Source organism: Diabrotica undecimpunctata, chromosome 7 (genome assembly GCF_040954645.1).
Source record: "Diabrotica undecimpunctata isolate CICGRU chromosome 7, icDiaUnde3, whole genome shotgun sequence".
Classification (NCBI taxonomy): Eukaryota; Metazoa; Arthropoda; class Insecta; order Coleoptera; family Chrysomelidae; genus Diabrotica; species Diabrotica undecimpunctata.
Genome location: NC_092809.1, coordinates 148469456 through 148541544, shown reverse-complemented (window position 1 = coordinate 148541544; position 72089 = coordinate 148469456).

Genomic DNA, 72089 nt, shown 5'->3' with positions numbered 1-72089 from the left:
TTGGAACTGAATCAAAAACACTGCAAACAAACACACAACTGTGTCCCACACAAACTACAAATAGTCTGGGGTGTCCATGGAACACAAAATGGACAATTCTTGGGAAGTTGGACACTGATTTGGGCTTCGGATAAGCCTCTGGATAACAACAAACTGCAATCTTCAAAACTCGGCCCACTCAATTCCTTCTTAAAATCATTGTGGACCTCTCAAATGGTTGGAAACGCCGTCTTACAAATCCCTCACATAGGGCACAGCACAACTAATCGGTGATTAACTCAACAAAAACTGCCAAGTAGCATCTTGAGCCCAAAATTCACCTCTCCACAAAAAAATTGCCGGCTTTGAAGACTACACGCCGAAAGCTATATCTTCTCGAGTCAAAATCTCCTCCCTTAACTGTACCTACTAACTGCTACTACCACTTTAGTCTATATTTTCGTGATAAAAACAAATAACGAGCAACAAAAAAACAATAACGAATTTGAAGAAAAATCCGGACTCAAACCATAACTGACTACTTCCGCGGCTTATCGTCGAGTGGCATCATTTGCCCAACCCGGTATAAGCAAAGCATAAACGGAAATATTCCTGTTTATTTGATTCGCAAAATCTCTAATAGGCAGAATCAACATCAAAAGAACTACCCATCTGTGTTATAAAAACAAACTTAAAATGTTTATATTATCAATCTCATCGACTCAAAAAGATTGAGAATATTTTTCAGTGTTTTAATACATACGAAGGGAAAACGAAATGCTACACACTGCTTTCAATTTTTTAACTAAGACGTTCTCTCCGGTCCTCTTTTCCTTCCACCTTCACGTGTATAACCCATCGCATCAACCCGTTTTTGTCATATTTTTGGTTTATTATGTATTTTGTTCGTGATGATATTTTTTACATTCTTAGATAACACCACACCTCAAAGCTCGCAAGTCTTTTTTCAGTTGAATTTTTAATTATCCAGGCTTTAACACCATATAACAGGACAAAGAGTATACAGCATCTCAATATTCTAGTTCTAATTTCTATAATACTGCTTTCATCTTATCGAAAGCGTTTGTAGCCATCTCCATGCATCGTTTAATTTTAAGGTTACGGTACAATTGTTGATTTAGCTCACATCCTACTACTTTCTAAAAAGCTTTTTCTTTAACGTAGATTCTTTCGTCTTGTTCTTACCTACAATCACGATTTTTTGGTTTTTGTATATTTAGAGCCATTCCATACCTTTTGCATTAATACGCAGTGCCATGAACCAAAATCTGCAGCCCATGTCTGCTATCCACAAGGAGTATCGTATCCTCTACAAATCTGAGATTATTCACTAGTGTTCCATTAATTGATTTAGCTTTAATTACGTCTTCTAGTGGATCTTTAAACATAGTAAATACTTACTGTTCTAAGTATTAGTATCTCGTTAAATTTTTGTTGGACTACTCGTATTATGCCTTCTGATATCTGTAGAAATTAGTAATGATTGGCACATTCTCTCTATTATTTTGCCAAAGGCTTTTCCAATGTCAACTAGATATACCAATACGTCCCAGTTAACATCTTGACACTATGCTATGAGTGTTTTAACTGTAAATAATGAGAGGTAGACACTTACCTAATGGTTGGGTTAATTCATTGTTCATAGCTCTAACGAAGAATACAACATCAAAACCTTATGCTAATTATAGAACCATCAGTTTGTTAAACCATTTATTGAAAATTTCTCTAAAGGTAATACATAACCGTATCTATAAATAAATGCGAGGAATACTTAAGTGACACACAGTTTGGTTTCCGTAACGGGTTTGGAACGAGAGAGGCATTGTTTGGGAAGAACATACTTGCTCAAAGATATCGTGATATATCTGTAGACATATACTGTTGTTTTACTTCCAGAAGGCATTTGATCGTGTTAAGCACTCTATATTGATCGAAGTCCTAATATACATTGGCTTGGATTATAGTCACGTTCGCATAATTGCAAATTTGTATTGGAATCAAACAACATCAGTTTTTGGTAGAAGGTTTGAAATCACAGGCTCGTAATATTAATAGAGGAGTACAGCAGAGGTACCTCTTGTCTTCCCTGCTTTTCGACGTTTACTCCGAAAAAATTTTCAGAAATGCACTTTTTAAAAAATAGGAAGAAATAATTGTTAACGGTGAAGTCGTCAATAATTTGCGATATGCGGACGACACAGTACATCTAATATCTACTTAAGAAGATCTGTAAGCATTACTCGACAGTCTGGTTGAGAAGAGTAAGGAAGCAGGTATGGATCTGAATTTACGCAAAACCAAAACACTAGTAATAAGTAAACAACAGAATATAAAACCGTCTATATATGTAAATAGTACCAAATTAGAGCAAGTTGATCAAATGGTTTTTCTTTGATATCAGTTAAACTACAACAAAGATATTTACGGTAAAATTGGATTGAAAATTAAGCATGCCAGACCTACTTTTAGAATGTGTTCAAGGTATTGTGTAACGTATAACTAAAATTAGCATTGCGGGTCCATCTACTTCGCTGCTACGTGTTCTCGGTCTTACTTTATGATGTCGAGTCGTGGACCGTTAACAAAAGTAATGTAAATCGCCTTGAGGCTTTCAAAATGTAATGTTACAGAAGAATTTTAAAAGCTACTTGGATGGAGAAGATTTTAAACTCCAGAATACACAAAACGTCTCAGCAAGACTACTGAGATTATAAAAAGCACCAAGAAGAGATGCTGGAGTTCTTTGGATATAAAATAAGAGATCCCAAATAAACATTGCTACACAATATTATGCAAGAGAAAATAGCAGGCAAACGCAGTCCAGGACGAAAAAAGACTTCATGGTTAAAGAGCTTGCGAGATTGGTATGGTATTAATACAAGCATGCTATTTAGGATGAAAGTGAATAAAATTAAGATAGCTATGATAATAACCAAGGTTCTGAAAGCACATGGTACATAAAGAAGAAAAATGCTCTAGTTCCAAAGCCGGTTTTAAGTTAAAGTTGGTTTTCTGTTATTCTATTGTCTAGTTTTTTGTAAAGAACTTTCACTTGCAAAAAGACTTGTTTATCAATCTGATCGCTCTGTATGCTTCACATTTCATTAGGTTTTTTTGAGTACTGTGATAAACACAGATATTAGCCGTTTCTTCGGAATTTCACTAGTATCGTAGATTTCATGGAGTTGGATTTCATCGTGGAGTTGTAGTTAAAAAAATAAATTATATTATCAAAAATCAATACATTCCAATACCAAACCAAAACAAACCCAAAATATACCTAGCAATAATAATATCACTCCAACAAATCCTATATATTATTACCATACATTAATGGATTTTCTGAACAACTGTCAAAAATGTTTGCAAAGTATAATATTAATGTTGGACATAATTCATCAAAAATATCTGGAGAATATTTTACAAAATTTAAACCTAAAGTGAATAAAGACCATCAATCAAACGTTATTTATAAAATAAATTGTAAAGACTGCAATTCAACATATATTGGACAAACACACCAATACCTACATAGAAGAATTGTTGCACACAAACATAGTGTACAAACCAATGCATTAAACACAACAGCCCTAGTCAAACATTCTCTAGAAAATAGCCATTTTTTTGATTTTGAAAATGTATAGATTTTGGAAAAAGAACAAAATTACAACAAAAGATGCTTTTTGGAGATGACACATAAAAAAAGATCGAAATTCCATCAATAATAAGACTGACATCAAAAATCTTTCCAATATGTTTCATAATTTAATAAATTGAGTTGTTTTTTAAATGCACTATATTTAAGATATTTAAGGCAGATATTTGAGATACGACCCTGACCCACTCCTATTTTAAGATACCTGCCAGATGTTATCTGTCAATGTCAGATACAAATTTTTAATCCATGTTAAACTTTTTAAAAAAGTGTAAACATGAAATTTAATTGTAAAATGTTAAAACTTAATTTTGAAATTCCATACAGAAAATCAAATTAATTGTGATCTAATTAGCAAATTAAAACAAAAAAATTTATTTTAATGAATTTTAATGTAGGTGCCAGATTAATAAATACATGTTTTTCTCGTCTTAAGGTTCTTAATTGAGTTCAAAGACATTACCTTCTCTTTTAATAGTGCTTATATATATATATATATATATATATATATATATATATATATATATATATAATATAATAAATTAATATAATATATAATAAATTTAAAATATAATGACCAAATACCTTTGTAGATTTTCATACACTAAATAAATATCTTATAAATAAATGTTCCCCTAAATTACTCTGCATATACAATTTAACCACAAAACTATTCAAATTTAATATAGTTCAATCAATGTCTAGTTTCCACAATTTGCCTCTGTATTTTTCTAAAAGGATTTATTTTAATTAGTTCCCTATCCAAGAAACTCCTTCCCGGGTTCTGCTTATAAAAACAAAACTGTCAACAAACTTCTAACAAGGTTTATTTCTCCTATTAGAAGGCCAAAATTCTGCTTAGCTATGCTTCGCTCTAAGAATTATAAATTATTTTACTTACAAATACTACAACTACGGCTTTCAACACTTTCTTTGAACTACTTTTCGCCACAATAATTTTTCTTTCACCGTTTAAAAAAAAACAAACTATCGGCACACTTCTTTCGATTTTGTCTTCACAAGTCCAACAGCAGATGATCCTCCTTGCTTTTTCAATCTCATTCCCGTCTATCTATCTCTTCGATAATTTCTTGTAACCAATCAAAACATCCTTTCTTTGCATTCAAACAAATTCCAAAACTCTCCAAATTCTTAAAACTCAACTAAATTTAAATTCCCGTAATTGTGTACAAATCATACAAGACAATAACTTTCTCCTTCATCGTTAATGACCGTATTTGAGTTAACAGAAATGAATCCCCGAAAACGGCAGGTAGATATCATATTTCAATGCAACCTATTATTTACAAATTATTCTTAAATCTATTGATTTCCATAATTTAGAAAGTCCCAGTTCAAACATAAATCTAAAGTTGACAAAATATCTATTTTAGCACTTCACCAACACTATAAAATTAAAACTGTATATCTAAAATATCTATAACTATAACATAATTTTACAAATGTTTGTCTTCTTTTTTTTTTTCTCTATACATAATTTCGGATCATATTAATATATATATATATATATATATATATATATATATATATATATATATATATATATATATATATAACCATTCAGTTTTACTATAAGCAAGGCAGATAATATATATTCTCAATTATATATCTAAAAAACTAAGATTTGAAGAAAACCCAGCGACATCAAATATATAAAGGTATTTTTAAAATATGACGTTTCAAATATATCATTGACCCTGGCATCTTCAATATATCCTGTTGACAGTTAACTGAGTATACACAATTGACAATGTTAAAGGAATTCTATTCTTGCAAATTTATATACAAAAAAAATTTATGTGATTCAATTTTAATAATAGGTATTTTTATTTTGTATTTTTCAGATAAAAGCTACCTTATCCAATGGTTTACTTATCTCGTGAATGAATAATTTAAATAGTGAGTAACGCAAATCCTAAATGAGTTGTCAAACCACAGAGATGAGTACTAGCCAATTTAAAAGAACTAAACAACAACCATTGATGATTAATTCTGTATCTAGAAACACAAATTCTATTAGAAAGTTTAGCTGTCATAAATTTAAGTTTATATCAAGAAACACTGGATAGATTACGCCAAATAAAACTATACTTGACTGAGATTTTTGATGAGTAAACCATAAGGTATGAGCCAAACTATAACACCAGAATAAGCAAGTGGTACACTGAGGTTACAAAGATGTGTTTACAGAACATAAAACGCCGAATCAAAAAAACTGATCTTTTCATTTGGCTCAAACTCTAATAATGCCGAACAACTACTTATTAAAATTAGATTACACAAAACCTGGCTGCTGGAAGGAATCTAAAAGAAATTAACTAGAGCAGCTATGGGGAATATCCAAAAGAAGCTTAAAATAGGACAATGCCAATAAAATGTGAAATGGAGGTACTTTATAATGAAAAAATAAAAACAATTTACTCGAGTCGTCCTCATCATCATCATAAGTGGCTCGACAATCCGTTATGGATCTTGGCCTGCTCACGAAGAAGTTGCCATTCCTGTCGATTCCTGGCAACTTCCTTCCATCTTGTAACCCTTGGAATCTGTAGGTCTTACTCCACTTGTCAGCGAAGAAAATTCCACTGAACCTTTAAAAATCATACGACCAAGCTGAATTTACCAAGAATCTGTACGCCGTACGAGTGTTAATCTTATTGCGTCTTTTTTATGGTCCCAAAATTGACATTCTGTACAAAATTCATCTTGTTCGTATGATTTGAAAGGTCAAATCTCTGATGACTGGTAATTTAAATAATTTTTAAACTACTTTAAACAATGTATAAAGTAAAATGATTATTATTCGTCATTTAACGCTAAAATGTTAATTAAATCAATTTGTAAATTATAGACTTATATAGAGACTTTTTATGTATAATTGATATCAAGACTATTATTATCATTTCCAAATTATTTCTCAGCTAAATGAACCATAAGACATAAAAATCATTTTACTTAGTATATTTTGTACTATTGCCTTTTCGCTTTTCTATGTATTTATTTTCTTTACAACAGGGATTAGCATTTGCCTGTTCTGTCGTCACAAGGTTATGAGCATCTTTTTTCATATAAGTTTTTATGCCTGTCTTACACTTTTGAATTCTAATTTACCATTTTTTTAGTCTTTAGTTTTCCAAGCTATGAACTTGTTTTCTCCATTCAACTTTATAATCAGTTTCCTTGTTTGTAGCCTATATATTCAACTCATTATGTAAACTACATATTGTCTGGAATTTATGTGTTTTGTCGTTTTTTATATCACTATCGTAGCCAAAACTGTGACAGTACAAATTTTTAAAATGCGATACTGACAACTTTAATTTATTTTTGATGAGTATTTCTGACCGTTCTTTCTATTTTTTTAAGGAGTATTGTGTTGCATATTCTTCACATACAGGTTATAGCATAAGAACCATAATTAGTTCGTGTCCTAATTGTTTCAATGGTAGCTGTAAATTAAAACTTGTAAATTTAAAGCGACTGCCCTTAGCGTAGCTATTTACTAATTTTTTTATTGAAATTCTCTACAATTATAGCGTACACTGAGTTAATTAAAAAGTGTTTTTTATAAGTTGTCAATTATAGCAGTAATTATTTAGAAATTAAAGATGTGGTTATCCTAAGCAGTAAAATCCTTCTGTAGCATATTTCTCGTACGGATATTCTTTTTTTTTTTTTCTTTTAGTGCCTATTCGTTTCGAATATTAGCGATGATTCTGGCTATAATTATTTTATTAATTGATGTTTTAAAGAGAGTAGTTGTTGTTGTGGAGAACCATTTCCTCTGGTTTTTTAACCATGATATTTTTCTTCTCCCAATTCCTCGCTTTCCTAATACTTTGCCTCGAAGGATTATTTTCAGTAATCTGTATTTAGTGCCGTTTCTCATTATGTGTCCTAACTTTCTCCTTTTAATCGTATACATCACTTCTCTTTCTTTCCCCATTCTTCGTAGTATAGTCTCGTTGGTTTTCTTGTCCGTCCATGATATCCTTAGAGAATTCTTGTATAGCCTCATTTCGAAGACTTCAAGTTTTTCTCCATCGCTTCAGTAAGTGTCCAGGATTCAACTCCGTAGTATAATATCGAGAAAATATAACATTGTAGGAGCCTTACTTTTTGTCCATCCATTTTGAACATCCATTTTTTTTGGTGTTGAACTGTGTCAAATGCTAAAGGTGGTAAATCTCCCGGGCCTGATGAAGTTCCTATCGAATTACTCAAAATTGTGAATACTGAATCTATTGATCTTCTTTTGGATCTATTCAATACCATATATAGAACAGGTATAATACCTAAAGAATGTCTCCAATCAACAGTCATACTGCTACCCAAAAAAGCCAATGCAAAGGAGTGCAATAAACACCGCATCATAGCCTTAATGAGTCATGTCTTGAAATTGTTTTTAAAAGTAATTTACAATAGAATACATAAGAAATTAGATGAAGGCATAAGTAATACAAAAATGGGATTTAAGAAGAACTGGGAACACGAGATGCACAGTAAGTGTTCTTTCGCAGAGATGCTTAGATATAAATCAGGAAGTATATGCCTGTTTCATTGATTTTGAGATGGCATTTGACAGAGTGCAACGTAATCGGCTTAACCTTTAACTACTCGCGCATCAAGTTATAACATAAGTACACGCGTGGCGTACTTTATACACCACTAGAGAATACACTTAAAAACAGCGGTTTTGTTTTTTTTTTAAATAAAATTAGTTGTCTGTTATAAACTTTATTTATTAACATATTAATAATATTAAACATTTTGAGTAAGTCATATAGAAAGAAATTGTTATCAACAAATTTTTTGAAACTAAATATACACAATACTACTATAAAAAATAACAGTCAAAATGATAAATATTTATCACACGTTATCTGAACTGTCATCTTTATTTTGACATTGTGTGCAAGTGACAACAGCAACATAATGATCCTTGCAGACTGATCTAAGACAAATGCTGCAGGTTATCTTTGTAGTCCTGTTTTTCTGTCTACCACAAGAAAAACACCTTCCTCGTACTTTGGCTGGTGGTTCGTCATTCGGTTGATCGATTTGAGGCTGCTTATATGTATTTAGAAAAAGCCTTATGTTGGATGGCAAAGTATTTATTTCAGCTCGTTCTGAAAGATGTGGTTTCATCAATGATATCGATAAAGATTTTAAAAAATTTCTTCTAAACTTAGTTGGACTGTTGGAGTGAGCAAAATTATACAATATTTGACTATTTATTCCTGCCACATTCAACATCTGAAAAATATAACTAAAGGCCACCTACGGGTACGTCTTGCTACAGAATACGTAGAGCACATTTTATCTACGGTGTCAACGCCACCTTTGTGAGAGTTATAGTCCATAATAATACTAGGCTTATTAGTGACCTGATCTATAGAAGAATCATAATGCATTGTGGAAAGTAAAATGACCGCTCTGTTCTTTTTTGGTACAAATGACACAAGTGTAGCTTCCTGTTGAAACCCAAAAAGGGATGAACCTTCTATTCGACTTTTGTTGGGTAAAAAAATTTTTGGGATCTCTCTCTTATTTTTTTTAATGTTCCTAATTTTTTAATGTTCTAATTTACAACTATTGTAGTCTTCTTTTTTAACAGATCTGTTGCTAACCTATAACTGGTGTACCAGTTATCACAAGTTAGATTGCGGTATTTTCCGTTCCATTGTTCAACCAATCGTTGGGTAATATCCTCTGGCTTATTGGATTTTTTGTAAGGCCTATCTGGTTGTTGCCCACAGTATAACTCGATACCGCTCACATAAAATGTTTGTGAGTCACACAATACAAACGCTTTTATCCCATATTTCGCTGGCTTATTTGGGATATACTGTAAAAAGCTGCATCTCCCTCGAAAAGGAATAAGCATTTCGTCAATTGTCAAATGTTCACCTAATGTATAGCTATTATAACAATTGTCGGAAAAGCGGTCAATCATAAATCGTACAGGGGCAAGTTTGTCAGTAGCTTTTCTTTGAGGTCTTGTTTCTTTATTGTCGAATCTAAGAGCACATAAGAGAAATAAAAATCGGTTGCAACTCATGCAAGCTCTGAAAATTTCTGAGCCCGTTCCATCAGTTGTCCACAATTCCAAAAAATGTGTATGACCTTGTTTTTTAAGCCCTGTTAGAAACAAAAGTCCTATCAATGCCATAATTTCAGATTTGGTTGTATTTCTGGCGTCTCTTTCGCGATTGTAATTCGGACGCATCTTTTCTATTTCCATATTGGTACAAACAACAATATTTTCAATAATGTCATCAGTAAATAGTTTAGTGAAAGCACTTGCCTCATTTGTAATATCTTTAGCGTACGCTTTGGGTCCAGGAAGTACTTTTACAATGTTCGTCTTGCTAGTTTTACTAAACTTACTTTTCAAAGAAGACTTATACCATTTTATTCCATCCTTGCCTTCATAGTAGTCTTCTGAACTTAATTCATCTTCATTTTCGCTAGAAGTTTCACTTGATTCTCCATTCGAATCAGAACTAGGTTCTTTGTTAAAACTAACTTCTTCGTCCGAAGTATCAGGATCTCCCCCAATTACTTCTTCATCTTCTTCTCGAAATAATGCATCAGCGAATGCTTGGAGTTCAGTATCAGTAAGTCTATTGGGATTTCTAACTGGAATCTGATCCCTGGAAAAATAAAATTACTAATAAATTTTTTTATCTACATGAGAAATAGCATTCTTTATAAAGAAAAATTAATTTTGTGCCATATTTATTAAAAAACAATTGAACGATTATACTTACATTTCTGCACGCGTGGCGTATTTTGTACACCACCGGGAACAACAAATAATAAACGGCTAATTACGACCTTCTCAGAACGCCGATTTTACTGAAACTAAAACCAGTTGTAAAGCACGTTCCAGTGATAGGTTAGATACATAAACAGGGTCGGTCTTTAAATTTTTAAATACATTTGTAGTACAATTATTAAATTTGGCGTACAAAATACGCCAGCGCGTGTAGTTAAAGGTTAAAGAAATTTTATTAAATAAAAACATAGACCGTAGTGACATTAGAATCATATGTTACCTCTATTTGAACCAAACAGCAAAAGTGAAAGTTGAAAATGAACTGACCGAGGATATCCAGACCGCCAAGGGTATATTTTATCACCCTTGTTATTCAATTTATACAGTGAAGCCATCTCAGAATTAGCGTTTACCGAGGTCAGTGAGGGCCTTATAATAAACGGTGAGCCACTTAATAACATAAGATATGCTGACGACACCGTCTTTCTGGCAGACACACTAGAAGAACTATAACACCTTGCTGAACAACTAAATATATATTGCAACAATTATGGACCAAAAATAAATTTGAAGAAGACCAAGTTCATGGTATTTACAAAAGCACAAAACATCAAAGTTAAGTTAGTACTAGATAATACAGAAATTGAACAAATATCTTCGTACAAATACCTTGGAGCATGGATCACAGAAGATACTGATCAGACAAAAGAAATAAGATGCCGCATTGAAGTTGCACGGTCAACTTTTAATAGAATGAGAAAACTTTTTTGTAATCGCGATATCAATATATTGCTCCAAATAAGAATGCTTCGATGTTATATTTTCTCTACCCTTTTGTATAGGGTTGAAGCTTGGACACTTAAAAATCCAACATTAAAAACCTAGAAGCATTCGAAATGTGGTGTTACCGACGTATTTTGAAAATATCATGGATGGATCGCAAAACAAACGAACAAGTTCTCGAACAACTAGGAAAACAATGCGAAGTTTTAAATTTCATAAAAATCAGGAAATTTGAATATTTGGGGCACATCATGAGAGGTGAAAAATACGAACTACTAAGGAATATAATGCAGGGTAAAATCAAAGGCAGAAGAAGCGTAGGAAGACGTAAAATCTCGTGGCTACGCAATCTCCGTGAATGCAATTCGTTTGGATGCAGTTCAATTGAACTATTCAGGCGCGTAACCAACAAAACTATAATTGCCAGAATGATTTCCAATCTCCGATAGGACAGGAACTTGAAGAAGAAGAAGTCATCAGCGGTTCTTTAAAATTATAAGCAAAAACCGTGAAAGAATTGACTAAGAGTCCATAAGAGAATTTTATACAGAGATATATAAACAAATCTGAGCTACATACATATTAATACTCTTGAATAGAATACATAAGAACAATAAAACAACAAACAAATAAATGTTCAATGTTCTGGTTTTACTAAATAAAGTAAACTGCGTCGCAAATTCATCAGAAAAATGTTTTAAGATCTGAATACCGATAATGAAAAGTTAAATTACTAAAAAAAAATATTAATATAAGGAAACTAACAAACGGAAAAACAAACATATCAAGGATACATCATTTATAATTTAATATATATATTCATCAAATAATTGCAATATGCAATTGCCCACAGAGTAGCTACATTTAAAATTTTATTAATTTTGTCGTTAAATTTTGTTATAGGTTTGATATTTCGGTAATTTTAAAGATATTAAAAAAAAACATTTATTGCATTTATTTATTTTCTTAATGGAACTTATAAATAATATCAATGTTCATAAAATTAAATCAGAAGTTTGCCCATAGCGTAGCTGTATTATCAGTTTTTGGAGAAATTTATCTTTAACTCTTTATTGAATTGTTTCTCTGATTCAGAAAGCGGTGTCTTTCATTTTTAAGCTAATCAAAATAGGAATTCATTTTATTAATTAACTTTAGTGAATTATAAAAACCTATAATGTTTTTTTGTCAAATTAAATTATAAGCCATATATTAAATTATAGCCCTTTGTCTACAGGTTAGTATTATTTCAATTTTTGTTGGAATTTATCTTTAAGGGTTGGTTATTTCACAATTTTTTAAACATTAAACATAAAGTTTCCTTAATTATAAATTAAACGTTTATTTTAGTTATCAGAAAATTTATATATCCATTTAGTTGTGTGTCAATTTCTTCGGAAGTTTTTGTGGCAAAGCTAATGGCAGCTTTCATTTCGAGTTCAATATAGTTTGTATCATATGTATACTCTTAAAATTAAAGTAGGCGATTGTCCACATGGTAGCTATATTTTTGAAACAATAAACATAAAGTTTCCTTAATAATTAAGTTAAAAATGAATGTTTATTTTAGTCATTAAAAAATTTAAATATCAATTTACTTTTGTGTCAATTTCTTCGGATTCTGTCGCAAAGCTAATGGCAGCTCTCATTTCAAGATCAATATGATTTGTGACGTACATAGTATATATACTCCTAAAATAAATTAGGCGTTTGTCCACAGGGTAGTAATACATTCGTGTTTTTGAAGTAAATACCATTTTGGAATTAAAAAATACGTGCAAAGATATGGCAATAATTTTATTTTTACATGAAAGCCTGTACCTTAATCTACTTTTCTACATAATTTCCGTGTATATTGAGGCACTTGTCATAACGTGTTTTTGAATACTCTCCTGATAAAATTCTGCCGCCTGACTTGTTAACCACTGCATCACAAATGTTTTGACTTCGTTATCGTCTTGAAGACGCTGACCGCCCAGGTGTTTCTTCAAGTGCTGGAACAAATGGTAGTCGCTGGGCGCCAGATCAGGGCTGTATGGAGGATGATCTAGAGTTTCCCATTTAAATGATTTGATGAGATCTTTGGTCTGATTAGCCACATGTGGTACGGGCATTGTCATGCAGCAAAACGATACCCTTACTCAAATTGCCACGTCTTTTGTTCTGGATTGCACGACGCAGATTTTTCAATGTCTCACAATAAGACGCTGCATTGATTGTCTCATTACGAGGCAGAAACTTTACTAGCAATACTCCTTTTCTGTCCCAAAAAACTGTGCACATGATTTTCCGGGCAGAAATTGTTTGCTTAAACTTCACTCTTTTTGGTGATGATGAATGTCGCCATTCCATGGATTGTTGTTTCGATTCTGGTGTGACGTAGGCCACCCACGTTTCGTCATCAGTAACAATTTGGTCTAAAAAATCTTCACCTTCACTGTGGTACCGCTCAAGGAAAGTCAATGCACTGCCTAAACGTTGGGTTTTGTGCAAATCCGTCAACATTTTTGGAACCCAGCGTGAACACAATTTCTGGTAATTCAAGTTCTCGGTAACAATGCGATACAAAATACTACGAGAATACTGAGGAAAGTAGTCGGACAATGATGAAATTGTAAAGCGTCTGTTTTCTCTCACCTTTTCGTCCACTTTCTGCACCAAATTTTCATTAACGACCGAAGGACGCCCACTCCGTTCTTCATCATGCATATTTGTGCGGCCATCTTTAAATGCTCTCACTCATTTCCTTACCATTCCATCACTCATAATGTTTTGTCCGTAAACTTCAACGATCTCACGATGAATATCGATCGGTTTTACGCCTTTAGCACTAAGAAATCGTACAGAAAACAGCCCGTACTTCACAATCAGCCTGACTCACGATTGTTGGAGGCATCTTAAACACTGGAGTAAACAAATATACAATGAAGAATCAGACTGTAATGGCGTCAGTGCGTAGACAAGAGATGTAGGTAACCAGCGCTCATGCGCGGAACGCCGACCGTAGCGCTGCGGCGGCGAAATCGCAAAACGGTACTTACTTAAAAAACATGCCTCGTATTTTCAATTTGTGTTGAAATTTATCTTTAAGGTTTAGTTATTTCGTAATTTTTGAAACATTTAACATAAAGTTTAGTTAATATTAAAACTTAAAATTGAATGTTTATTTTAGTTATTAAAAAATTTATATATCCATTTACTTGTGTGTCAATTTCTTCGGAATTTTCTGTCACAATGCTAATGGCAGCTCCCATTTAAAGTTCAATATAGTTTATATCATATTATGTATACTCTTTAAACTAAATTAGGTGATTATGCACAGGGTAGTGAGTAAATAGACAACAGGGTTTTAAGCCCAACCCCTAAATCGCAGCTGAGTCGAATGCTACATACATGTCATGCGTCGAATGTCGCGTTTTATGTTAAACGTCATATAAAATGTCTTATAAAATGTCGAATGTCACATAAAACGTCGTGAAAAACATCGAACGACGCATAAAACATCGTAAAAACGTTGAACGATGCATAAAACGTCATAAAAAACGTCGAACGTCGTATAAAAGGTAAAAACGTCGAACGACGCATAAAACGTTGTAAAAACGTCAAACAACGCATAAAACGTCATGAAAAACGTCGAAAATTGCATAAAACGTCATAAAAATGTCGAAAGACGTATAAAAAGTCGTAAGAGGGATTTTAAGGGATGCGATTTAGGGGTTGTGCTCAAAATCCTGTTGTCTATCTACTGTAGTGTTCTGTCGCAAAGCTAATGGCAGCTTTTATTTCTGTTTCAATATAGTTTGTATCATATGTATACTATTAAAATTAAATTAGGCCATTGTCCACAGGGTAGCTATATTTGCAATTTTTGCATAAAAATAAATAGAATAACCATAAAGTTTCCTTAATAATGAAAGTTAAAATTTAATGTTTATTTTAGTTATTAGAAAATTTATATTATTTCAATTTACGTGTCAATTTCTTGGCAATTTTCTGTGGCAGCTTTCATTTAGAGTTCAATATAGCTGGTATCATAAGTATACTCTTGAAATTAAATTAGGCAATTATCTATAGTATAGCTATATTATCAATTTGTGTTGGAATTTATCTTTAAGGATTGGGTATTTCGTAAGTTTTGAAACATTAAGAGCGTAGGCGCAAAATTTAGGGCCAATGCTTTTTAAATGCATTCATTTTTTTCGAATCCTGAAAAAACTAATAAGTATTTTTGAAAAATTTAAACGCAGAATGAAAGAATACATTATTACCGAGGGCAGAAAGTCCCTGAAAACTTATATAATGTATATTGTAATAAGTTACAAGGGTGAAAAAAAAGAGAAAATTTAGTGTGATTTTTAATTTCAAATATCTCATTCAAAAAAACTTTTTTTTATTTTTAGGGACTTTCAGCCCTCGGAAATAATGTAATCTTTCATTCTGCGTTTAAATTTTTCAATAATAATTGTTAGTTTTCTCAGGATTCGAAAAAAAATACTGCATTTAAAAAGTATTGGCCCGAAATTTTGCCTCTACGCTCTTAAACATAAAGTTTCCTTAGTAATAAAAGCTAAATTTGAATGTTTATTTTAGTTTTTAGAAAATTTAAATATCTATTTACGTTCGTGTTAATTTCTTCGGATGTTGTAGCAAAGCTAATGGCTTTCATTTCGAGTTCAATATGGTTTGTATCATATGTTTATTCTTAAAATTAAATTAGGTGAATATCCACAAGGTAGCTATACTTTCAATTTTTGTTGGAATTTGTCATGAAGGGTTGCGTATTTCGTAAGTTTTGGGATATTAAACGTAGGGTTTGCTGACTAATAAAAATTGAATGTTTACTTTAGTTATAAAAAAATTTCAATATCTATTTATTTCGTGTCAATTTCTTCGGAATTTGTCGCAAACCTTATGGCAGCTTTCATTTCGAGTTCAATATAGTTTGTAGCATACATATAATATATACTCTTAAAATAAATTAGGCGTTTATCCACAGGGTAGGAATATTTTCAATTTTTTTTGGAATTTATCTTTCAGGTTTGGGTATATCGTAATTTTTAAAACAATAAACATAAAGTTTCCTTAATAGTAAAAGTTAAAATTAAATGTTATCATATGTATACCTACTCTTCAAATTCAAATTAAATAGGCGATTGTCCACAGGGTAGCCATATCTGCAATTTTTGTTGAAATTTATCTTTAAGGGTGAAGTATTTTGTACTTTTTAAAACAATAAACATAAACTTTCTTTAATAATAAAAGTTAAAATTAAATGTTTATTTTAGTTATCAGAAAGTTTATATATCCATTTATTAGTGTGTCAATTTTTTCAGAATTTTCTTTTGGGAAGGTAATGGCAGCTCTGATTTCGAGTTCAATATAGTTTGTATCATATTATGTATACTCATAAACTAAATTATCCACAGGGTAGCTATATTTTTAATTTTTATTGGAATTTATCGTTAAGGGTTAGGTATTTCGTAAGTTTTGAAACAATAAATATAAAGTTTCCCTAATCATAAAAGTAAAAATTGAATGTTTATTTTAGTTATCAGAAAATTTATATCTCCATTTACTTGTGCGTCAGTTTCTTTGTAATTTTCTGTCGCAAAGCTAATATCAGCTCTTATTTCGAGTTGAATATAATTTGTATAATATGAATGCTCTGAGTGTTTCGTAATTTTTAAAACAATAAACATAATGTTTCGTTAATAATGAAAGTTAAAATTAAATGTTTATTTTAGTTATTAGAAAATTTAGAATTCCATTTACTTTCATGTCAGTTTCTTCGGAATTTTCTGCCGCAAAGCTAATGGCAGCTTTTATTTCAGGTTCAATATAGTTTGTATCATATTATGTATACTCTTAAAATAAAATTAGGCCATTGTCCACAGGGTAGCTATATTTCCAATTTTTGTTAGAATTTATCTTTAAGGGTTCGGTATGCCGTATTTTTTTAAATAACCATAAAGTTTCCTTAATAATAAAAAGTAAAATTAAATGTTTATTTTAGTTATCAGAAAGTTTATATATCCATTTAATTGTGTGTCAATTTTTTCTGAATTTTCTGTCGCAAAGGTAATGGCAGCTCTCATTTCGAGTTCAATATAGTTTGTATCATATTATGTACACTCTTAAATTAAATTATCCACAGGGTAGCTATAATTTTAATTTTTGTTGGAATTTATCGTTAAGGGTTAAGTAGTTCGTAAGTTTTGAAACAATAAATATAAAGTTTCCTTAATAATATAAGTAAAACTTGAATGTTTATTTTAGTTATCAGAAAATTTATATTTCCATTTCCTTGTGTTAATGTGTCAATTTCTTCGGAATTTTCTGTCGCAAAGCTAATAGCAAATCATATCATTTCAAATTTAATATAGTTTGTATCGTAAGGACACTCTTAAATTTAAATTAATTATCCATGGTGGCGATTATCCATAGTGTAGCTATATATTCAATTTTTGTTGGAATTTATCTTTAAGGGTTAGGTATTTCGTAATTTTTAGAACATTAATTATAATTTTTCCTTAAGAATACAACTTAAAGTTGAATGGTATATGCTAGTTTTTTAATTTTTTTTTTTTTTTTTTATTTAGCTTTACGTGTCTCGACAGCGTAGGTCACTGACGCAGGTACAATTTTATTACATTACATTACAAGAATATACAGTAACATTACAATTAATAAAGAAATACATTAAATATTGGTACAATTATTAATTATCAAATCTAAACTACGTTTCTTCTTCTAAATATCCTGGTAAAGCTTGGTTTCATAGAGGAAATTAGTAAGGTTTTGGAATTGATCTGGCGAACTGAGAATATTTTGTAGGTTTTGGCTCAAAAGATTATTTTTTCTTTCGTTGTTAAAATGGGGACAGTCTACGAGAATATGTTTAACAGATAGAATATTACCACAGTGTGTGCATACTGTGCATGTAGGTCGATCTTGGGAAGTCATTAAATGTTTATGAGTTAGTCTTGTATGGCCGATTCTAAGTCGGCGAATTAAGATTTTGTTTTTTCGTGTCATTAATGTCATTTTTAATTTTTGGTTGAATTTATCTTTGAGGGTTAGGTATTTGGTAATTTTTGTAACCATAACCAAAAAGTTTCCTTAATAATAAAAGTTAAATTTGAATGTTTATTTTAGTTATAAGAAAATTTATATATCCATTTACTTTCGTGTCAATTTTCGTGAAATTTTCTGTCTCAAAACTAACGGCTGCTTACATTTTCAGTTTAATATTTTTTGTATTATATGTATACTCTTAAATAATAAATGTCTAACCAAAGGAGATTTAGTTTAATCAATAAGTTGAACATAGAATAATTATTCGAATGTTATGTAATAGTTTGTATATGGGCTTTTCAAATTTAGTTCTAAAACAACAGCTTTTCGGCTGAATTTTATTTGAGATATAAAAAGTTTTATTCTGTTACCTTTTCTTGCCTTTATCACTTTTTTTCACAATCTCTTTAATTTTATACTTATTGAGTTTACATTGTAAATCATAGTTGCAATTTTAATTTTGGTTTGTATTTTGTTTGGGCAGTAAACTTATTTATATTTATTTTCTTCTTAATTTTTACCTGATTTATATGATATTATATGTGTCTCATAGATATTAAAAATTTATAAAAATTGTGTTTATTTTGTATTTGCAAAGTAAGCTTTTTTAATTTGATTGTTATGTATCTTGATATTTCGTATAACTTTATTATGTAAATATAGTATTTTTCATTTAATAATCTTAGATATCTATTATATTAAATGTATTGTAAACGTCTTATAAATGTCATCAAAAAGTCTGTAGATTATATATATTGTACCCTTATCTTTTTCCGTCCATGTAATATAATAATATTTCCAAAAATTGTTTATATTAATTATAAATTATAGTGAAAATAACAAATCATAGTGCTCATGGAATAGAAAAAAAATCAATCAATCGGTCTAAACCAAAAAACTATATTAGCAGACCCAGAAGGTATAATATTTACAGTAGCTCAAATATATCATGCAAAAGCTTAAATAGATAATAAATAAATTTTACTTGAGAAAACTTTGACAAGTAAATTAAGCCATGTAGAAGGACTTTATGGCTTTATTTTCTACGTATCATCATCATCATCATTGGTGCTACAGCCCTATAAAAGAGCCTCGACCTTTACAAGTCTATTACGCCAGTCAGTTCTATCCATTGCCAACTGTTGCCAGTTTGCTGCGCCTATTTGTCTACCATCCTCATCTACACCATCCCTCCACCTGAGTTTTGGTCTACCCCTACTTCTACTTCCCACAGGTTGTGACATAAGGATTCTTCTAGGAGCGTTGTTCTGCTGTGATCTTGCCAGATGTCCTGCCCATCTTAGCCTTCCTATTTTTATAAAGGATACTACGTCTTTACCACCAAATATATGTTTATATCTGTGATATATCTCGTAGTTGTACCTCCTTCTTCAAACACCATTTTCACAGATGCCACCAAATATTTTTCTCAGGATCCTTCGTTCAAATATAAGCAGGAGATTTTCATCTGTCTTGGAAATGGTCCATGTCTCCGACCCATATGTCAACACTGGTTGTATAAGGGTTTTGTATATGGTTATTTTTGTTTTTACTTCTAAGTTTCTGCTTCTCATATGTCTACTCAGTCCAAAATAGCATAGAAGGAGGTAATTCTTTGAATTGTCGGCAAAGAATTACCTCCTTTTAAATGTAGTTACATTGGGTTTTTCGGTTAACCATGGGTAAACCTTTACGTTTTAAGTTCAAAGCTACCATACATTTCCAACGTTAAAAAAACTTTTTTTGCACATAGTAACAAAAAACATCATTATGTTGTTACTAGCAAAGTTTTTTAATATTCTTTTAACTCTACAATTCTAAGTTACGGTAAGATCAATAATGTTTTAAATAGATAATATATGGTAGCTAATTATAATTTATTCTTTTTCAGCCCTGAAGAAGCCAAATTAATTCTCTTTGGCGAAAACGTTCGGCGAAACAATTGATACTCATTAGAGTCTTTCTTGCAGATTTCCCCAATATTTAAGAGTTTACCATTTAACTTATCTGCAAAGATTAAACTTCTTTTATATATATATATATATATATATATATATATATATATATATATATATATATATATATATATATATATTATATATATATATATATATATATGTATATAAATATATATATATATATATATATATATATATATATATATATATATATATATATAAATAGTTAAAACATTTTGGAAAAAGGGAAAAGGGCATATATTACTCCTACATACAAAAATACCTGTACATTAGATGTAGTATACTACACTGTATTACCATGTAATAATAGAGCTGAGAAGTCGTGTTCAATCAAGAGATAGAATAACATATGTAATGTTTATAGATCTTCACAGATAACATGACATAATTTTTCTTAATGAATTATGGGAAATACTTCAGTAAGGATACTCAGTTTCTCCAACACTGTTTAAAATATATGCAGCAAAAGCCTTATGCTGTAAAAATGAAAATGTCACGAAATGGGAACAAACTGGCGATGATCATCGTTTATACACACTTTAGTTTGAAGACTATCAGAAGATTTGTGCAAACACATGCTGAGTATGAAATGTTTGAGGGTAAAAAACATTTGTTGTTGTATTAAGAGATCAACTGTATAAAGACAGGATTTCTAACACGTTATTTTTCTATAACCAGTAGTGATAAGATGGGGAACATAATTAGAGGCTGTATTTTTAGGCTGGTCGTTTTGAAGACATTAAAAGATTAATTTTTAATTTTCTGATAACAACAATCTAGCAATGTCTTCTGTTCAACAAACGTTTAAAAATGAAATCGTTCGTAACAAATCTATGATGTTCTAAAATGAACTTCTGGTTTTGTACTTTCAGAAAGTGTCGCTTTAGTGGAAACTGGAAACATTTTGTTGTTTTTGTGAAAACGTTAAGGCAAAAATTCAACAAATTTTACAAAAATGAAGTAATACCATTGACAAAAATGTAGAAAATTTTCGGAAGAAACCAATGTGTAGTAATGCCTCTTAGCCAACCTAAAATATGCTCCCGCCACATTAGTTGATGTCGAAAGATGTTTTTCTGGTTATAAAAATATTTATATTCTAACAGAAAACATAATTTTTTATTAGAAAATATGAGAAACATTTAATTGACTACTCTTTTCATAAAAAATCTGAAGTATAAAAATGTATAAAAATATCTTCAGTGTACAATTATTGTAAGTTTTGGTTTTACCTATTTACTATAATAAATATATTTATAGTGTGTTTTGTTGAATTTTTTCTGCATATTATTGACAAAAATCAATTTTTTGATTATTGTTGGCAAAAGTGGTGTATACTTATGCGTATATACTTTACGTTTGAATATGCATATTTGCATAAGTCTGATCATCGGCAACATTATGCATATTGCGATTAATGCTAATTATCAAGGCTGCGATTAGGTAAATATCAGACATGTAAAACCAAATAAAAAAAGACAAAAATAAACAAATATTAATTATCTAAATCGAAATATAAAATTCTGACTGAAAACAGTAGACGATGAAGTGCATTATCGTAACAGACTTATTAAATGCATTACTGGAACTGAAACAAATATATACCAACAACTCTATTATACAGAGTATAAAAAACGAACTAGAAAAATTTTGATCATTAGGAAAGGAAGCGGCTTTTATTTGAGTACCTTCACATACAGGTATTTACGGAAATGAAAAAGCAGACCAACTGGCTAACAAAAGTCGAATGAACTTAAAAAATCCTGCAAAATTGAAGACATATCCGTACACCGATCTAAAAAAAACCTGGTTAAAATCCACTGTATCAATACTTGGCAAAATTATTGGGAAAAATTATGTACTAAGTTAAATGTAATTTGGCCAAAAATAACTGATGTCCTGGAGACTCCTTTAAACAGAAGAAACCAAGTCATTATTAATCGTTTAAGAATTGGCCATACTGCCTTAACATACAAATACCTAATAACAAAAGAATCACTACCTATCTGTTCCAGCTGCTCTAACCCACTAACTGTAAAACACATCCTGCTTTATTGTCCTCAATTCAAGGAAAAAAGAAGATCCCACGGATTCACAGATGATGATCTCAAGACAGTTCTCACCAAAAAAATTTCGACAGTGTTAAGCTATGTAAAAGACATCAAGTTATTCAATTTTATGTAATGTAATATTTCATGTATTTGTTATATCCACTAATAACCCTGCGCGGTTGATGTGGTTTTGTGTTTAAATAAAAAAAAAACTTCTGACCGATATAAAATAAAATTAAACTCATCTCCTATAAAATTAAACAACAACCAAATATACAATATAGTAAAAAAGAAAAATAAAAACAAATGTAAAGGCTTCAAGTATTTTTTTCTTATAACTTTATTATCAAATTCTTCAGTTTTGCCACTTTTTATTAAATATTGAACACTACGATTTAATAAAAACCAACAAAAAAAACTTTCGATTCTCACTTTCCATTTAAAACTTCAGATGCGCTTAAATAATTTAGCCATAATCACATCTTTCACTTCAAACTCACACTTCATAACACTTTGCAGAAAAAATCACTGTCGTAAAATTTGAAAATTTCTATTCGACGTTCCAATTTGATAGTTTCACGACAAACCGAGTTCTAGAGATCAACTGACCTAGTTTTGCAAGATGCACCCTGCAGTTGCGGGTTGAAAATGCAATATACGCGCATAGTTGTGCATTACATCATAGTTTTACCTATTTAACCGCATACAAGTCGAACGAGCTTGAAATGAAGCTGTGACCTGTTTAATAAACATTTGCAAAATATCTTATTCGTTTTAAATTCATTAAAGTAAATATAATATTTATATGGAGTTAAGCTACAATCGATTGTAATGAAAATTACATTGTTAATAAAGTGAGACGTTTCGATTTTCACTCCGGAAGTTCTTTTTAAAAGAGATATTTAAAAAAAAGTTATTTAAATGATTGTGCGAAAAGTATAACCAACAAGTTGGTAAAATGGGTTATGTTTTTCAATAAATGATTATTGAATATTGAAGGCAATATCCTTCTTTTGGTTGACAAAAAATCTACGGGTGGTAATTTTAACCTCAGAATACCAGATTCTGACTATTTTATGTGTTTTATTGTTTTTGAAGTTATACTTCTATACGCGCGCTCCACGTTGGAAATTTGTATGGGAGTGAATCTGTGAAATCATTACATATGTAAGATAATGAGTAAGAGAGAGACAGAAGATATATTTTTTCTCTCTTCCTCTCTCGAATACAAAAATGTTCCTTTTGTATATATAATTTAATATTATATATATATATATATATATATATATATATATATATATATATATATTGTATAAAGATATATATATATATATACATATAATATTATATATATATATATATTATTATTTATATGATATGTTTTGTATTATTTATTAAATGTTCATAATTATATTAGTCTTTTGTATTTCAAAATAATAATCTCAATAAATTACTGTATGATTCAGAACTGTCAATTTTGAAATACGTTTGTGTCATGTCCTCGGTAGTATAGTAGTCAGTATCCGCGCCTGTCACGCGGGAGACCGGGAGTCGATTCCCAGTCAGGGAGGACTTTTTTAATAATATTATTACATGGTAAATGTATAATGGTAAAACATATATGCGTCATTAGAAAAGTTATGTATATTATTGTCATTCTTAAATACTTATGAATATTGAATTTTACTTTGTATTGTATTATTATATTAATAACAAAATAAACAATGAATTCTACTGCAGAGTATGTGAAAAAAAATTTTTGCATTCAACTCCTTTTATACATATATGAAAATAAAAATATACATTTTCATCAAAATATTGATTCAATCCCTCATTTACTTATTACAGGTCAAAAGTTGTTTATTAATTGTTAGTAAGTTGTTATTAATTCTGTTTCTCTTTCTGCTATGTCTTACCTATAGCATTACATATGTAATGATTGTGCAGATTGACTCCCAAATAAATTTGTAACGGCGAATGCGTGTATGGAAGTGTAACTTCCACCGGCAGTCCCACTGGACTGCCACACCCGTTTTTTTTTATGATATGTGTTTAACGTAGGTTATGTCTTTGTTGTATGTATGTTCCATTTGTAATGCGCGTAATTTTAGATGATGTCTGCGGCTTACTTTTATCCGCTATTATTGGTATATATTGTTTGCTTGTTGTTGACTTCTTCTTTTCTTCTTTTAATATTGGTAACTAAAACCTGCTACCTTCTGCCTGCTACACATTTTTCTTCTTTAAGTAGGATGGGAGCTGCTTCTTTGGTTTTTCTCTTTTCCGGTCTGCTTCTTTCAGGATTATTGGTACATATTTTCATTGTATTTTGTACTCGTTATACCAAGCATGTTTACATATCTGAGATTTGTCTAAGTCTGTGTTTTTGATGTATGTTTTATGCTCGGTTATCCTGATACTCAGTGGTCTTGCGGTTTCTCCCACATAGAAGTTGTTGTTGTATTCACATGATATTTTATAGATGCAATTCTTTTATCTTTCTTGTATGTTGTTGTGTTTGGTTTTGGACAGAATAGATCTCAGTGTGTTAGTTGTTTCGAATGTTGTGATATTGTACTTATTTCCTATCCTTTTCAGTTTTTCTGTTAAGCCCTTTACATATAGTGTTGTTTTCAGCTTTAACATCCCTTTTGTAAGTGTTTCTACATTGCTTGTGATATTTCGTTGTTTCCTTAGTAGTTATTTTTGGTCAAAACTTTGGTTACCAGGTTTTTTCTTCCTCAAATGCATTTTAATTAAAGCAGGTGTTTGAGATTCTATCATTTAATGATATGATTATTTCTTTTTTGATATTTCCGTTGTGGTTTGAGTGATAACTTAAATATCTGTTTGTGTGGGTTGGTTCTCTCTAATCTTTGGTTGCATATTCTGTGTTTCCTTTTATTATTAACACATTAAAAAATGGAAGTGAATTTTTGTTTTCTTTTCTCCATAGTGAATTTGATTGTGAGAACAAAAAGAGAAATCATCATCTACATTTCTCCACCATATTGTCAGCATATTGTCTCCACCCAAAGTATCTAGCAAAATGAGCATGAATCATACATCAAGAACAGAGAATTCCACAGATCTCAGGTATGCAAATGTGCCTAGGATAAGAGTACTGAGTATAATGAAAAGATGCATCAGTAATCATGAATGAAGCAGACAAGAAAAAAAAATCGAAGAAGCTCCTCTTAATGAAAAAAAAATGTGTAGAAAAGACACAAAAACATACTATAAATTTTTGACTATATGTTTTGCAAAAGTAAAGTCCTTACAATTCAAATTAATTTTTTATTGTTGATGACGTAGGGTTCAACCAAGGTGGTTTAGTCGAACTGGGTTTACAATATAAACTCAGGTTCAAAAATTGGATCCACGCCAAAATATATTAACACTCATTGCTTAATATTTAAAAAAAAATTTCATAAAATCAATAATGTGTCCATTTCCGGTCATCTGTGATCGCAAGTTTCAAGTTTGCTACTGAACTATACATATATATATATATATATATATATATATATATATATATATATATATATAAATATATATATATATATATATATATATATATATATATATATATATATATATATATATATATATATATATATATAGGCAAGCATGGTATTTTATTACAACAGTACTAGTTTTATGAAGATAAATGTAGTATTAAAGAAATTTATTCGCATATGATATATGGTAAATTAATCTACATTTCATAAGTAGACAATTAATATTTTATACTTCCTCTCATACCAAGAATTTCCATATATCTATTATTAGTTCAATAAAGCATGTGGTCTTGCCCCTTTCACTCCTGGTCGCAGGGATAGTATAACAATGAGATATTATGAAGGATATGGAGTATAGTATGGACGGCAAATTTACGTTTTTCACGTAAAGCACTTGTAATTGGTTGGAATGAGAATGCTTAGATGTATGAATGGAGTGCTAAAAAAGAATAAAGTTAGGAACTAATTTATTAGGTACTATTAGACTTTTTCTATTCTTTGATTATCACTAACCTAATACAAAAATTAAAGAAAACCTGGTGTGGGATCCTTATATAAGACATGCTTCCGTATTTACAATAGAAGTATTTGGTAAATACAATTTGAAAAAGTGATTAACGTAAAAAAAATAATGATTCATCTTCTTCTTTGGTGCCTATCCATTTCGAATATTGGCGATCATTCTGGCTATAATTATTTTATTAACTTATGCTTTAAATAGATTAGTTGTTGTTGTGAAGAATTATTTCTTCAGGTTTTTTAACCATGATATTCTTCTTCTCCCAATTCCTCGCTTTCCGAATACTTTGCCCTGAAGAATTATTCTGAGTAATCTGTATTTAATGCCGTTTCTCATTATGTGTCCGAGATATTCTTTCCTTCTAATAGTATACATCACTTTCTTTCCCCATTGTTCGTAGTACAGACTCGTTGCTTTTCTTGTCCGCCCATGATATCCTTAAGATTCTTCTGTATAGCCACATCTCGAAGACTTCAGGTTTTTTTTCCATCGCTTGAGTGAGTGTCCAGGATTCAACACTGTAATATAATATCAAGAAGATATAACATCGTAGGAGCCTTACTTTTATCTCCATATTAAGGTTGTGGCTTTTAAAGAGTTTGGCCATGTTGTTGAATGCACTACTAGCCTTCTCTATTTTACGTTTTACTTCTTGTGAGTGAACTATTGTTTTGGATTGATTCCAGTATAAATTTTGTATTATACGCCGGTCTTTATCATCTATTTGGGCTTTTGTTAGAACATCCATCATTTTTCGGTTTTGAACTGTGTCAAATACTTTTTGGTAGTCCACAAAGCAGGTGTGGATATCGCAAGTCATATCTCTGGATCTTTGGAATAAGACCTGTAGACTAAACAATGCATCTCTCGTACCTACACCTTTCATGAATCCAAACTGTGTGTCTTGTATTCTCTCTTCGCATAGCTTGTATATTCTGCGATGTATAATTTTAAGAAAAAGTTATACTGTATGGCTCATTAGACATATTAGCCTATATTCTCCACACTTTTTTGCTCCATATTTCTTTGGTAACGTAATGAATTCTGAAACTGGCCAATCTTTTGGAATATTGCCTGTGTCATAGATATTATTGAAGATTTTACATAGTATTCTTGAAGATTCATCATCAAGAAGTTTAAGAAATTCAAACTGTACTCCGTCTTGTCCTGGAACACTCCCTTCTTTTAGTGATATAATGGCTGCTCTTACTTCTGCCACTAGTATAGGTGGTCTTGTTTCCTTAGGTTTTGGGGACTGGTTTTACCTCTCACCAAAAAATAAATTTCGTATGTAATTTTTCCAGATATTATCAATACTAAAATTAATATTATCAATTATATGAGGTATTATCAATACTATTATCAATACTTAGAAACAGGTGGAAAGATGCAGTCAAAGAAGATCTAGAGAAAATAGGAGTGCGATAATGGGAATTACTGGCACAGGACCGACAAACATGGAAGGCAATAGTAAACGCGGCAAAGACTCACGAAGAGTTGTAGCGCCATTGATGATGATGATGATGATGATGATTATCAATACTCTCTTTGTCCACGATTACCTCTCCGTTGTCATTAACAAGTTTACTTACTCTTCTATTTTTACATTTGCCTGTAATTTCTCTACACTTTGAAGTCGTCGTATTTACCTTGTAGAATTTCGATTTCTTGGCATTTCATAAAAATTGTTCATTCAGTTCTTCATAAAATTGTCTTTAATGTCGTCTATCGTTTTATTAAGGGATTCTATCTTTTCTTCTATGTTTTTCGTTGTATTATCCATTTTTTTGAATTTTCTATTTATTGTTTTATCTGGCTATTTCTTTTACTTCACTACATTATAGTTTTATATATCATGTTTTTTTACAGTTTTTCCGCTTGTTTTCTTTAACTTGGTTTTATACACGCTCACTAAAGGATTGTGGTCAGATTGAATATCAGCGCCTGGGTTGGTTTTAACACTGTTAAAACTATTTCTATATCTTTTGTTTACAAGTATATAGTATATTTGGGTTCTTATAATAACGTCTTCTCCGTTGTCTCTAGGTGATTTCCACATATACAAGCGTATAGGATATACAAGCGTATAGGTCGTAGTTTCTAAAATGTGTTTAACACGATTAAGTCATGTTTAGCTGCAAAGAAACTCATGATTTATAATGAAGTAAATAGTTTATACTACATTTTTAACCAACAGACACTTGTATCAAAAAAATATTTAAGTTACATAAACTAACGGTAGAAATAACAAAAATCAGATACAAGGAGTTAGAAAGGGAAATGGACAATGGAAAATGGGAAAGATTTAGAAATGTGATTATAAATAGACCAAAACTAGTATGTGGGACCACAAGAAATATTAGAGAAGAGAAACGGACACCATGGTGAAACAAAGAGGTAAAAATCGAAATAAAAAAAAAGAAAAAACTGTGAAAAACATACATATAAGACAAAATGCAATAGTATTACGAAAAATACAAAATACAGAGAATAAGAGTTTAAGAAATAGTCAAAGTTCGGAGAAAAATGAAAGAAAATGTAAAATTGTTTTATAGAACACTGAAAAACCTACAAAGGTACAAACAAATAAAGCTAAAATAAGTAATGACCAAAAACAGAATAATATGAACAAACGACAAGGATATAATGAAAAGATAAAGGGAACATTTAGAACAACTGTCAACGGAGAGCAAGGAAATGCAGAGGAAAATGAGAACAATGTAGTTAGCGGATTAGACTCTTAATTTAAGATGAAAAAAAAAATTGTTTTCTAGAGATTGGTCAAATGCAACAATTTTACAAGTGCAAAACGTGGAAACACAATTGACTGTAAGAGCTATGGACACAATATATTCCTATTATGTGTAGCAGCTAAACAAAACTCAAATTATGTATGATTTTACTTTGTATTATTTATACAATATTTCTGGTTTAGCTCTAGCAACTATCATCTCCTATATTTCTCCTTTTCAACTTTTCTTTTGTTTATGTAGTAAGAATAAGCCAAAGAACCACACCCACATCTCTTCAGTTTCTGAGCTTCGCAGCATTCATTTTATGTACCTCAAATACTCTCCATCTTTTGATGTGTTACAAGAGTACAGGAAACCTATTCCAGACACTAAATAGAGGATTCCTCAATAATAAATAAATATCAATAAAAACCAAGATGAGAATATACTAAACAATATATAGACCAACGTTGACAAACGAAGCAGAAAACTTAATTTTAAACAGAAAACACCAGAGCATGATACTACTAGCAGAGAATAACTACCTCAGAAAAGGAATGGGGGCAAGAAGGATAAATTAAACGGTTGCTTGACACAATAAAGAAGAAGAAGTTATGGTGGTTCGGTCATATAACACGGATGGGCAGTAATAGATTAGAAAATGGAGTGTGGGAGGCTAAACCAATAGGGAAAGATAGAAGGGGCAGATCTATAAAAGAGTGTAAACGCTACATTGCAGAGATATTACAAAGTAAGGGTAAATCTTGATAAGAAGTAACACAAATAGCTCAGAACAAAAAAAGGATAGAGAAAATTAATCAAAATCTAGACGCATCTCCCGCGACTTCTAATGGTAGAAGAGGAACGATTATTTATTTATGTATGTGTATGTAACTTGCACAGATAATGGAACAAAACTTCTTTATAATACATCAAAAATTACAAACAAACCAACTAGCTACCAAACTATAAACATGAATGGCTTTCGTCATTAATACCGCTTACTACATACATATTACATATATTGTGAAGTCCTAGAATGCAAAAGAGCTGGCGTTCGCTAAGAGCCTCAAAGGACTCGGCGGTCCTTTGATCTGGATATAACACCGCCGAGTCAAGTCAGGACCTCACGCCACCAACTTAAATTCAATTATCGTATTGAAAATTCATAACATGCTGTAAAGTTAACCTCACAGGCATTTCTCGGTGTAAAATAAATATGTATGAAATGTGTTATTGACAATTTCAAATATGCAAGCATATTGTTCAGGATCCATTACTTACATTTTGATATATACATTTTGATATGTACAAATGAATATTAAACAAATATTAAGTGTTTGCATTTATAAACTTAGTATTGTTATTCTTTACTTTATTCTACTTTACTACCTATATCTAAAAATAAAAACATGTTTTAATACTCCAATAATATTGTTTCCTTCTTCTTTTTCTTTTTGTGCCTCTCCTCTGTGGATGTTGGCAATCACATTGGTCCATACAACTTTGTTGACAGCTGCTCTAAATAGATATATGGTAGTCGTTCCTGCCCACTCTCTGATGCTCTTCAACCACGATGTCCTTCTGCGCCCTTGAGATCTTTTGTCTTCTATCTTCCCTTTTAAAATTAGTTGAATTAGTTGATACTTCTCATTGCGCATCACATGCCCTAAGTATGTCATCTTTCTGATTTTCACGATACGCATAATTTCCAGATTTTCGAAGGCTTTCGATTTAATCGTTCCATTTGCTTGAACATATGTTCAAGAACAGCTGTAAACAATTTAGGGGAGATAGTATCACCCTGTCTAATTCCACGTTCTATTCGAAACTTTTAATCAATGCGATATATCGGTAGTCAATGCGGCAGTCAGCCAATGCTCGAAGCACTTTATGATGATCTATAGTATCAAACGCCTTTTTAATAATCTACGAATATAAGAAAGATAGGCTTGTTATACTCTGTACACTTTTCTATTAGCGTTTTTATAACTTGTAGATGATCATTTGTTCCGTATCTGGAGCGGGACCCAGCCTGTTGACAAGGTTGGTAACTATCCAGTTTGTTCACAAGCCGTTTTGTTATTATCTTCATGAATAGTTTGTATGTACGGGAGAACAAACTAATAGCTCTGTAGTTCTTTAGGTCTGAAATGTCACCTTTTTTGTGCATTATGGTTATTATTGCTTTATGCCACTGGGAGGGGGTTACGCCTCTTGTCAAACAAGTATTGAACATCTTTTTCAACACATTTACTAACGTTCCTCCCCCTTCTTTGATTTGTTCAATGACTATCCCATCTTCTCCAGGTGATTTATTGTTTTTCATCTCCGAGAGAGCTGATTTTAATTCCTCTGTTGTGATATCTGGGATGTCTTCTGAGCCTACATTTTGAACTTTTGGTATTTTATTTTGGGATCTGGAAGTTCTTCTCGCTCATACAATTCTGAGTAAAAATCTTGAGCAATTTTTAAAATATCTTCTTTATTTGTTGTAGTTTCTCCTTTTCTATTTACAAGTTTACAAATATTTTTCGATCCTTCAGTCATTTGTCGGCGCAGCACTTTTAAACTTTTATTTTTATCAATGGCTTGAGTTATCTAATCAGTGTTGTAATTTCTGACATCTTTTCGAATGGATTTTGTGATATCTTTGTTTAACTGTCTAAGTTATAAAATTATGTGTGTTTATCTGTGTATTTGTCTTTCAATTCTCTTCTTTTGTTTATAAGATCTCTTTCAATTTTCCAATATAGACCGGAATTAAAGATTCATGCATTTTAGTGAAAATAATTTTTTTTGGCAAATAAAAAACACATTTTTTATTTTTTATTAATTATTTTGATAAAGAAAACTTCAAGCTATCAAATATACTTTAAATCCATTTTCTCTATTATTTCGTTTCCTTAATATTAACGTCTAAAATCAAATATTCCTTAACTGGGCCGCTATTAGGTCGGTTTACCTTGTACCGAATAAAGAAAATGACGGGAATAATCGTCAACTATAATAAACCACCGTCTTTTGTTTAAACGACAGTATTAAAAATAAGAAATACGATAAAATGTGTATAAGTATACCAATATATACAATATATTACGAATCAAGGAGTATTAAGAAACTTAATGTTATATTTCTAAGAAAACATAAGCATATAAAAACATTTGATAGGCAATCTCATATCAAAAACTCAGTTTTCCGCCTGTAAAACTCACTTTTCGACATCCAAGTCCTGGATAAATACTCCCTCTGGAGACAAAAATATGCCAATAAACTAGAAAAGTTGGTTCAATTTTCTTTTGGCAAAAGGAAGTATATACCGTCGTCTTATTCGATTTAGGTTACATGCAAAAGGATCCATAAGCGTAGCAAAGAACCTACAGGAAGGAAACTAGGTTTTCCAAATAAACTTCTCCAAGAAAATCTTCGGTTATTTAAATAATTTACTTTTGATATGTTTTTAATTGATCTTGTACAATTTATATTAATTAGACCAGCCTATCAATGTATGATAAAAACAAAGGATGAAGTCTAAAATATGTAGAATATACAATATGTATTTAGAAAAAAAGATCAAAAAATATGTAAGGCCATAAATCGCAAAATTATTGAATACATTAAGTGTGGATCAACTAACAAATATGTACCCGCAAATATCTTGGCGATGATGGAAAAATAGAAATAAAAATATCGTAACGAATCTACTGAAAAATAATCACACATACTTCTGGATCAGTAAGAAACTAAACGAAATGTCTATATTAACTTGTTCAGCATCTTTTAATGTTGTATATTTAATATAATTAGATTTACCTATAAAAAAACTATAAACCTTCCTGTGAATATTATTGTACGTGATTTTATCTACAGTTTTATATGTTCTTCGTTTTTCCATCAGATCCAGTATGTTGTCAGTCATCCATTGCTTGTTCTTGTTTGCTTGTCTTGCCCATAATGTATCCTTACTTGCTCACCACAAGATATTTTTGATCGTTTTCCATTTTGTATCATTGCCTTCAATAGGTGTGGAGTCGGTGATAGAAATGAGAGGGGAGAAAGACTGGTTCAGTTTGCTCACTACCAAAACATGCCAATTGCAAATACATTCTTTTAAAAAAATTGAACAGAGAATGGACTTGGACATCACCATATGGAATCTCTAAGAACCAAATTGACTTCATTCTAACCAACAACATTGCTACAATAAAAGATGTCAGTGTAATAAATACATTTCTAACAGGCAGCGACCATATACTAATCAGAGCAAAAATTGTTCTAGATTTGAAACTATAAAGAATAAAATTAATCACAAAATCAAGAGTAACCGGTATAAATATTAACAATCTAAAAGAAAACTTAGATCACTACCAAAGAACAATTGATGAAAGATTACATGACTAAATCAACAGCTCTCAATTAATGGAAACCATCCTTGATAGTGCCAAAGAAATCGGAGGCCCGCAACAATAAAACAAATATAGTAAACTGTCTGATAAAACTAAAATAATGCTAAAACAAAGAAGGGAAATGAAAGTAAGTAGAAACATACAGAGAATATAATACAGAGAACTTTGTGAGGCAATAAGGAAAATAATAAGGAAGACATAAGAAAATACAATGAGAAACTGGATGAAAATGCAATTGAAAACAGAAAAAACTATAACAAAACAAGAAAAGCAGTAATCATTGGGAAGAAGCAATTCGTTGCTCTAACAAAGGAAAACAGCAGAATTACAGACAGAAGTGAAATAATACAAATCGTGACTAACTTCTACAGCGAACTAGATAAGGCCCATGACACACTTAAGGAAGTAGTCAGTAACCAAGATGTACTAGAAGTCCTTCAAGAAGACGTAAAATCGACAATTAGAAAAATGAAAAGCAGTAAAGCAGCTAGAATAGATGGTATAACAATGGAACTGCTTAAATACGCTGGCAATAAAACCTGGAAAATCTTAGCAGGCATATTTACGAACTGCCTAAGATCGAGATGCATACCAGACCACTGGAATACAACAAACATAATTCTCATTCATAAGAAAGGTAGCAAAGAGGATATCAAAAACTACAGACCTATAAATCTACTACCAATCATATACAAGATCAAAGACTCACCAGTGGCAAGTGGTCCGACAAGGAGACACAATATCACCAAAGCTCTTTACTGCAACTCTAGAAAATATATTCAGCAAAATGAACTGGCAGAACAAAGGAATATCCATTGATACCTCAGTCATCTAAGATTTGAAGACGACATCGTTCTGATTGCTAATAATCCTGCAGAACTACAAGAACTTATAAGTACCTAAATGCAGCAAGCAATGAAGAATAAAAATGGACTTGACAAAAATAAAAACTATGTACAACGAGCTAGTGGATGTCCAAGATGTAATAATAAACAATACTGCACTTGAGACAGTAGACGAGTATGTAAACCTGGGACAATTAATACATAAATCTGGCTCCTCACTTCCAGAAATCAACAGAAAAATAAAATTGGATTGGGCATATTTTAGTAGAAACGCAGTTATATTCAAATCGAAGATGCCAATCCACCTGAAGAAAAAAAGCCTTCGATTAATGTATACTATATGTATACTATGTTCTCGAATCCATAAAGTCCTGGCAAAGGATGGTGCTACAACCAAAGAAGTAGGTTTCCTAAAGAAAGCTAATGGCAAATTTACGGACACCAAAGAGGAAAGTCTTAGAGAACTAATGAACACGCACTTTCCGGGATCAACAATTCTGGATGATGCAGATAGGCAAACCAACATAGACCAAAGGCTCACTAGACCAAGGTCTACAGATTGGAAAATAGCCACAGCAATCACAAGACCAAACAGAATTAGATGGGCTATAAATAAGTTTCGGCCATATAAGTCTCCAGGGACAGATGGCATATATCCAATACTGTTGCATATGGGATTAGAGGTATTGATACCACACCTATGCAAGCTCCTCAAAGCCACTTTAGCATGGGGGATCGTACCGGAAATATGGCAAAAGGTCAAAGTCATATACTTGCCTAAGGTAGGTAAAGTATCAGACCTAACACCAAAGTCATATAGACCGATAAGCCTATCTTCTTTTCTATTAAAAACGCTGGAAAGGCTTCTTGATAGGTACATCAGAGACGAAGTGCTAAAAGATAATCCTCTAAGCAATCGTCAATATGCATACCAACCTGGTAAATCTACGGACTCTGCGTTGGATGATCTAAATAGGCTTATCTCAAAGTCAATGGAAAACAAAGAGATAGCAATGGCCGCTTTTTTAGATATAGAAGGGGCATTTAATAATGTTAACACCAGCTCTTTGATAGGGACTATGAGTAGACGAGGCGCACCTGCGGTAATATGCAGATGGATAAGGGCATCCCTGGAGAATAGGACAGTAATGTCCACTCTGGGTAAAGCAACCATCAAAGCAAAAGTAGGTGGAGGCTGTCCACAAGGAGGAGTTCTGTCCCCTCTACTTTGGGCAACCTTGGTAGATGATCTTCTCAGAAATCTGTCCACAGAAGGCTTTTATTGTCTAGGATATGCTAACGATATAGCAATCGTTGTCAGGGGCAGGTTTGCTCAGGTAGTGTCTGAGAGAATGCAAGCAGCCCTAAATATAGTTGACGACTGGTGTAAACAAGAGAGACTGATAGTCAATGCTCAAAAAACACAAATTGTCAACTTCACCAAAAAAACAGCACTACAAGGCCTAAAACCACCGGTGCTGGGAAGAACAGAGATTTCATTTGCCAAAGAAACAAAATACCTTGGGGTATATTTTGATCATAGGCTTACATGGAATACTCACATTCTAAAAACCACACAGAAAGCTACTATGTCCTTGGGCAGATGTAGAAGAATGTGCGGTAAGAATTGGGGACTTAACCCCAAAATGACTCTATGGTTATATACAAGGGGTATTAGACCCATGATAACCTATGGCTCGGTGACGTGGTAGACAAAGACGCAGCAAGTGGGAGCAATAAGGCTGCTAGGTAATACACAAAGGCTAGCATGCTTGTGTATTACTTGGGCCTTAAAAACAACTCCTACTGCATCGCTGGAAGTCCTGTTGAATCTACCACCACTTCATATCTTTATACAGGGCGAAGCCAGATCCGTGATGCACAGATTAATCCATAGTCAGCGACATATAAGCCAGATGCATGGTACTGACAACAGAAAGCTAATCGAGGAGCTAAAAGCCGATATTGTGATGGGGAAACCTATCGATGCAACAGTTACGAGATATAGCTTTAACAATAAGTTCACAATTAAGATACCAGGCAGGGAAGACTGGAATAAAGGTGTACCCATACAAGCTGCTGCTACCTGGTACACGGATGGCTCAAAAACATCGGAGGGTGTGGGAGCCGGCATAGTAGGGACAAATCAACTGATAGATTTCCCGGTAAGTCTATCTAAGCATGTGACAGTTTTCTAGGCGGAAATAACTGCAATCCATCACTGCGTGGAAGAAATAGAAAGGCAGGAAAGAACGTTCTGTTCAGTTGCCATCTTCACTGATAGTCAGGCAGCGCTTAAGGCACTCAATTCTGTAGAGGTCAATTCTAAGCTAGTATGGGATTGCGTGTGTGCCCTAAATAAACTAGGAGACCGTAGCAAGGTTACGGTAGCCTGGGTACCGGGGCACGACGGTCATAAGGGCAATGAAAAAGCAGATGAAATGGCCAAACAAGGCTCATTGCCATTCATTGGACCGGAACCCTTCTGCGGAGTTGCTAAATCAGTAACAAGAATGGCTACAAGGAAGTGGGTAGCTCGCTAATCTCTGGAATGGTGGAGGAATTCACCAGGACAAAGAGAGGCGAAACAGTTCATTACAGAACATTCGCCAAAATTTACGGCAGACCTAATAAGCACAAAGACAGGAAAACAGTCAAGGTCATAGTAGGTCTTCTAACAGGGCACTGTAAGCTGAATAGGCACTTGAAGCTGATGGGATTATCAGATGATGACCTGTGCAGATTCTGTCACCTCGAAGAAGAAACAGCAGAGCACATTTTATGTCAGTGTGACAGTCTGGCAAATGTGCGGTTCTTTGCATTAGGAGAAGAAAATCCACCGGCAAATAGCTACATGGAAGGTACAGTCTCGAAGCTACTAGACTTTATAAAAAGGGTCAGGCTAGAGAATGTTATCTAGGACTGGAGGACCACAATAGATCTGAAAAGGTCGCAGTGGAATAGGCCGAAAGGCCACCTCTCTTAATCTAATCTAATGTATACTACCAATCATAACACATGGCTGCGAAACTTGGATACTAAAGAAAGAGATAATATCGAAACTCAAAGTCACTTAAAGGTCAATGGAGCGTTGCATGCTAGGTATAACAAAGAAAGATCGGAAAAGAATAGAATGGATCAGGCAGAAAACCAAGTTTACTGATATAATCCATAGAATTAAATCTTTAAAACGGTAGTGGACGGGACATCTAGCTAGAAGGACCGACAATAGGTGGTCCAATAGAATTACACTGTGATATCCAAGAGGCGTCAAGAGACCAAACAGACGTCAAAATTTAAGATGAGACTATGACATATTTAAACAAGCCAATACAACAAAATCAAAATTTAAGATGAGACTCAAAGAGAGATGAGATTTGACTTCAAAGTCAAAATTTAAGATGAGACTATGACATATTTAAACAAGCCAATACAACATGGCACAGAAAAGCAAATTTTAGACAATCGTAGGCAGAAATGAAGAAGGACTATGTAAGGGAGGCTGCACCATAATCTGTAGAATATACTGAGAATGGGTTGGAGTCAATGAAAATGAAAGATTGGATGAAAATGCTTTTCTTGACTCCAACCCATCCAAAACATATTTATTTATTTTTTCCAAACAAGTCACAAGTACTTCTTTTAATGTTATTTTTAATTATTGCGAAAAATTTTATAAATAAAGAAGCGTATATCGGAGATACTCGTGGCTATTCTAATTACTTTGGTGTATCGGAATATGAAAATGCAATATTTATTCTATGGGTTATTTTCGATGATTATTTTCGATCGTATACATATTATGTTGTAAGAAATTATTTTTTAACGGTTATATTCTCTTTTTTACTCCCTTTTTAATCTACTTCGCTGTCTCTGATAACAACGCATCTTGACGATTCGCATACATCAAAGAGAAACCGACTGATAGTTCCTCTTATTGGGTTACGTATGCTTCAACAGACTAAAAAAGTATACACGAGTGCCCTAGGGAGCCACAGAAAAATATATCTTCTATACAAAATAAAATTTTCAGAATTGGTTTTGTATGTACAATGCAGAAAAATAATTCTTTTAATTTGTATAGTAAGTAAGACGATAGCAACTACTTTGTTTTTTTTTACAGAATGTACTTAGTAGCAGTAATATTACCACAGATTTTTTTAAAGTGTTAATTGAGACGGAATATTTCTTTATAGACATATCTATCTATATAAAAGACTATGATGACAGTGACAGTCACACTGTAATTCCGGTCACCTAACGGAGCCATCTAGGAAAGAAATATGAACTACCACATGTCAATCATATTTTGTTCTTGAAACGATACGTTTATATAATAATACTGTATTAATGATTTATTAATATAATTAATAATTAATTTTAATAATATTTTTAAGGTAGAATTTATTATAATAGTCGCATCTTGTATTTTCGTTCGAGCGATCGCGCATGATGAACTATCAGTTGTTTCGTGAGAATATGTTGTATGTCATACAAAACAATTAAAATAAAACAAATTTTATTAAAAATTAAAATTTTATATTCTTCTTCTGCTAGTGCCTATCCTCTATGAATGTTGGTTACCACAATGGCCCATCGTATTTTATTAGCAGCTGTTCGAAATAGGTCTGTGATGGTCATACCTCTCCACTGTCTCAAATCCTTAAGCCAGGATATTCGGCGGCGTCCTGGTCCTCTATTTCCTTCAATTTTCCCTTCTAATATCAATAGTAGGATTCTGTATTTATTTTCATTTCTCACTATATGTCCGAAGTATGCTAACTTTCTTTAATGGATTTCAAGACTTCAGGTTCTTTTTGTAAACGTCGCATTACTGCGTCGTTAGTTATATGTTGTACATATGATATTCTGAGCATGCCACGATAGCACCACATCTCGAAAGACTGCAACCGTCTACAAGACGCATCAGTGAGTGTCCATGTCTCTGCTCCATACATAAGAACAGAAAACACATAACAATTAAGGATTTTGAGTCGGAGATGTAAGTTCAAGGTTAAATTGCAGAGAACTTTCTCAATCTGTTGGAAGGCACTCCTTGCTTTCTCGATCCTACTTAATCTCGTATGAGTGATCCCAGCTGTATGTGATGTTGCATCCTAGGTATGTTATTTTTTCTGTTCTATCCAATACCTCATTGTCTGCCATAAACTTTGCATCTGTATCTTGGTTTTTGCTTATGATCATAATCTTCGTCTTCTTACTATTAAGTGTCATTCCATATTTTCTACCGATGTTAACTACTTGATCTATCAGTCTTTGTAATCCTTCAGCACTATCCGCAACAAGGACAGTGTCGTCTGCATATCTTAGATTTTTTTATTACTTCACCGTTAACAATCACGCCATCAGTCATTTCTCCCAAAAATCTCGAAATAGATGAAATTTTATATAAATGAATTGTATTGATTCAACAATATAGAAAACAAAAACGAAATTTTTCTTTAGTATTATAATTATTAATCTTCATCCGTTTCTTAATCTTCCCATGAGTTCAAATGCCAAATCGTTGAGGTATTTTCGACGTCTAATCGATTTTTGCGACTCATTATTGGCGTCATAGATAATTTTCGAATTTATACCGTTAATATCTAAGATTTTAAAAAATAAAGCCAATGGCCACCTTGTAATTCTTAGGGTAGTATAAGATGAACACACTTGGTCAACTGTGTCGACAACTCCTTTGGTACTATTGTAATCTATTTCAAACCGGAAATAAGATTATTTCCGGTTTGTTAGTTTCAGGATCAATTTTTCCAGAGTCATGTATTGTTGACAGTAAAACAACTAACTTATTCTTTTTAGAAACATAGGATATAATGGTATCATATTGACATCCAAAAAGGGAAGAACCAACTGGTCTACTTGCAGTTTGGAGAAATTCTATCGGTATGTCAGCTTTATTTTTTCTTAAAGACTCAATAGTAGTAATTCAATTTTGTAGTAACTTTTGCGACAGTGGATAGCTTGTATAAAAATTGTCAGTAGTAAGATTTAAATTTGATTTTAGTAATGAATAGACTTCGGCAAATATGCATATTGCATATTTTGCATATTGTGCATATTTTATGCAAATATTTCATATTTTGGCATATTTGTATAAAAGTTTGCATAAAGTGCATAAAAGTTCAGATTTTTATACTGTATTTGAAAATTTTTAAACATACCAATTTATTTCAATTCTTGTATAAAATTTTGTAGTCATTTTAATCAAGAAATGATCTAAGTACGTAATCCCTACAGGTACAAAACATTTACAATTTCAAAGAAGATCAATTTAAGTAGCCCTCAACATTCTTAGAAAGTCTCGGTCACTGAGGCATTCAGTTATTGGATAATCGCTAAGGGTTCGCTCATTTGCATTTTATGATCTAATCCCCAAATCTATCTACAATTTATTGTATCTTAACAGCAGGTAAACGGCTAATAGTTTTGTTCCTAATTTAGGGATTTTCCAAAATCTCCCAGTTTATTGAATTAGGTACCTAAACATTTCTAATTTGATGCTCAGATTCGTAAATCATTTTTGTTTTGATATTCAAAGCGTAAACACTCGTTGTGCGTAACAAAAAGGAAGATTGTGATTTTATAATGCCTAAAACAACCAGTGCTTCAACTTGGATTAAACCTTATAAAGAGCTGTCTATGGATATGGGAAAAATCTACTGTTCAGTCTGTGGCAAAATTGTAAGTATCTAATATTTTCTATTAAATATCTCATATTTCATACATACAGGGTGTTTCCAAATGACACTTACAACGTTTGACTGTAGATACTTCTCGAAAAATTGAACAAAACGATATAGTTAATGAGGGGTCAAACTTATTTACTTTTCGAGATACAGGGTGTTAAAATAAAAAAAAATTAAATTCTTTTAGTTAATAACAACAATAACTTTAAAACCAATAAACGTATTTACTTGAAATTTAGTACTCGTAGGTTGTTTTTAAATGAAAAATAGCTTCCTTTAGTGAGAAAAAATTGTCCATGGTACAATACAATGGTGTGTATTTAGAAAAATTTTTCACCTTTACTTTTTTTTATGAAGTCAGCTATTCTAAAACACAATTATTTTTATTGTAATTGAATTAACAAAAAAAAAACTTTTGTTGAATTTTAAAATAAGTTATATGATGTACTAATGGTTAGTAACAAAAACTAATTTGTGGATTAATACTGCATTTAAAACACTTAGCGAGTGTTTTTTTTTCCAAACCAGTTATTTGATTAACCAAAAACACCTTGTATATTTTTATATTTTAAAGGTTGGGTTAAAATAAAGGTTTTTATTTTTATTTATAGATAGCATGTAAGAAGAAATTTCAGATAGACCAACATGTGAGAACTGCTTCACACATTGCAAAAAAAGGAAAAATAGGAGGAAAACATCAAACTTCAATGGCTAAATGTTTCCAATCTACTTCAAAAAAATTAGATGAGCAAGAAACTTTTAATGAAGACTTGTGTCGCGCATTAGTGTCTGCAAACATACCGCTTTCAAAATTAGCAAATGTAAATTTTAGTTCGTTTCTAAAAAAATATTGCAAACTTAATGTTCCAAGTGATCGGTCTCTAAGAAGAAATAATGTGAACGGACTATACTCGTCGGTGTTAATTAATATTAAGGAAGAAATTGCAGATAATTATTTTTACATATCTGTAGACGAAACCACTGATTCCTCAGGAAAGTATATTGCTCATTTATTGATTGGTGTTCTTAAAGAAGATACCTTACCAAAATCTCATCTTATTTCATGCCAGCAACTTGAGAAAACAAATGCTTTAACAATTTCTCGTTTTATACAAGAAACATTAGCAACTTTTTTTCTTCCGACAACTATTTCTTCTAATATATTACTGCTTATTTTATCGGATGCTGCTCCTTATATGGTGAAAGCAGGACAAAATTTAAAAATATTTTTCCCAGATTTAATACATGTTACTTGTGTAGCGCATGGATTAAACAGAGTTGCAGAGGAAATACGAAAAAAGTTTCCTCTTGTAAATACCATGATATCCAGTGTCAAAAAAGTATTTCTTAAATCTCCTATAAGAATTCAACTTTATAAAGAAATGCTACCTAACATTCCTCTTCCACCACAACCTATTTTAACGCGATGGGGAACATGGTTAGAAGCAGCTAATTTTTATGCAGATCATTTTGTTAAAATAAAGAACATAATTGATACGTTAACAGATGAAAGTTCCCAATCTCTTTTGGATTCTAAACAAACTTTTCAGAGTAACTTGCTTCAACAAGAACTTTCATTTATAAAATCAAATTTTAGTTTTGTTCAAAAAACAATTACTCAGTTAGAATCACCAAAACTGTCATTGTTCGAAAGTACAGCATTAATAAAAGAATTTGCGTCATGTTGTCGGAACGTTAGAGGTAATATTGGAAAAGATATTTTAAAAAAATTTGAAGCTACTATGGAAAAAAATAAAGGTTACCATATTCTTTCTGAAGTAGTCAGTGTTCTAGCTGGAAATATGTCGGAAACAATTAATTTAGAACCAAATGTTTTGGTTAGTTTGAAAAATGCTCCCGTTACATCAGTTGATGTTGAACGAAGTTTTTCCATATATAAATATATGTACTCAGACAGAAGCCACAAGTTTTTGTTAGAAAATTTTGAACACCACTTGGTCATTTATTGTTACCATAATTCTAAATAAGTTTATTCATACTTAAAAATGATGTAGTTACTTAAAATAAATGTAAATCTTAATGAATAGTAGGAAATATTTAGTTATGTACACTTTTTTTTAAATTTTACGATTTTTTTTATTTATTTGTATGCATATTTTGTAAAATATTTGCATATTTTCGGGTAAACACGTGCATATTTATGCGCATATTTTCTACATTTTTATTTGCATATTTGCCGAAGTCTAGTAATGAATCATCGAGTCTACTTATCGAGTACCTAATTGTAATAAATTCCGGTTTCTAGTTATGATTTTGTTAAAAAAAAAGTGTGAAAATTTATAGGTAAAATACATTCAACTTATTCTGTAAACAATAATGAAATAATATGTACAAATGAATATTACTAAAATAAACTAAAACGCACATGCCATACATACACATCTAAGATATATGAGTTCTAAGCGGATTCGCACTTCTAAGTACGCGTTTTACATAGAACCAACATAAATTTCGACACTTTCTCCATTCGCAAACCACTTCAGTGAAAGTTTAGAAACTTTAAGCGCCTTACATGTCAAAAGGAGTTCAGTTAGAGTTATTTCAACAGGGCTATAGAGGTGGACTATTTTAATGTAATAGATATATTAATTGTTTTCAGTTGGACAAAGTTATTAATTTTATAACAAGTTATGCTATAAGTTGAAAATAAGGGACAGAGGTGTGGAAGTAAACAATATATACGTAACGATTTTACGAACTTTTTAATAAACAGTCTGATCCATAGTTCCAAAAAAATACACCATCTAAAAATACATTTTTCTGTTGTATTTCAAGTCCACTGAATTTAACTTTTTTTTTATTTAAAGATATAAAGTCGCATCCACCCAATGGTTATTAGCGACATTCCTGTAACATTTGTAATAATATTAAATTTAACATTTGTAACAATCAATCATTGTAACAATTAATTACAATTTGTGAACAATTAAACATTTGTAACAATTCAGTTAAATTTTGTGTAACATATTTATACATTTTAAGTAACCTAATAAATTGTTCGGAACTAAACTTTTGTTGCGGAGTGCTTTCAGGTTATTTGGCAAATTATAAAACTGTCTTTGATTTACATATTTAGGACAATCTATCAAGAAGTGCTTTATACTGTCTAATGTATTGCGTGTTTCGAATTTTGGAGGTTCACTATTTGAGAAGAGAAGAGATAGGCATGAGTATACATAGTGTCCAAGTCGTAGACGTGTAATAATAGTTTGGCATCTTCTACTTCTGGCTGTGGACTTCCATGAAAAAATATTACTTTTGATGGTTCTGAGTTTCGAACTAGAGTCATTCCACTCCCGATTCCACGCATTTAACACCTTATTTTTGAAATAAACTTTTAGATCGCCTGCGATACTCCGACACTCTGTTTCTGATGTGTCACTGGTGATAGCGTTACGCGCACTAGTATCTGCTTCTTCATTCCCTTCTATGCCTATATGAGATGGTATCCATAGGAAGTGGACTCTTCTGAAATTTTCTTGAGCTTTCAATAATTCGGCCCTGATAATTTTCTCAATGGGGTGTTTAGGGTATACATTTTGCATAGCTTTGACTGCGCTGAGAGAGTCAGAAAGGACTAGACAAGGGATGTTTTTAATTAATGTTGGCTTAACTGAGATGTGTCACTTTCCGCTTCCGATGTCTCACTGCTAATATAATTACGGATTTTTTTCATTATGGACGTGAATTTACGTTGTATGGATCTTTCCTTTAAATGGGGATAAACTTGACTGAGCATATAGGACAAAGCTGGTAAGTCTGTGGTATATTCTTGAATTGTGGTTATAGGATCTGCTGACCCCGTGATATTCATTAGGAGTATGTTAAGTTGATTAACGTTTAGAGGGAAAAGCAGAGGGTGACTTTCTATAAAGTTTTTAGCAGGGTCAAGTAAGAGAGAAAATGAGCATTCACAAGTGCTTGCTGAACTAATTTTAGCTTTTTTAGATTTTGCTTGGACTTTAGGTGGTGGAAAAATGTTACATTCTTTTGAAGATGGATCTGCTTCAGGTGAAATAATTCATCAAAGTTTCTTTTTGGTTGATTAATTATGTGACTGTCCTTATTTGATGCATCTACTTTATTCGGTATCTCCGGGATATTAGAAATAGACATTTGTTCACACTGAGAAGGGTTTGTGTCATTGGATGCTTGCAAGGATATATTTGTTGCGCTGGATACCGATGCTTCATTGTTTTGGTTGGGGTTTAGTTGAGTTAGTGGTTCGGAGCACTGTGAAGCGATGTGTCTTGGCTTCTTGCATCTAAAGCAAACTAAAATGTCGTAAATAAATATGTCATAAATTCTTTATGTCGTGTTGTCAAAAACAAGAGTAAATGACTCTGGTAGTGTTAGATTGTGAGGACTGATATAAATTTGTCTTCGAAAACTAAGGATGTGATTGTACTCAGGCATAGAAGCACTTATTTTGAGGAAGGTCATGGGGTAGACAGGAACTATACCGATTTTTTGTAACTCACTGATTAGCAAGTCGTGCGGTATTGAAGGACATACGCCGGAGAGCACAAGTCGTTCCGCTGGTGTAACTAACCTTTTTGCTCTGACAATTTCACCTTGTATTTCTATTTGACCATGATTATTCATAAAATCGTCCACTATTTGTTTATTGGAAAAATACATACATATGCGATTATTAGATAATCTAGAAGAGAAGATTATATTTTTCGGTTGAATTATATTTCCAAGTGGGAGAAGGTAGGCTTGAAGTTTGGTGTTTTCTAAGGCACTAAAGATAATTGCTTGGGACTTAAAAGGAAATTGCACTCTCGACGCTGCCGAAGAGTATGACTGTGATGTGTTTATTTGATTTTGATGGTCTTGTATTGTAGAACTGTTGTGTGATTCCATGTTTAAATTCATTTCGATAAACGTTTGTGAAAAGTAAGTCCGACTCTGTACACTTGCTAAAACAGGTATATCGGTCTTTACTAAAAGCGGTTATTTGCTGGTAAAACTGGATTTGTTTATTGACAACAATAACAAATAATTGCAATTTGCTGACTTTAATGCTAATTTAACTGGATATTATGTAAGGAGTTTGTACACTTACAGTTTATTTCAATGTATCACTAAGATTCACAATTTATAAGTTACATTAAACTTTATTAATGTTAAAAATATTTGGAGCCCATATTGAATACAACATTATAATTATCGATGCAGAACCAAACTCCACTGAATTTAACTGTTGTACTGAAAATGGTAAATAATTTTAAAAGTAAACTAAGTCTACAAAATTTAAAAATGTACGCCAGGTAAATAGATATTTTGCTGGTTATTATTTTCTAGTCCAGAAATTCTGTTTTACCTGATTACCTGAAGTTGGGAAATCCCACTCTTAAATTCTTTATAAGTACACCTTATCAACAGATATTACAATCTGTGCCAGTAGTCTTAATATTGTTACGAACATGCATTCAGCGTGACCCGTGTAACGGCTGCATCTCGCAAGCGACTAGAACTTTCCAGCAATATCGAGTGCGAGAGAGAACAACCCGTCACGTATGCGAATTAGGGGTGGGAATGTTTTAGAACATAGTAACTTTGGTATATATGTGTAACGATGTTATGACTTAAGTTTAGTTGATAAGAGAGTACCGAACTGTAAACTTATAAATAAATATATTTATATAAATTCGAACAGCTCGTTTTATTTAATCTCGCTACAATATTAACCAAAACAACTAAATTTCATATAAATACTTGAACAAAAGTTTTCTATTGCGTTATTGTCAAAACTTTGAGCTAGGGTCACGATGCAAAATGGCTTTGGAGTGTGTACTTAGCGAAAAGGGTAAGAATAAATTATTGATCGACGGTTATCTTTACCAGATAGATAAAGAAAAGCAAAACATTTATTGCAAGTGTGATTACTACAAGACATTCAAGTGTAAGGCCCGTGTTATAACATTAGAAGATGCAGTAGTAAAAAGAAGTGGAACACACAACCATATAGCGAATGCAAGGCAAGTGGAAAAAACAAAAATTTTCAATGGAATACGTGAAAACGCTACACAAACCCAAGATGGACCACATCATATAATATCTACTGCATCTGTTCAGCTTAGTCAAGCTACAGCTGCCACGCTTCCAAAAGTAAGCAGCATTAAAAGAAAAATAAGGCGTGTGCGAAGTAATCAGCAAGCCTAGCTACCAGCAGCTAGCTTTACCTCTTCACAGAAGAGACATTGTTTTTCCAGAAAAGTATAAACTAACACAAAATGGAGAACAATGTTTACTATTTGATTCAGGCTCACACGATGATCGTTTGTTAATTTTTTCAACAAGACAAAATCTGCTTCTTCTGGCATGGTCACAACACTGGTTTGCCGACGTAACTCTCAAAACTGTACCTCACCTTTTTTATCAACTAAATATAGAATCCACGGATTAGAGAAGAATACTGCGATTCCTTTAGTGTACACACTATTACCTAACAAGACAGAAGAAACTTATGTTCGGCTACTTTAAAAATTAAAAGAACTTTTGCCTGGAGCTTCGCCTGCAACCATATTAACAGATTTTGAAAGCGGTATGATAAGTGCTATAAGGCAAGAATATCCCGACTTAAGACATAGTGGGTGCTTTTTCCATTTCACTTAATGTCTCTTTAAAAGAATCCAGTGAGACGGTTTAAAAAGAAGATATGAAACTGATTCAGATTTTGCTTTAAAGCTTCGATTATTGGCGACCTTAGCATTCGTTCCTACTGAAGACGTAGTGGAGTCATTTGAAACGATTTGCGAGCAAGATGTGTTGCCAGCAGAAGCTAAGTCAGTAATTGATTATTTTGAAGATATCTGGATCGGGCGTCCACAAAGAGGTAAACAACGTGGTTTGCCCTTATTTCCACATGATCTGTGGAATGGTTATGGTGAGGTGCAAGAAAGTTTACCAAAAACAAACAATTCCATAGAAGGATGGCATCGAGGGTTTGAACAACAGATTTCCGCAGATCATCCCAACATTTGGAGATTTATTAAAGGCATTCAGCTGAAGCAGAGCTTACATGAACTTCAAATTAAACAGTAAATAGGAGGCTTGGAAAGCACTCCTACACGTAAAAAATACAGACATTATGCAGAGAGAATTGCAAGTCTGGTAAACAATTACGACCCTGCTAATACTTAAGAATTCTTGCGGGGAATAGCACATAACTTAACATATTAGTATATAGGAAATACATATAAAGATCATATGCATAAATAAATTTAAAAAAATTAAAATAAACTGTCAAAAAATTTAAAAAAAAAAGTAAAAAATTTTAGAAAATTAATTAAAAAATAAAATAAACTGAAAAAAAAATCAAAAAACTTAAAAATCTCAAAAAATGACAAATTGGATGTTTATTTCAAGTTCTAAACATGCCAGCGGTATGCTGCTAGTCCTAAGCTTGAGTAAAGTGTGAAGGGAACATGAAATAAAAAATGTATATTATAATAAATTAATTAACGAGATAGCTAGGTCGAACACAATCTGAGCAGTAATAACTATTTAAATAGCACGTGAGTTACATTATTAGTATATTAGAGCAATAACTATTTAAATATATTTTTCGGTCAATTCTCTTTTTCTGGTAATTGTTTATCTGCCAATTGTCTATTCGGGTAATTGTCCATTCGTGGAATTGTCCATTCGGGGAATTGTTCATTTGGGGAATTGCTTTTGGGGAATTGTCTTTCGGGAAACTGTTTTCGGGCAATTGTCGGGGACTCATTTAGAAACAACAGTATTAGACTTATTGCAGCTAAATACTGAGATAAATACATCTTACTAACTGTACATTTCTACATCGAATTCAGATAAGTTTAATGATATGTGAATTGATAGGAAACTATATTTTTTGTAAAAAACTTGATGAAATAAAATAATTAATTTTTCATGAATATTTTGAAAATGCTGCATATTTTTAGACGGAGTTTAGCATTAAAGACATTTTGTTGCCTCCTCCAACTCTAATCATCTAAGTGTTTCCTAATCCTTAAAATTAAACTATTTTCTCGCGACTCGGATGTTTCCTTCAGGTATAAGAGGTGCAGAGTGAGGGTAGTACGACCGGCGGAGAAAGGATTGAATAATTTAAGCGAAATTAGGCGAATGAGGAAGGCGATCCCGTGAGCGGTGTGGCGTGCGTGTTTTGCGTTTATCGCTTTGATAAATAATGGATTCGGTGGTGTAAATCACAAAGTTGTTAGTTGTTGGTAGTTGTCTAAGTGCATCGCCACTTCGTCACCGCAACTATGTCTTCGCTGAGGTTTGAGTAAGTTAAGTTAGGATAAGAAAGGCTCCCCTTGACAAGTAACTTTAAACAAGATTTAAACCTCATTTCAGTAAAGAATTATTTATAGCTGATCTTTTGCAAATTAAATTCTCTTTGGTTATCATAAATAATCCTTTAGATCTAAATGTAACGTTCAACTAAAATTATGGGATAAAAGATTTAAGCTTGAAATATAGCGTATGGAGATATTACAGTTTTTATATATCGATCGATAAAAATTTTATCGATCAGATATCAAAAACTATGAATAACTTAACTTAAAATTTGAAAAATAAAGGCAGATATCGAGCACAGTTTTATTAATTAAATCTTGCCCAAGTACTTTCGCTCACGAGAGCATCCTCAGGGGCATTTCGTCAGTTTCGGGCTATCCAACAACCCCAGAATGTCATAAACATAAAATTAACAATAAAGTTGAACATAACACTACACTAAACAAAGACAAACAGTTTAAAATTATTTAAAATAGTCGAAGCTACATTTTTGTCGGCAACAGGAGAGAGAATCTCATTTAGTGAAACTTTAATGACCTGTTGTAACCTCGGAAACCTTTTTTGGATGGTGCTCGAAAGGTCACCAATGGAGACACTGTGGACGGCAGCCAGATGGTTGGTGGAGAGCAAGTCGTGGATTCGAAACTAGCTTTTGGAACCAGGAATGGGTCCAACGGACGAAATAAGTAAATATAGATCAGGATAAGATATATTAGAAAAGCTACAGAAATAAACAAAAAGATAGACGAGTAAAATTACCAAAGATAAGATAAAATAGAATAAGGGCGCCACTTAACTTTTTGGAGTTCAAGGGAAAAATTAAGAAATCCTAGAAACTAAAAGAGATAAGGAAAGATATTTAGGTTCTGAGACCAAGCCCAAGGAAAGATATCAACAGTTAATTATAAAATAAATCTTGTCAACGCACTACAAAAACAAATAATAAATACATTAGGTGGACTCCGTTCACCTACTTACCTACGAAACTTAATCAGCCTGATCTTTCTTCTGGTCGAAGGTATAATAATAATAATTTAATGTAATAAGCAAATATTCAGAGGTATTATTTTATCAGAAAACTTATTAGGAGTAGAGACATAAAATTCATTGATAAAACAAAACAATATATGCAACAATACGATTAAATTTGTATAAATCTGATGATTTTAAATCTGAATGTAAACACAAGTTAAAAAATGCACCATCAATTAATAAATGGTTGTATACATATAGAAATAAACAGTATTAGGATTAAAAAATACCTTTACAAATACAATATAATAAAGTCATGCACAAATTAAATTATCAGCGAAGAGATCCCGATAGTATTTAAAAAAAAATCAACTATAGCTGATTAAAGAAATCTCTCTTCACTGTTTATAGGCTTATCTCAAGATAACGGGTACAATAAATAAATAAAAAAATGAATAACAAATAAAACAAAGTTAATTAAAGTTAAATTCAAAAGAATAAAAAAGATTACAAGAATTCTGTATTATAAAAATTAAACCACCCCTTACTTGGTTTTAAGTTAATTATCTCGCACTGTTTTTTAATGATTAACTGTTTTTACTGAGAATTAAATGTTCGTAATAATTATTAATGAAGAGTTCTTAATAGCTGATTGAAAGTTCGTATGAAAATATCAAATGCTCTTTTAATTAAATTGTTAAATCGGTAGTTAACCTTAACTACAGGTGATGACATGGTTGAACGCTGATTCGTCCTGGATTGGGTAATATGATTACCATACTATTCGCCCAGATAATTGAAGGTAATATGATTACGATAACTTACAATAAATCTCGATGACTGCTGCACTACTTTAAGTGTATACACACTTAAAAAAATTCACAAAGAACGGTAAGAGAAGCAAGCGTCTTTACGCAAAGACTGCCCTGCCAGAAGTGATCGACTTCCTCTCAAAGATAACCCGAACATAGAAAGGTTCGAGGTAAATAACGGGACTAGTAGTCTCGAAACATGAGAAGAGACAAAACTTTCTGAATTACGTTCTTTCAGAAAAATACTATAAAGTGCTTTTACGACTTTGTTTACCAAAGTTTCAAACAGAACCCGCCTGGGACCGGAAAATATTAACCAAGCCCTACTATAAAGTATACTACTTCGGCGTCTTTTGATAAGTAGGACCTTCCGTACTCTGAGAATTCCGTGATTCGGAAAGTCGGTAGGTTCCAATAAAATTTTCTAATGGTAAACAAGACCACCCGCGTATATATTTGCAAATACGGCCATGGGCGTCTCAGCAACAGGAATAAAGGGATTAAAAATTGTTTGCTATTTTAATAAAAAAAAATGTTACATGACAAAAATTTAGTGAAACTTTAATCACCTGTACCTGAAAAAATAGTTTTGTTTACTGTAAAACCTAAACATATTTATAACTATTTTATTTAATTGGTACTCGTTAATAATATTTCGTTTTTTTTATTAAATGAAGATTATTTGAAAAGTATATGTGCTGTAATTATTCATAGTAAATTACACCCACATTATAGCACGCAACCTAAGGTTATTATACATAAAAACAAAAAGTACGAAAAAAATTTTTTTTTGCAGACCAGTGTGAATAAATTCCTTAACTTTTATTTGCACTTTGTGTTAGATTACTAGTTAATGATAAAGGTCGTGGCATATTATCATGCACGTTGCGTTTCCAGCACGGAGCGTTTAGTTTCCGAAAAATGTAATTTAAATGGTTTTAAATATGAACAACTCACACTGTCCCGAATGTATCGTATCACATACCTAACGTTTCCGTTCAGTATATTCGAAAAGAATACGGAACGAGTCGTAACCTGTTGGTACGGATAATGTGAATTGGGGGTCCGTCGTTTTCTCCTCGTTGTTTATTTAGATATTTGTTTGATTTTGATACAGAATATTTAAAAAAAAATTTCGAGGCTATTTTATCATTTATGCATGTGTTTTTATTGCTTTGTGACAATTAATCACGGAAGTGATAAACAATTCGGACGTTTGCACGGAAGTGATACCTCTTCTTTTTTAAAAATACTCTTTGGTTTGATATGTATGGCTTCGGTAAATGTATTATTTTGTTTTTTAACTAAAGGTGTAATTAAATTTAAAATATATACAAACGGAATCCTATTCATTCTAAAATATCCATAATATTTTTCATAGTTATCAACTAATTCTTTGTATAAAGTTCAGTATTCACCTTCCTTTTTCGTTTCTCTTGGCATTGGATGTACATCAAACCTTCTTTTTACTACAGTTTTTCTTTGTTCATCGCTAAGTAGAAGAGCAATTGCACATAATTTTTGTCGCGAAAAGCGAGAACTCATCTTCACCACACCAAACTGAAACGTTCTATGTATGAAAATGTAAACGTGCAGTCCGATTGCTGGACTGGAAACGCTTCTTCTTCTTCTTCTTCATGTGCCTTGTCCGTTCCGAAAGTTGGCAATCAACATGGCCACTCTGACTTTGTTTACGGTAGATCTGAATAGTTCAGCAGATGACAATCCGAACCATTGCCGCAAGTTTTGGAGCCACGAGTGTCTTCTCTTCCCTGGACCCCTTCTGCTGTCTATTTTCCCTTGAACGATCAGCTGTAGTACTCTATATTTATTATGTGTCATAACGTAACCCAAGTATTCCAACTTTCTTTTCTTTATACTTATTCCTACCTCTCTCTCTTTACCTATCTGGCGTAGTACCTCTTCGTTGGTCATGTGCTCAGTCCAGGATATACGTAATATACATCGGTAAGCCCACATTTCGAAGGCCTCTACTTTTTTCATCAATGTTGCGGTCATTTTCCACGCCTCCATTCGATATAACAAAACCGAGAATACATAACATTTCAGAAGTCGAACTTTGAGACGTAGGGTGAGGCTTTTAGAGGTGAAAATTTGCTTCATGCTAGTGAACGATGCTCTTGCCTTTTCTACTCTTATACGTATTTCCTTCGCTTGATCCCAATTTGAGTTAACTGTTGTTCCCAAGTAGATGTACGAATCCACGTGTTCAATTCTTTTATTTTCTAATATCAGTTGCTGTGGTGGTTGTTGGGTTTTGCTTACTAACATCCATTTGGTTTTTGTGATATTTAGTCTGAGTCCGTATTGTGCACTTGTTTTTTGTATCTTACTCATTAGGCAACTCAGTTACCTTGTCAGGGAACGTTACGTGCTGGAAACTATACGTGCATGATAATATGCCGCGACCTTAATAATAAATAAGTGCGAAAAACTTCAGAGAGTGGTTCTGCTTTAAAAATAATGAGAGTTTGCTATATAAACGCATGTCCGCAAAAGCTTCTTTTTTTTTCGAGACGGGAGGTATTTTTCTTCCAAACTGACCATTTGGCTTTTTTTACATACAATAAAATATATGCAATAACTACCTTTTAAATCCTATTAATTTTCATTTGCATAGCTTAACCCCTTTTAATAAATAAATCGTCTGTTTGTCAGAAAAATTTCAACAGTCCGTATATTGGGATTTGTTGTATATATTATATATATATATATATATATATATATATATATATATATATATATATATATATATATATATATATATATCTGTCAATATATATATATATATATATATTGACAGATATATATATATCCGTATATTTTATATATATTTGCAGGTATACGTTTATAACTATCATTATTTTTTCAGGTAGAATCACTCCCTAAAGTTGTCCAAAGTCCTAGGTCTTGATGCTCTTGCTATCTATAATCAAACATTATAACTTAAATATGATCTTAACACGCTGTAAATAAATGGAAGCAATATATTTGAGTTTGATCTGTTCCTGATATATCGCCATCGATGAAATGAATTAAATGATCGTTATATGCACGCATGGAAGCGGCAGAATGTACTATAAATCAAACAACATGTGCCATTCGGACGGGGCTTGATGGATTATAACTCTGGCATCCCATTCGAAATCTGGCAAAATGTATCGTGTTAATTAAATCATGTATGTGACAAAATTAACCGAGAGAGACTTTACATATATGGTTCTCTTTATTTTAAATTGTAAATAAAAATATTACATAATGACTTTTAAATAATAAAACCTTATGTAACACCCTATTGAAATAAAAGATACGAGACCAATGCGAATAATATGGCCAAAATAGAATAATTTTTAATAAATGTATTACAGAGCCATATAAGAAAATGATAGAATTCCAGTGACATCATTGAAATTTTTTATGAAACGGTGACTACCTTTACTGTTCTTCAAACGAGAGTATATTTCTACCTTTTACGTTTGAATGTGAATATAAATTATGAAGATATAATTTCATTGTAGTGACATATTATTGTCACAAGAATGATATATTAGAAGACAATTCTGCTAAGTAGCAGTTCTCAATAGTATAGCCACTGTGTATCCGAATAATTAATAGTAATATCTCTGACAGTATAGAATAGAATAGAATAGAATATTCTTTATTAATCCCATCAGATCACATTGTGATATAGGACAAGTCATATAGTACATAAAGCATGATCAACAAGTTATATAGGACAATTACATAAAACAAAATCAATAAAATATAAAAAAAAAGATATGCGATATAGAGCGTCTCTGAACCCGTCGGTCCTCATTCCCTGTAGTCTTTTATTAAGTCAAAATAATCATTTAGGTTGTAAAGGCATAATTGGATCAAGCATGCTTTTAATTTATTTTTGTGGCAAACAATTGTAAAATTTATATCCTGCAAAATCAGGGCTAGTTTCAAAGAGAGTTGTGGAGTGTTTACACACGCTTATCAACCTCCCGTGTCTTATCGGGTAATTATGAAAGTCAGAGTTGAGGGTAAAATTTTGAAATTTAGTTTTGACGTGAATAATACACTTATAAATATATAAAGCATGAAAAGTCAACAGTCTGTGTTCAATAAAATATTTACAACATGATTGTCTATTATCAATATTGAATATCAATCTAAGAATTCTCTTTTGAGTTATAAAAACTCTAGAAGAGTTTCTAGAGTTTCCCCACAAGACAACATTATAGGCCATATATGAATAAACCAATGCATAATACACACTTATCAATTGATTGGTGTTAAATAGAGTTTTCAACTGAAGGATCGCATAGTAACCCTTATTCATTGTTTTGCAGACTTTAGTGACATTTTCATCCCATGTCATATTACTTTCTAGAATGCTACCAAGAAATAGTGTTGTATCACTAAAGGGTATTTCCTCAGAACTGACTGTGATTTTATAACCATGGGATGGCTTACAGCGCAAGTAGAACTGCATACAAATAGTTTTCTTTGCATTTACCATTAAAGAGTTCCTTTTACACCAGGTTGTAAATTCCTGTGCTACTAACTTCATTTTTTAAATGAGTTCGACTTCAGTTGACTCGTCAACTACAATTGTTGAATCATCTGCATAAAGAACTGTATGGTCTGCTTTTAAAAAATTTATCAAATCATTGACATATAAGAGAAATATTAAGGGTCCCAATACGGAGCCTTGCGGTACACCTTAATTATACATGCAGTATAATTTCAATGTCAATAGAGTCAAAAGCCTTAGTTAAGTCAAAAAAGAGTGCACCCACATACCTTTTTCGATCCAAAGCAGCGTGGATATAATTAAATAATGAAATAGAAGCACTTTCTGTAGATTTATTAGGAAGAATGTATATGGTCAAAGTAGTATTTGTAATTATTGTCTCTTAGTATATACCAAAGGTTTAAATATTAACAATTTAGGATAATTTACTCTTTTTATTGGGAATTAACAATTTTAGTTAAAAATTTGTTGTTCTCAAAACGTTCTCAAAATACAAATTAAACTTTGGTTTCTCTATTTAGATGATTAAAACTGAACAACTGAGAAGAGAAATCTATAACACAGGCTTACCGAAAAAAAATTTGTTTTGGTGCCGTGAATCTTTAAGCTGATTTTTACTATATTAGGGGAGATAAGTCGAAATATGGATTCCGTTTTTTTTTTTGTATCAGCTCTAGTTTAATGGATATGGCACATTCCAAATTAGTAGTTTTAATATTTGAAATGAGGGGGAATATGCTATTTAAAGGAATATACATTGCTAATTAAACTTGTTCCTTAGTATATTTGTTGTTCTCACTGAATTATCACCTTATTTATGCAAGAAATGATATTTTTAATGTCGTTACATTACTATTTTATAAGGAAATAAAAGAGCTATTTTTAAACTTTTAAAATGATATATTTACCACTTGTAAACCCATTCAGCCGCCACCTAATAAAATAATAGGTTCTTCAAAATCACTATTAGTGCTGCTATCTGTCGATGACTAAGCCCAGTTAGTCAAATTATTTCAATAAGTATCCCCTAAATGGCATAGGGGAGAGTTACCTAAGACGGGACGGTTCCCAAGTAGGGACACTAGCAATTCTAGAAAATCTGTAACAAGTGGCAACACCTGCACTGGAAGAATGAAAGCTCGCCATTCAGTCGTATTGTCACGTAAACGACACGAGGCTAGCATACCGGTAGCGTTCGTCAGAACAAGTTGTTAATGTTTACATATTTTTTTAAATTTATTTACGTACAACATTATAGTGAATATAGCGTTAATGGTAAGTATCTGTGAAACTTAACGTTATTAGTCAATAACAGAGTTTATAGTCATTGCATTTCACTGTAAAGTATTTGCCACTAAAGCTTGTGTTTAATATCGCTTAATATTTTTACAAAATGGGTGCAAATCTCTTAAGATGGGACAAAGTTAAACTTCCTAAGTCGAGACGTCCCATCTTAGGAACTAAAATATTGCTACAGATATTCTTCTTATACCTGCCTACTTTTAACTAATTAAATCATTAATTACTCATAAATTCTTACATATAACGGTAATTCATTCTAAAAACATTTATAAGTAGGGGTTCAGTAATTAGATTATACCCAAGGAGGTCATAATATTCTAACCTTGATTATAGCTAAGTAAAGATAATGTGTCATTAAAAAATGTTTTATTCAGTGAACTCTATATCTCGTAAGTGGCACTGATATATTTTTCTTTTACAGATGCCAAATAGAAATCCAAATTCCTATTACAAAAGAAAAACTGATCGTGGAAACTGGTCCGTTCAAAATATGATTCTAGCTGTACAAAAAGTTCGGAATACCGAACTATCGCTTCGAGAAGCTGCTGACAGATATAATATTCCTAAAAGTACTCTTCAAAGACGAGTTACAAACAAAAATAAAATCGTGACCGAAAATGACAAATATCTTGGTCGGTTTAGGCAAATATTCTCAGTTGAACAGGAACACGAAATTTTAGATCATATTCTTGAAATGGAAAAGCGATTTTTTGGAATCACTAATAAAGAACTTCGTTGTCTGGCATTTGACTTTGCCTAAGCCAATAATATTGCTAACAATTTTAATAAAGATACTCGAATGGCCTCTAAAAAGTGGGTTTTGTGGGTTTTTGAGTCGACATAGAAATATTTCTCTGAGAAAACCAGAAGCAACCTCATACGCTAGAGCTACAGAATTAAACAAGAATGCGGTCCAAAGTTTTTTCAACAACCTGGAAAGTATTTATAATAAACATCACCTCACTCCAGATAGAATCTGGAATATTGATGAGACCGGAGTGACTACCGTCCAAAAATTATCTAAAGTTCTTGCCCAGAGGGGTAAAAAGCAAGTGGGAGGTTTAACAAGTGCCAAAAGAGGAGTTAATGTCACTATAGTAGCTGCTATGAGTGCAAGTGGCAATTTTCTTGCGCCTGTTTTTATATTTCCCAGAAAGAAAATAAAACCAGAGCTGATGGACAATGCACCTAACGGTAGTTTGGCATTTCCACAGGACAAAGGATGGATGGATCGTGATGTTTTTTTAAAATTCATAAAATATTTTGCACAACAAACCAGACCTTCGAAGGAGTGCAAAATTCTTATTGTTCCTCCTCTTATTGTTATTATGCCTGCCACCACACTGTACGTATAAAATGCAACCCCTAGATGTTTCGTATTTTAAATCATTTATGAGTTATTATGATTTGTACCTTACTAAATGGCTAAAAAATCATTGTGGTCGTACATTTGGAATATATCAAATCTCAGGGGCTGTTGCAGAAGCATTCTCAAAGGCATCTTCTGTACAGATAGCGACAAATGGATTCCGAGTAACCGGAATTTGGCCTTTTAACGAAGACGTATTTCAATACTGCGAATTCGCTCCCTCTAAAACGACGGAACAATCAGTGGACAATGAAACTACATCACAGGTCAATAAATTACCCGTAATGATGGCTCATACCGAAGGCGTAAATCAAGTTGAAATGTATGATAATCCGATTCCTTCAACCTCAAAACAGTCTGTTTTAAGGTCACCTAAAGATGACGATTCCGAAGATAACAGACCGATACAGAGAAGCCAAATCATTCCTATCCAATTTCCGACATCCAAGGTAAAAGTGACTGATATTAGTCCGCTACCAAAGGCACAGAAAAAGAAAGGTAAGACTTCTTCTAGACATTCTCTGAAATCCACGATACTCACAGAATCGCCGTATAAAAATGAATTAGAGACGTTGCAATCCACAATCCCTACTAACAAGGTTAAATCTGTGAAACGAACTGTAGTTATGGACCACAGCGCTCGAAATGCAAATATTAGCAATATCACAGTCGTCACTTCAACTAAAGATGATTCAAACTGCATTGTATGTGGAAAGAAGTACGCGGAGAGTAGTGAAGACTGGTACAACTGCAAAATATGTTCAAATTGGGCTCATGAGTCTTGTGGAGTAATGGATGATCTCTATTTTATTTGTGGAAGTTGTATAGAGTAATGTCCCTTTTTGAGAAACCCAACGGATCATCTTAGGATTCCGGTTTCTCATGATGGGACATTCACACTTTTTTTTAATAACAAAAAACGAAGCATATTTTTTATTTAGTTTATATCTAAAATGTGTTAATAATAAGAATAAAGTTTCATTTTATTACCTCAACTTTTTTTTAATATCTATAGATTTTCAAGTATTTGTTATAAAAAAAAACTGTCCCGACTTGGGTGACTCTCCCCTACTCATTCATGTTTACTGCTGATATTGTTGCCTTTTTTGTAGTCAGTTCTGTTTAGATATTCATAACAAATGTACATAACCTCCAATTTTTGTGAGTTGTTCAAAGTGTTGTATCAAATCTTTTCCTAGTTTATATTAGTTTTATATTCAAAAATGAGTAGTGCAAGTCGCAGAAGTTGTGTTAATCATCCTGATGTGTTTTGTTATGTTTGTGGGGAGTATACATTACAAGAAAATAGTAAAAGTATTACTAACTTTGTGAAACGTGCATATCTTGGATATTTTGGTGTTCGGCTTGGTGATCAAGATAAATGGAATCATGGGTACCGCATATTGTATGTTAAACATGCACAGAACACTTAAGGCAGTAAACCACAGGAAAAAGAAAAAGTATTAAGTTTGGCGTGCCAATGGTATGGAGAGAAACTACAAATTAGACAGACAGAGAGACAGCCAGTACCCCACTGAGAGGAATTACCGATCCCAGTATTTCAAAAGTAACCTGACATTTGTGAGGAAGAAAGTAATATTTTTAAACATATTTCTGACTCCAATAAAGACAGTGGTAGTGATTACGACAGGGCAACAGCAAACCCCTAACTATTTAGTCAAGAAGAACTAAGCGCTCTCGTTAGTAGTTTTTGTTAAACAAAGGTTTAACTGCTAAAAAAGGTTTCAAGGCACCACACACAAACACGTCCCTCACATTTTTTTGAACTAATATTATGGTTAATTGCCTACAAGATCGAGGCCAGGTAAGTCACCTGTCAGTTTATATATATATATATATATATATATATATATATATATATATATATATATATATATATATATATATATATATATGTATATATATATATATATATATATAGATAGATATATATATATATATGTATATATATATATATATATATATATATATATATATATATATATATATATATATATATATATTGCTTATATTATTTGATAAGTTTACTGTAATAAAAGAATATGTCTTCTAATTTTGTAATATTTTTATATTACATTGTAATGACTTTTATTAGATTAAATGGTTGAATTACCGAGAACTTGACAAAAAATTTTAACGAATATCAATGCCTCATTCCCAAAATGAACCTCACCCTCTCAAATCCCCGATCCTTTGTAGATTACGACGAGAATCCATCAAGTCAGCTAATAGAATGGAAATTGGAAATCACGCACAAGACAGTCTAACCTGTATTTTGCACCTAATAAGACGTTGCTAATTCTTGTTTTGAGCCCCCATTGTACCTCCCTAATAAAATGGATTTTCTAATTACCACTGCGTGTCTCAAAGACTCTCTCACTACTATTTTGGGGTATGTGTGTTATATGTGGGTTCAGGTTCATATAATATTATATCAAATAAAAGGACTGCGGATGAGGAAACTAAAAGGGAAGGCGTATAGGGAAGTAAGTTAAATTAAAGGAGTGCGTATTTCCGGCATTCAGTCATTGTGAGATATAAACACTATGTATTGCCGTTATTTAATTATTCGACTTAGAAATTAATAAAAACATTAAAACTAAGAGTTATTGCTAATATCCAGAAAACTAAATTTATACAAAGAAAAATTTTATAATAACGTAACTAAACCGTCAGATTGTTTTTATAGATAAAACAGAAATACATAACAGTTTCTTTAAAAAATCTAAAAACTCTTTAGATTTTAAGAGCTTTTACAGTTTACCATTGAAAAAAGGATTTATCTTTGGTAGGGATGCTCAATCAAAAGACGCCTATAATAGAGAATACGATAAATTACTTCTTCTTCTTCATAGGCCCTCTCCTCATCGGAGGTTGGTGACCATCAAATGGAATTCTTCTCTATTTTGTGTTAATCGTATAACTGTGCTGGACTCTCTGATGTCGAGCCATTGGTGTAAATTTTGCAGCTAAGAAAGTTTTAATACGAGCGCTAATGCTATCGAGTTGATGACGCGGAAAACAGGGCTAATAATTTCCAACTTATACGTGACTGTACTTGCGTCACGTTGAGATCACTTAGTCTACCTTGTCATTGTATACCTTGATGCGGGCTATGTGCAACGCGACCGGCGGCGCTAGCACCGCTGATTTCGGGATAACGCGGACTCGCAGACGGCAATGTCGTTCGTATAATTTACTCCATAGTAGTGCCATTGCATTGTCTGGTTGAGCCGATGTTAACGCGGCTCTGCTAAGCAGAGCCCTAAGAGAACTTCTTTAGTCCGATGGCTTGTCTTCCTTCGATTTTTTCTTCAACGATCAACTGCAGACAACCATGCTTATCGTTTCTAAAGGTATGGCTTAAATAAGCTGCTTTTCTTCGCTTAACAGTTATCAATAGTTCTTTATCTTTATTTATTCTTTCCAACACTCTACTATTTGATACTCCTCGTTCCAAGGTATTTTGAATAACCGCCGGTACAATCACATCTCAAAAGAATCTAGACTTGACATGGTTCTTAAATTTAACATCCGTCGTTTAACTCCGTACAACAGTGTAGACAGTACGTAGTATTTAATGGCGCGCCCTTGAGTAGTCAGACTCGGTTCTCTATTGCAAAATAGTGATTTCATTTTGAAGAACGTACTCATGGCTATTTCGATTCTATTTTTGATTTCATCATCTTGAGTTCACTTGTCATTTAGCTAGCATCATAAAGTACTCAAATCTCTTTACTTTTTCTCTCCTGTTATACCTGAACTAGAAGACGACACCATAGTTACCTTCGCAGATGACCCTGCTGTCTTAGAGGTAAATGACACCGTCGAAGAAGCTACAGAAAAACTACAAAATTCAATAAATAAAATCCATGAATGGACCAAAAAGTGGAAAATTAAGCTGAATGAGAATAAATCAGTCCATATAAATTTTACCAATAAGAGAATTAATAATATTCCAATTAGAATAAATGATGTCCAAGTGCCTATTGCAACATCAGCAAAGTACTTGGGGATCACTCTTGATGCGAAACTTCGCTGGAAAGCTCACGTGAAGAAGAAAAGAGAAGAACTAGGCATCCGCTACAAGAAAATGTATTGGTTGATGGGAAGACATTCATCTCTATCCATAAATAATAAACTCCTAATCTATAAACAAATACTGAGACCAGTATGGACCTATGGCTGCCAACTCTGGGGCTGTGCCAAGCCTAGTAACATCAAAGTAATCCAGATATTCCAGAATAAAGTGCTGAGGAACATCGTAGATGCGCCTTGGTACGCTAGGAACAACGACCTTCACCGGGACCTCAAGATGGAAGACGTCAATCAGATAATCAAGAAATTTGCAGGGAGCCATGAACAACGACAACGGGATACGAACCTAGAGAGAAGGCTCAAAAGAACAAAGCCTTTTGAACTGGTATAATGAGTGAGTGAAAAGCAGAGTAAAGTGTTGTGCGAGTATGCATGCTAAATTTAATGCTAGTTATTAGAAATAATAGGAAAGATACTAGTGAGTAGACACCTAATTTTAAGATTTCATTAGTAATTTAAGTTAGAAACAAATTGATAATTGGTCTTACTGACCAGATTTTAATGTAAGTACACTTCTGTGTCTTTAGTAAAAAAAAATCTAGTACTAGCTTAACTTTGATGTTTTGTGCTTTTGTAATTAGTGAGTTTATACACAAACAATTATGGTGAACTGTCAGTTTTAGACAATTTATTCATGGCTTACTTAAAATTTGTAGTAATTTAGACACATTATTAACAATTTGCATTGAAAAATGAAAATATCTCAAAAACTAATAAATTTAGACATAGGAAATATTTAATAAAAATTGAAGTATGGAAATGGAACTTTTCTCTAGTGACACAAAATATAAGGTGTTCTATTTGAAATTTTGATAATTAATATAAAAATATGGCAATAACAGAGCAATGTTTATGTGTTTCTTTTTAATTATACAGAGACTTGTACTTGTCACCATTTCTATAAAAAATTGTAACTAAGTTTGTAATGTGAACCTCAAATTTGACTAGAATTTTTGTTATTAACTTTTAATGCTATCTATTATTGTAGCAGATCTACTAGCTCTATCACACTAATCAATCCTGTATAGCTGAAAATTTTGTTTTCGTTCAGGGCGTCAAGGTTACTTTTGTTAATCTCAATGTGGGATTTGATTTTTTTCAGTCTGATTCTTACTTGAGCTACCACTGGGTTGTGATCAGATCCGATATCTGCTCACGGGTAGGTTTTAACAGATTTTGTGACATTTCGGAATCTACTGTTTATCAAGATAAAATCAATTCGATACCTTACAATTCTTATTTTATATAATTATAGATAATATATTTTATATATTATTAGATATCTCTAATTGTATTAACGAAATTATCTTCGCATGCATTGTGAATGCAAGAATAAACTAGTTTATACTATAAGATGGAAATTTAATGCCAGAACGTGTGAACGATTTAAAAATTTCCTGATTTAGGAAGTGAATAAAGAATCTACAGTTGAAAATCTTATCTTATTGATTATCATCATCATCATTGGTGCTACAGGCCTATAAAAGAGCCTCGACCTTCTCAAGTCTATTACGCCAGTCAGTTCTATCCATTGCCAACTGTTGCCAGTTTGCTGCGCCTATTTGTCTACCATCCTCATCTACACCATCCCTCCATCTGAGTTTTGGTCTACCCTACTTCTACTTCCCACAGATTGTGACATAAGAATTCTTCTAGGAGGGTTGATCTGCTGTGATCTTGCCAGATTTCCTGCCCATCTTAGGCTTCCTATTTTTATAAACGATACTACGTCTTTACCACCAAATATATGTTTATATCTGTGATATATCTCGTAGTTATACCTCCTTCTCCAAACACCATTTTCACAGATGCCACCAAATATTCTTCTCAGGATCCTTCGTTTAAATATAAGCAGGAGATTTTCATCTGCCTTGGAAATGGTCCATGTCTCCGACCCATATGTCAACACTGGTTGTATAAGGGTTTTGTTTATGGTTATTTTTGTTTTTTGGCTTAAGTTTCTGCTTCTCATATGCCTACTCAGTCCAAAATAGTATTTGTTTGCTAGGATTATTCTTCGCTTGATTTCTTCCGTCATGACGTTCTCCTTGGTGATCAGGGAGCCTAAGTATGTGAATTTGTCCACCACTTCAAAGGTAGAATTATCAACCGTGAATTGGTTGCCGATGTTTCTGGTTCTATTGTTGGGTGTTGATGCCATTATCTTAGTTTTATTTTCATTTACTAGCAGGCCCATATTTTTTGAGGCGTTTGACAAGGTGGCATACATTTCTTCTAGCTTGCGTGTTGTGCGGGCTACTAGATCAACTTCATCTGCATATGCCAAAATTTGGGATGATTTATTAAAAATGTTTCCTCTGCTGTCTATTTGGGCATCCCTGACCGCCTTTTCCAAAGCTATGTTGAAAAGGAGACACGCCAGCGCATCTCCCTGTCGCAGCCCAACATGCGTTTCAAATGCCTGTGATTGTTCGCCCTGTATTTCGACTTTGCAAACAACTTTACGCATTGTAGCCTTAACCAATCTTGATTGATTCTAATATTAATATGATAATCTATTGATTATCATATTAACAAAATACCCCTCATGTAAAATTTTTACCATAAACTCACTGATTTCTCACTTTCTAATTCAGGAAGTTGTTAAATCGTTCACATATTCTGGAATTAAATTTCCATCATAGAGTATAAAAGACTTTATTCTTGCATTCACAAAGCATGCAAGGATAATTTCGTTAATACAATTTATTTTAGATTGCTTCTAAATAGTTTTTAAGTTAAATAATCAGATTGCCAACATATTGCAGAAAAAGGCAATTAAAAACAGAATTCTACTGTTAAACACCGCAATGCACTATTAGGTAATACAAAAGTTTTCAAACTTTCTCGAAAGTTTAACCCACAAACTCTCCCCGAAACTGCATTTACAACTTTTTATTTTCCCCTTAGACTTGCTCGAAGGCTTATGTCACACGTATCTCTACTACCATTAGTTTGTAACCGCAACAGATTATTTCAAACTTTAACATGGTAGAGACACTCCGTACGATGTTAAAATACTTAAAACCGTACGCTTAAAAATATTGGTGAGAACATTGATTAATTTTTATAAATTAATTTTAAAAATTAATTCGTTTTTGTACTAATTGGTTATTATTAAGGTCAAGAAGATCAAGAGAAGCATGGAAAACGGTAAAAACCTGAGAACAAACAGAAAAGAAGTGAGTAGAATAACAGCAGAAAGATCTTGGAATATTGGATCGAACATTACTCACAACTTGTCACTGAAACAAGACCTCAATTTACGAACACCATTAGAATAACATGAAGTGAAACGATAAAGACAATGAAATCACAGTACAGGAAGTGGAAGATGCAATACGAACTGTAAAAAATCAACAAACACGTGGGTCACAAGGTATACCTAACGAATTACTAAAACACAGCCCACAAGTATTACAAGAATTACTAGCGTATGTTTTCACCTTATTCTATAAAGTGAAACTTGTGAAAATGAACAAATCACATAATATGTTGTGTTATTAATGTTATTAACATCTACAAAAAAAGAGATAGAAAGAAACTACAGGGGACTAAATCTCGATATCACCAACGATTCCTAAACAGTTGCCTTTGGAAATATACATATATATATATATATATATATATATATATATATATATATATATATATATATATATATATATATAAAGTAAACGTTAAAAATATATATATATATATATTATATATATTTCAAATTATTTTTCGACCGTACTGTTTTAAATATTGATTTATAGTATCAGCAATCGGTCTGTACGAAATAAAACTCTATTTGTTCTGTCTCAATATTTTATCACGATTTTGTGACTTCTTCAGGAGAAAACTGTGAGAAAACTATGAGAAATTTTTGTCATAATAATTGTTTATTTTAACTTATTCACTAAAAATTGTACAATGGGAATTCACTCTATAAAATATTGCGGTTACCATAACTCCTAAATAAAAATCAAACAAAAATTTAAATTTTTACTCTTATAGTTGAAAGTATTGAAATATTCACTTTGTTTACATATAATAATTAATTATTCTAATAAATTTAAAGATTTCTCCTGAAAAAGTCACAAAATCGAGACGAAATATTGAGACAGAACAAATAGAGTTTTTTTTCCTACAGACCGATTGCTGTAACATCGACGTCTTCCGATTTCCAATCTCCATCTCATTCTATCGTTTCATAGATCGTCCTCCAGTTCTCTTTCGCTGATTTCTTTATCAATTCCTTCTCTCCAACTTCTTCTAGGCCTTCCTGGTCTCCGCCTTTCTCTTGGTTGCCATTGAAGAATTTGTCTTGGTACTTTATTCTCCGGCATTCTCCTTACGTGTCCGTACCATCTAAGTTGTGTCGTTTTGATGTCATCAACAATATTATGTGTAACCCCCATGATTTCTCGGACTCTCTCGTTTGTTATTCTGTCGCGTCTGGAGATTCCCGCCGAGCTGCGCCAGAAGTCCATTTGTCCATATGTTGTGATACTTTTTATTATGGTGTTGCATATTCTTCTTTTATTTTCCTTAGAGATGTTTTTATCCCATAGTACGCTGTTTAGTAAGGCTATGCCTTTTCTTCCCTGTGTATTTCGTTTCTTAATGGCTGCATCTAATTTTCCGTCCTGACTGATCTTTACTCCTAGGTATTTGTAGTAGTCACATAGTTTGATCTCTTGATTTTCCTCTACGAGAAGGTTATGTTGATCTCCTCCGATACTCATGTACTCAGTTTTTTCCATATTCACTTCCAAACTCCGCTCTGTAAACTCTTCTAAGAATTTTCGCATCATGTAACTAAGGTCTTCAGAGTCCTGTGCGATGATGACCTGGTCATTCGCAAAGCACAGAGTGTACAAAGTTAAGTCCATTAGTGGTATACCCATATTCGTACATTTTTTCTTCCATTTGTTGAGTGCTGCTTCGAGGTATATTTTGAATAATGTTTTCTTAGTCCTTTAGTTACTTTGAATCCCGGTGTTATCAGATTTCCTGTTTTAATTCTTGTTATTTGTTGGTAGTACAACATTTTTACCGCTTCAATCAATTCTGTATTTATATTTGTTTTCCCCAGTGCCTCCCATAATTTATCAAGCGGGACACTATCATATGCTTTTCTAAGGTCTACGAACGTCAGGTGGACTTCTTGGCCACGAGCAACTTTTCAATTATCTGAGTAATAGAGAAGACATGGTCTATTGTAGTTTGACCTGCACGAAAACAAGCCTATTCTTCGGTTTCCATATCTTGGTATTCTTCTTCTATTCGATTTTTTATTATTTTCCCATACATTCTGCTAATACTACTAGTAACTGCAATTCCTCTATAGTTTTCAGGTTTCGATTTATCTCCCTTTTTATGGACGGTGCTCATATGCGATTCTTTCCATTCCTCAGGTATTTCATGTTTATTTATGCATTCCTGGAAAAGATGTCTTAGCCGTTAAATTAGTATTTTGGGTCCATGTTTGATGAGTTCCGGAGCTACATTTCCTGGGCCAGGTGATTTGCCATTCTTTAGATGTCTGCATGCGGCTTCGACTTCTCCCTCATTTATTCTTATTAGTGATCTTATCAGCCTGAAGCCTTGTAGACCATAGTTCTCTATCTGTTTGAAGTGCTCTCTTGTCTCTGTTAGTAAATCTTTAAAGTATTCTTCCCAAGTTTGCGGTAATATGGACTGGATAATATCTCTTTTTTTGTTGTTTCTTAAATTTTTTAACAGTTTCCAGCTTTCTGAACTTTGGCTTCCTCCAATGTATGTATTTAGCATGGTGCACTTTTTTCACAGGATTCATTTTTCTTTTGGAATATTTTTCTTCTGACCATCACATGCATTCTTTTGTATTGGATTCTGTCTTCCACATTTCTTGTGTTCAGATATTTTTAATACAATTTTCTTTTTTGTGTTATTTCCTGCGAAATATCTTAATCCCACCAATATGGTTTTTGTCCGATCTTTTCATATCGCCCTAGTGCTTCTAGGTCAGCGGCGTGTATACATTCTTTGATGGTTTTGTGTAACTGATTAACATTTCTGGTATTATCTTCCGTTTCAATTAGTTTTTTTTTCAGTCTACGTTTATATAGGTTTCTAACACTTTCTTGGTGTAAACTATTCAAATTGTATCGTACTTCTTGTACTTGCTCCTTTTTATGGTTATCTTGCGGCGTTTTCTGTTCTCTTTTATATGGAAATGAAATATCTGAAAGTAGGAGGTAGTGGTCACTGCCGCAAGTGGGTCCTCTACATGCTCTTACGTCTGTTGTTTTCAGTCGACTTTTTTGTTTGAAGATGATATAGTCTATAACTGATTTTAAGTTTCTGGTTTTCTGAGTCCACGTATATTTATGAATGTTTCTATGATGGAAATATCCATTCATGATTCTGAGTCCATTCTGATCGCATATATCTATTAACCTTTCTCCGTTATTGTTCGTATTATCTTCTCCATATCTACGTACCTTTATCGTTGTTCTTTTTTCCGACTCTGCTGTTGAGGTCTCCCAAGATTATTATTTCTCTTTTGTTACCCACCTTTGTGATTTGCTATGAATAGCTATGTCTATCTTCATTTTGTTTAGTTCTTCTAAGATTTCTGGAGCTTTCTTTGGGATCCCTTAGACGTTTCATGTCGCAAAAATCATTTTCCTGTTCCGTAGCATTTTTTGTCGTCGTATATCAATCCGCTTCCGAGGCTGGATTTTGGAGTTTTTAACCTTTACCATTTTTGACGGGTATCGAGTGGTTAACCCAATGCCCCAACCTCCAACTTTGAGGACCAGGGTTTGACTTTGGAGCTTTCCTTCTCCTAGATGGTTTGCTTTCACTGCAGCTTAAAAGTATCCTGCCCTACCTGTTGGTCCGCGGGTGGTATTTTATTTCCCACCTACCCGCCAGCTGATGCTGTGAGGGCTTTCCCCTATCCGCCACCTGGGGACGCGCTCTCTAGGAGTTACAGGCTCTCCCGAGAGAAAGTAATTCTTATTGAAAGGAACTTCCTAATATCCTAATACCACTAACTTCCTAATAACAAAGCAGTCACTGAATCTCTGTCTAATGTGCCATGTTTATCGACCACATGACTTTCCCGTTGGTTATATAAGTCACGTGATTGATAAACCTGGCAAATTAGAAAGAGACGCAGGGACTGCTTTGCGTCAGTTTTCTCTATCGCACTGGGTGAACGGGCTGGCATTTCAACGATCAATCTATCTTGGATTATATGTCTATGGTTTGAACTATCGTTGATAAATAAAAAGAAGAGTAAGGTGTTATAACTAGTGTCTCACTTTTTCTATGTATCATTATTAATTGTTTGTTTGATAAGCTTTATTCAGTTTTGTCGTGTTATGGTTATTTTATTTAGTGGTTAGTTAGTTTGTTTAGTTGTGTTAGTTATTTGTATATGTATACTGAAGTGGAGGAAAATAAAAGAGCTTTAAATTTCACATAATATGACAAAAAATTAAAATTAACTGAATTTATTAAACAGCATCCAGTACTGCTTAATAAAAAAAGAGATGGTAGTACAAATAAAGCCAAAGACCAATGACTAGCAGAAATTTCGGAATAAGGCTTAATATCGATAAAATGAAAACGATTATAATCAGCACAAAACCTATTGTAGACTACTATTTCTTTATAAACGATAAACTACTAGAAAGAGTCCAAAACTTCACATATCTAGGATGCGAATTAAGAAAGCCAGAAGAATGTTTTATAGAATACAAGCTGCTCTTTCCAATTTGGAACTGAATATAATGGTTAGACACCCAGTAAATAACTTTTATGTATTTTTAATTTTTCTGTATGGACCCTTACAGAAATAAGCAGTAAGAAAATAACAGCATTCGAAAGCTGGTGGCACCTACTGAAGGATGAAGCGTATCTCTTAGAAGCATCGAATTATCAACAAAAATGTTTTACAAAGAATAGGTCAAGACAAATAGCTGATCTGCACAGTAAACCTTATAGAAGTCGCACATTTTGGCCATGTGATGAGAAACGATAAATACCACATTCTACAAGTTATTATGCAGGGTAAATTAAAAGAAAGCAGAGAATCTGGTAAAAGACGAATCTGTAGACCAAAAAATCTGAGACATTGGACGAGTAAAACATCCTTAGAACTATTTAGAACCGCTGTAAACAAAATCGATATGGCCCAGAATGATCGCTAACGTCCAATGAGAATATGGCACTAGGGAAGAAGATACTTTTTAATAATAAATTTTAGCACATGTTTAGCATACAAGAGACTCTCTTATATTTAAAATGGTATAATTAAAATTTGATCAAAATAACAACCGTACTATAACTGCTAGAGCCACCATTAACTTAGCTAACAAGCAATCCTCTTTGCTTATTCTTCGGACCGTTTATATTTTTGTCCATTTCCCAACAAATGGGATTCGATCGTAATTCATTCCTTGATTCTTCGAATTCTACGTGATTCAAGTTGTAATTTAATCAAATATCACTAATTCGGCAGTTTCGCCACTGGCCGATTCCCATTTCGTTAATTTTATTTTCATTTGTCCCCTAAAAAGGTTCTGCACAAGGCGCATGCAAGGAATTCAAGATGTGTTAAAATACACTGTCGAGTTATCAAATGAAAGGGTCGTAATATTATTATTCGTATTGAGCAGTATATTATTATTAAACCGGTTAATCAACCAGCATTATATTGCCAATCGAAGATATTACTATAAAAAACCTAAACTAAATACTTACTGGACAAATACCACCTGGACACATACATATAAATACATGCTGATACCCCGTATCTCCACTATAGCGAGTTTTGAGAAAAACGCGATTAAAGATTTTTGTTTAATCCCTTGTGTTTTTGGTACAATAATAACACAAAATCATTTAGGGTAGAGTGTGTAGCATCGTAGTTTTTAAAAAAAAAATTACAAAATTACCATATGGACATTAGTTATGCGACATACGGGCTAACAAAGCAAAGAATTATGTCAAGTTTACTTAGCTAAAACCACGTATTATCCAGTAATTATTATAAAATTTATATAACTGCCTCGAAAGGCAAAACATTTAAATATTTTAATAATATTTTTTATAAACATTTGTTAAATAAAACATAAGTGTTTACGAAAAACGTTTATTTAAAAATACAAAATGAAAATTATTATTAATCGGAAGTTGGCAATTCTTCCTAAAATTGATGGCGGTTCGCCGGTATAATTTGACCTAAGTTTTTTAATATTTGTTCTTTTCTCTTCTTAGCAATCCCAGAAGGTTTCGTCACAGGTGTCGGGTCCTTTATCGGAGATTTTAACACTCTGGCCTGCAAGAAGTCTATCTCTATCAACTCCTCGCTATCGTCAATCTTAACGGGTAAAATTTTGCTTTCTCTCTTCACAATTACTTTAACAATTTGTGATAAGGTAAATACATGACTCTGTTTTCTTTAATTTTGACAATGATGATAAGTTTTTCCAGATAAGAAAATCGGAAACCCCCATTTCTTTCACCACCACATGATTCAAATTACACTTTTTAACGGCCTCGACGAAATCATGATAATCATAAACTTTCTTCTTTTT